The 72,089-nt window shown below is 32.5% G+C and overlaps 1 protein-coding gene across 1 annotated transcript; it reads left to right on the top strand.

The window, feature by feature from the left end:
- Nucleotides 1–35,844: 35,844 nt before the first annotated feature.
- LOC143076733 (uncharacterized) lies at nt 35,845–54,616 on the top strand. Its single transcript, XM_076252590.1, has 8 exons — nt 35,845–36,104; nt 40,863–41,312; nt 47,021–47,175; nt 47,535–48,770; nt 50,561–50,638; nt 52,146–52,226; nt 52,526–53,006; nt 53,542–54,616. The coding sequence occupies exons 1-8, from the start codon at nt 35,849–35,851 to the stop codon at nt 53,592–53,594; spliced, it is 2,790 nt and encodes a 929-aa protein (XP_076108705.1). The 5' UTR covers nt 35,845–35,848; the 3' UTR covers nt 53,595–54,616.
- Nucleotides 54,617–72,089: the final 17,473 nt, after the last annotated feature.

Raw genomic sequence — 72,089 nt, 5'->3', positions numbered from 1 at the left:
AAAAAATATATACCTTTTTAACAATATTTTGGTCAAGAACAGGTGAATTACAGGTAGATATCAAGATCCAGTCCTTAAGAGGACCACATAATCCTTAATGTTGTTTTAGTCTAATTACCAAATGTTGGAGAAACGTGACCACACCTTTTTTTTAAACAGTTGCTTTAAATCAGTAATCCGATTAAATTGGCTTAATCATTTAATAATTGAAACATCCCACATTATCTTCTGAGACATCAAAAGAAAGAGAAAGAATCATGTTAATTCGACGAGATCAAGAAGGTTTTCAATATGAAGATATTACAAACGCCATTGTATATATACGGTGGTATTGGATTATTAAAAGTCAAACTTCGCCAGTATTCCTCACAGACAATCCTTATAACATGTATATCTGTTCTTTGTTGGGTTGTTGTCTCTTTGACATATTCCCCATTTCCCTTCTCTATTATTGTTAGATTCATCGTATTATGAAAACGAACATTTGTAGTGCACTATAGGTAAGGCTCTCAAACATGAACTAAAACTATCGGGTTAATCGGTCGAACGACTATTCGAGTAACCGGTTAGGCAAAACTGTACGATTTGTCAACGCTAATATTAAGCCCATATAAATATATTAGAAAGGTAGTGTGTTTTTTTTATCCCTTTTTATCCCATCCCGTTTCTGTTTGAGACGTAGACAGATATGAGAAGATGTGATATGTGACAATGAGACAACTCTCTTTCCGAGATACAATTTATAAAATTAGACAATTATAGGTCAAAATACGGTCTTCAACATGGAGTCATGGCTCACAACGAACAGCAAGTTATATATAAAGGGCCCCAGTGTAAAAATTTTCAAACGGGAAAAACAACGGTTTAATCTATATCAAGATGTACGTAACTAGTGATGAAGTGTCATGGATATGGAGAAATAAAACCAAGAATAAAGATCCCTATGATTTATAAGAAATTAAATGGAATACATTTGAAATCAATGTTATTTCTATTGAAATTATTAGAGGGTTAAATCAAACTTTCCTCCGCAAAAAAAACTTTATCACAACCTTCTCTTACTTTATGTTTTGTTTGAGCAAGTCGGCTAAATTAAGACTTTAATAGATACAAAAAAATAAAATTCATATAGCGAAAATGCACCGCATATACAATACTAATGAATCGCTCTACAGTGAAAATGAAAGTATAGTATCATTTTTCGACAGTAAACATGACTCGTATAAAGAAAGCCTCATAGTGAAATTTAGTTCAATATGAAAAATCTGAATGAGAAAACCTATACTACGTTATACAACTTTGATAATTGTGTTGAAATGAATATTTTTCTGCAACAACATCTTACCTGCTAGTTTTAAATCACGTGCACGATCTGTTTATATATCGGTATATATTTCACAGCTGGATGGCTTTATGTGCGATAAAACCCCGTTCGCATCTCTTTAGTTACATTGTCTTACTAGTATTTTTTATTTCTAAACATATACATTTTAACTAATTTTCTTCATTTTCTTCAAAAAATAAAAAATAAATCGTCTGTTTATTATTCATTCTACATGAGAAATTTCTGGCATGTACAGTGAAAATGATATTTTAGGATCCGCACTTAACATACACTGAAACGGAGGTAACTGAAAGACTTATCGGAAACAGCGACAAAAACAGTTTCATTGAATTAATGCAACCCCGTATTAGGCCGTGTTCACATTGAACTAAATTCGGTGTTGTGTTAGTGTAACTCACACGTAAACTAAACACAATTGCGTTCCCATTGATAAAACGTAGTTTAAATCATGTTTTATCTACACACAGTCGATAGTCAATGTAGGCCTTGTGTAGGTTAAGTGTACACAAAACTAGGCATTTAGGACATTAGTTTTACCGTGTATATATTTAAGGAGGAAACTATTTTTGAGTAAAATTGATATTTTTGATAATTATTAGTATAGTTCTTTACAGAAATTGTTGTCTAAATTTTACAGATTTTTTTTTGTTAAAAACAAATTCACGTACTTTATTAACCCCTGATTAAGACTTAAAGCAGCATCATTGCCGAACCCATAAGGCAGGAACCAATTGATTTTCGGGGGGGGGGGGGGGGGGCTATTATAGTTGAGTATAAAACATAAAGGCGGGGGGCTATTATAGTTGAGTATAAAATATAAAGGCATGGGGGTGGGGCTATTATAGTTGAGTATAAAACATAAAGGCAAGGGGGTGGGGGTGAGCTATGGATTTTGTTTTGGAAACAAAAAATGTTTCCAGTTTTTGGCCCTGAAAAAAAATTTGTTTGTTTCACCCTCAGCTGCCACTTTATATATATAATGCTAAAATTGATTTCGACTTGTCACCAAAATTTGTCCTGGAAAAATCAATAGCCCACGCCCCTCTACCCCCCTTTTCCCTCCCTAAAAATGAAGTAAATAGTTGCTGCCTAATTCATTTGAAAAGGTCTTCCCGAATCGACTTGACGTACATAGAAATATTTGCCACTGGTCTTTACTCAAACAACGATTCACGCATAAATGCATGACTAAAAAAAGTGTGGGGTAAATGATATGTTTGTCTAGTATCTCAAATCCGTTAAATAACACTTAAAATAAATTTTAAAAAACGTGACCCTATTCTTTTACCAAATACTCCTTGGAGAAGAAATACCATTTGAAACAAACAGAAAAGATAAAAATTTAGAGATCCCTAATAACTCAATCCTTTTTTTTCGGCTGTAAGTGTAACAAAAAATTTGTTCCGGCGTGACATTTGTTCCACCGGAACAAATTTCATAGGAAATATGTTCCACTGGAACTTATGTCACAGAAAATGTGTTCCAGCACTATAAAATTTGTTCCGGAACTAATTTTTTAACCAAGTGTGAAATAAGTTCCGGAACAAAAATCACAGCACCATGAGTTTTGTTCCAATATTAAAATTTAAAAAAAAAAGTGAAATAAGTTCTTTTGATATTTGTTTTAACATGTTTAAACGAAGGTATTTTATAGGAATCAATGAAAATGTTCTTCTCGAAACTTATTTCACAGAAAATAAGTTCTGTGCTTGCATGGGGTACATTTGCAATTGAAGGAATGACTGTAGGATGAAGATAAGAAAATGATGCGATGATAATGTATCTGTGTTTTATGGTTTATGTGGTATTTAACCTCCTTGTTTCCTAATGATCTGTCATGGGTGTTCTAATCATACATGTACTTAGCTATGATAATTGCACATTTTTAAAAGAATGTGTCTTTTGTTTCTTTATGTCTTTTAATATAATTGATCAGTCACTTTGTCCTTTTCAAAAAGTACAAATGTTCATCTTTAACTATAATACTTTTTTTCTGAGTGACTTTTATTATTATTTCTTATTCTACTCTTTCCTGGCTCATAAGGTCCATTTTTAGTATTATTAATTGAGCATGTTATTAAAATTTTGCTTTACTCCACATGATCCAATTGGATGTTTACACTTTTTATTTATTACATTATCAATATAATACATGTTTTTTATAATGACTTTACACTCACTGATGACAAGTGCTCAGTATATAAGATAACTTGTTTAACCAGTGGAACATATTTCACAGACAAGGAACTTATTTCACACGGTAAGGAACAAATTTCACAAATCCAGAACTTATTTCACCAGGTAAGGAACAAATCTCACAAACATGGAACTTATTTCACTAGGTAAGGAACAAATTTCACCAACCCAGAACTTATTTCACCAAGTAAAGTGTGGAACTTATTTCATAGAGATGGAACAAATTATATAGAAATTGTCTGTGAAAAAAGTTCTCCCAGAACATATCTCCTGTGAAATTAGTTCCACTGGAACTTTTTTCACAGGAACAAATTTTGGCTCACATAAGCACGCTGCTGCAGCTAACGTTTTCTAGTGCGTAATCGAGACATCTCTAGTATATTCAAACTACTGCAAATTATAAAAATGGCTTTCATAAAGTAGTAACCACTTAACTTAAAAAGGGGGAGGGTTATTTTTTTTTTATCTGAGTAAGATTTTTTTTCGCGCGTACGTTTTTATTCCTTTTTTTTCGATGCTGGTGATCAAATACATTTTTTTTTTCAATATTTAACACTATAATGTATGGGGAAACTCTTTGATTCAGAATATTTCTTTTATCATCTGTATGATCATTTTTTTTTTATCAAATTGGGGATCGGAATATTTCCATTCCCACCCCACCCACCCCCCTTTTGAAGTCAAATGATTGTTCCCTTACCGCTAGAAAAATTGTCCCAAAATTTTGAATTCGGTTCTACGTAATGAACATTTAAATGACACATAGTTTACAAGTGAGAACAAATCTTATGTACAGGTAGCTAAACAATGTGTATAGATGTGAACAAATGTAATGTGAAACCAGTGCACACTTCACTAAACTAATTGTAAACATGTTTACTCTACTTATAGGTTAGACAATACTTGGTCATGTTTTATGAAGATTTAAGCCCAAGGCGAAGCCGAGGGCTTAAATCTTCATAAAACATGACCAAGTATTGTCTGACCAATTTAGAACATATTCACACTTTCGAGTGACCTTACAAAACTATCCCTTCCCATTGTAATAGTCAAACCTAAATAAGAGTTCACTTTTTATAATGAACTAAATATAAAACATAGGTACATGTAATGATCATTTCAATGGATGAAATGAAATAGTACTGACATAGTTTGTGAAGGATAAATTGTTTTTCTTCTGCTTCAGGTAAAATTTAATACTTATATATCTTTAGATTTTTTTTTTTATTTTAAAAAACCAACACAATGCTATGTAAATCCCCTTTTTGAAATTTGATTTTTTTTTTATAAATATAAATCGACGTACTCTCTGTATGAATATTTGAATTCAGACCATTCAACATTAAATGCTTACTTTTATTTGATAAATTTAAATGTATTGTGTTTCTCCGAAAACAATCTTTTGCTTTATATATCAGCAGTCTGGCATTGTGTATTTTTGAAAGAAAAAGACAATAATTCCCTCAAATGTAAGGTATATAAATTAAATAAATATCATTTTATTTATCCTTACCAATTTTTTTTGTGTATTCTATATATGTGTTCCATTAACAAATGCATAAAATTTTGCAAAATTCATTTTTTTTAAATTTAAATCTTTAATCAGTAGGCTATTTTCCCAAAGAAAGTGCCTTAGGGGATTGAACACTTCGTTAGTGCAACTAGTAAGAGTTCACTTTCATAATTAACCGACAATGAAAAGTCATTCATGTATAGCATTTCATAGTGCATGGAAAACCATGTACTATGAAAATTAGAGGGCAAAAAACTGACTTCTCATTGGACGAGAAGGGGTGAGTATGTTCTAAACGGCGTTTGGTGTGAACACGGCCTTATACGGACGATTCAGGAGAATATTAGTACATTTTAAAAGCAAGCAACTTCCAATGACTGGGGAAAAAAATTTCAAGATCGGGTTATCATAATTTTATTTAATGGTTGTATTTCGACAAGTTATGTGTCAAGCAAATTTTTAATAAAATTCAATTCAAATAAATCAAGGGTAAATATGTTTTTATTTACTTGCAGAGTGTCGGATATATTTGTATTATAGGGTTGAATCAAGATATGAAAAAGTTACAACGACAGATGATATGCACCATGCAATTTTAGCAGCCTGCGATTAAAGTTTTGTTATAATTCATTTATTGAAAACCGTATACTTCTGTCCCATTTTTCCTTTCTTCAAGTTCATTACTTACAACTACAACATTTTAAGGGCATCCGATACAGTTTCAAGGGAGTTAACTCTTGGCGCGACGTTAAGCGTTTGAATTCCCGCAAAACGTCACTTTTTGCGGGACGTAATGCGTGTAATGTTCCATAAAAAGAAACGTAATGTGGAATTTCGATGCTCCAATTTCTGTTTCTCCTGCATGCTAACTTCTACGCCATTAATATTAGTGCATTTCATTCTAACAGGATAACAGTCTAATAACATTATAAGAAATAAAACAAATTACTGTTTCTTTGAGATCTTCAACAAAATATCGTATAGTGAGCAATCTCAAGACGACTGACCCTTTGGGTGCATGTCACTTATCATTTTTATTATCATGCATCATCCATGACATTTATTACAGCACAGGAAACCAATAATATTTTAAAACTAATACCGAAAATGTAAGTACACGCCGCTAATATAAACAATGATACAACTTTTCTAAAAGAACAAAGTTCTTATTTCTTCCACGTTGCACGTATTTTATCTAACAACAGGCAAAAGCCAACAATATGTTGTATAACCCGTTAAAAAATTGACGGGACGTATTATGGTATACAAATGCCCGCGTCCGTCTGTCCGTCGTAAACATGGTACAGCATATTATCCCGTGAAATTTCATTAAACTGAACATGGTTCTTTTTTCAGTCATGATGGTCAAACGATGTGTTTAATTTTTGGTGAATATTTTGAGTTACAGGACTTTGTAACTTAAACAGGTTTTTTTCACAGTTCGCACGGTATCTCAAATACGATTTATGACTATTGCTTAAAAATTTACACACTTCTTAGTTATATTAATCTGAAGATCTGTATATATACTTTTTGAGGATGTCTGAATGATTCAAAATTGTGATTTTAGAGTTATTGAGTTTATGACAAAAAAAAGGGCTTTTCACATGTCGCGCCGTATCTTAGAAACGGTATTATAAAACTTCACATAATTTTTACTTAAATTATTAAATTAAATTCTTAAGATGTGTATACTTTTGCGTGATGATTCTTTAATTCATTTTTGAGTTCTTGAATTTTTATTGAGCTTCGATTTGGGGATCATATAAAACATGTTGTGATATACAAACTTCTTATTGAGCAAGAATAATGAATGAGTCAAGATATACTTAGCATGACTTCCTATACAACCCCCGTGTTATTTTAAAAACATGTATCATGGGTTTTTTTTTCATAAGACGACGGCGTATCATGCGCTCGTAGCGCAGCTGTTTATTTTTGTTCTTTATATTTTTTTTATAAATATGTTAGAGAAATGACGGAATGACAGCAAATACAATGCAATTTCCAATATAATCAATATTTCCATATGATGATTTTAGATAATAATAATAATAATAATAATAATAATAATAATAATAATAATAATAATAATAATAATAATAATAATAATAATAATAATAATAATAATAATAATAATATCTTTATTTAAAGAGAGTAACTCATTTGGATTAAACCAATTTTCAATAAGGCTCTCTACATACATATGTACAATGTTAACAATATGAATAAAAAATAATTAATCTACTATTACACACATGTAAACAATAGACGTATATAAAGTAATATAACAACAACAACAAAAAACAACTATGGTATACAATGTGGCTTAACTTATAAATTCAACACTTTTAAAAATAAAATGACTTGTAAGAGTTTTTGAATGCAGAGATATGCAATGTATACTAAATGTAAACGCACAAGTTCTTTTAAAAAGATCGAAAACGCGAGATGCTCTTCAGAGATCGATTTTATTTCAATTCCGTGCAAGTGTTAACGGGGTCTAATTAACACCATTTCTGTTTTGATCACTCATCCTTAGGCATCTATGAATATCGAAATATTCCGTAATGTTGCTAGAAACTCAGTCTATTTCGTTTCTTTACGGTCATTTTTGTGTATTTTTTGTTGTTAGATTGCTGTATAGTTGACTCTCTTTTCATTCTCATATTTTATCAATTTTCATTTTTTTCTTGGCAAATTAACCTATCAAAACGATTGTCACTCTCTCCATCGGCTCAAAGAGGAATGACTCTAATAAACGTTTCCAGTTCTCGGAAACCGCGACGTCATAAACCACTGACGGCATAGTACTGTTGCGCTTGTATATGCGCATAAACAATAGAGGGATTTGTCTTTAAATTTGATTTACTGTCCAAACGACGTTAACTTTTAATTCGTATCAACAAAAGCGGATTTCTCAGTGATTAAAACGTGAATAAAAGGATTTAAAGGAATATTTGTAAAGAAACAGCAGCCAACCAAACAAAACAATATAAATCTAGAGGTCAACATACGGTATGAAATAATATACGAGTGTGTACAGTAAATGTACCTGTATGTCAAGTTCTAAATTGCCGAGTCTTTAATTTTAAAAGCCATCAAAATTATCAACAGTCCGTAATAACCTTTCTTGAGATGTTTCTCACTCAGACCACAAACAGAGAGAGGTAATTGTTATTCACGTGATTTTATTTCCGGAAACAATATTACCAATTTATAGACAGTACTTTACAAGCAATATTTATACATGTGAAAAATGTCGCCGGTAATTTGCAGAACTAACGTCAGTGGCGGATGCAGGAATTTTCGAAAGGGGGGGTGCTAGCCCAGGGCAAAGGGGGGGGGGGGGGTGCAGGGGGTGCAAAACATATGTCCCGATTCAAATGCATTGATCGGCCAAAATAAAGGGGGATGCGGACCCCCGGAACCCCCCCTCTGGATCCGCCACTGAACGTCGAAATTGTCTGCCAGCGACGTCGTGCACTTTAGCGCTAACGTTGAGGTTACAAAGGGGGGATGCAATTTTTAGGATAAATCGCGTTTATCATGGAATCAAGCACGGTGACCTATATTTTTTATTTGAGATTTGGAAAAAGCATGACAAAATGCAGTTTATGCAGAAAAATTATAAGAATGACATTTTCAGAAACAGTTTATTTCCATTTTTTTAGGTTTAAAAAAACACCACTTTGAGCATCTGGTCCGCAATGACAAGCAATGTTTGAATAATTGTATAGTTATTCGTGTAGCGATTTATTTTTTTCCTTTTTGTCACTTATCACAGCTTCAGATTGAACCCGATCTTAATAATTTACGACGAAGAATATCTGCTCCAAAAAATTTATAACATTGCCTATTTTTTTTACAAAATTGCACAAATCCCCAATTTTCAGCCTCAATTTTCTGGAAAACAAGCACGGTGACATATGTTTTATTTTGTGTTTTATTTTATAACTCGCCAAGGCCTACAACATATTACAAAATTATAACAAGAGTGCACACGCTAAAATGTCTCGCCTTCTATACTAATCATTGATATTAATATGTTGATAGTATAAAGCTACAATGTAAGCTTTAATACAACTGTCACATAAACTTAACATTAATCAAGATAACTAAACAAAGACCAACGAACCTTGAAAATGAGGTCAAATCAGATGAACCATGCCAGGCAGACATGTACAGCTAACAATGCTTCTATACACCATATATAGTTGACCTATTAGTTATAGTTTAAGAAAAATTGACCAAAACACAAAAACTTAACACTGTGCAATGAACCGTGAAAATGAGGTCACGGTCAAATAAAATCTGCGCGACTGACATAAAGATCATAAAATATTTCCATACACCAAATATAGATGACCTATGGCATATAGTATGAGATAAAAAGACCAAAACTCAAAAACTTAACTTTGACCACTGAACCATGAAAATGAGGTCAAGGTCACATGACATCTGCCCGCTAGATAGGTACACCTTACAATCATTCCATACAACAAATATAGTAGACCTATTGCATATAGTATGAGAAAAACAGACCAAAACACAAAAATTTAACTATAACCACTGAACCATGAAAATGAGGTCAAGGTCAGATTACACCTGCCAGTTGGACATGTACACCTTACAGTCCTTCCATACACCGAATATATTAGCCCTACTGCTTGTAGTATCTGAGATATGGACTTGACCACCAAAACTTAACCTTGTTCACTGATCCATGAAATGAGTTCGAGGTCAAGTGAAAACTGCCTGACAGACATGAGGACCTTTCAAGGTAGGCACATATCAAATGTAGTTATCCTATTACTTATAATAAGAGAGAATTCAACATAACAAAAAATCTGAACTTTTTTTTCAAGTGGTCACTGAACCATGAAAATGAGGTCAAGGACATTGGACATGTGACTGACGGAAACTTCGTAACATGAGGCATCTATATACAAAGTATGAAGCATCCAGGTCTTCCACCTTCTAAAATATAAAGCTTTTAAGAAGTTAGCTAACACCGCCGCCGCCGCCGGATCACTATCCCTATGTCGAGCTTTCTGCAACAAAAGTTGCAGGCTCGACAAAAATTACATTTTATCGAGAAACTGTATCGGATGCCCTTAAGGTGAATTAAAGGTAAACATTATTTAATCGATTTCCCCAAATAGACATCACAAAATTAATAGAGACAGATTTAGAATCAACCAACTACATAAAAATCATGACACATCGGATAATTTTAATATTGATTTTTCAAACAATTTACACAAGTTTCATATGCTACGTATTAGAAATAGTTGCGACAAGACAAAAAAACCACTTTGGAAATCTACTTTTAGAAATGTGCAGAAATAACAATCTGTTTATTTTAAACGGAAGGGTTGATGGCGATAAAGAAGGTTTATTTACTTGTCGCCAGTCTAGTGTGGTTGACTATTTTATTTGTACATACAATTTGTTATCATGTGTTGTAAATATGTCTGTACTTGATTTTTCTGCTCTTTTTTCCGATGTTCATTCGCCTCTGAACTGTAAGCTAGTCTTCAACTCGATTGATAACATCGTCGAATGCGATGACATTTTAATAAACGATTTGGCATGTCATGAAAGAAAAGGCTTCAAAAAATGGGATTGTGAAAAAGAAGCCGAATTTTTGAAAAATATCGATAGAAATAAAATCGATCAATTAAATAATGATTTAACTATGCTGAATACCAGTATACTGGCTCAAGAAAATATTAATAAAATAGTTGAATCTGTAAATGGTTTAATGCTGGACTCAGCCGAAAAGGTGTTTGGATCTTTTACTTATAAACGACATGAAAAGAAATGTCGAAATAAAGTTATTAAACCTTGGTTTGACCAAATATGTTGGGAAAAAAGGCGGTGCTTTCGAATATCAAAAAGAAGATATAAATACAATAAAACATGTTTAAAAAGAGAGGAGATGAAGAATACAGAACGTGAATATAAGAGGCAAATGAACATTTCTATTAACAAGCATAAAAAAGCCATGAGAAAAAAGATGAATGTTTTAAAAAATAGTAATTCTAAAGAATTTTGGAAGATATTGAACTCGTATAAAGAAAAAAAAAGGAATAATATTCCTGTTGATATACTTTTTGAATTTTTCAAAAATTTAAATTCGTCAGATCCTGACGCTGGTGAAGAAATTATTATAGATGAGAATAACGAACTTAATTCACTATTAAACAGTCCTATTACGGAAAATGAAATTTTTAAATGCATCAAAAATCTTAAGAATGGCAAAGCTTGTGGCGATGACTTCGTCATTAATGAATATATTAAGAGCACCACTCAGATTTTCATGCCAATCTATGTAAAACTGTTCAATATTGTATTTGATACTGGAAAAGTGCCTGAACTTTGGCTTGTTGGTAATGTTATACCTTTTTATAAAAACAAAGGTGACCAGTCAGATCCACAAAACTACAGACCAATAACTATATTAAGCTGTATGGGTAAACTTTTTACGTCAATTTTGAATTTAAGACTGAGTAACTTTTTGGAAGAATATTTGTTGTTAAATGAAAACCAGTTTGGTTTCAGAAAGGGCTATTCCACTATAGACAGTATATTTACTCTGCATATTTTATTTGAATTACTGAGACAAAAAAAAGAAAAAACTTTTTTGTGCTTTTATTGATTTTGCCAAAGCTTTCGATACAGTTTGGAGATCTGGTCTTTGGTCAAAACTCATTTTACATACAGTGAATGGGAAGATGTATAACACTATATTTAATATGTATAAAAATGTGAAATCACGAATTTTTAGTGATGGGGAATATTCAGACTACTTTCCATGTAATGTAGATGTAAGACAGGGAGAAAATTTATCTCCCATACTTTTTTCTATTTATTTAAATGATTTAGAAAGCTTTTTTCAGAACAAAAATGTAAATGGTTTGAAATCTTTATCAGATCAAATAGAGAACGAACTAAGTATGTATTTAAAACTGTTTGTTGTATTGTACGCAGACGACACTGTACTTATGTCAGAAACACAAGCAGATCTACAAAAACAATTAGACGCTTTAAAAGAATATTGTGATACATGGAAATTAAAAGTCAATGTCCCTAAAAGCAAAATAGTAATTTTTTCTAAAGGTTTTTTTTCTACAAAATGTTAGTTTTAAATATGCTGATATTGAGTTAGATATTGTTGAAGAATTTACATATCTTGGTGTATTGTTTTCTAGAACAGGAAGTTTCACAAAAGCAAAAAAGGCACAGGCTGATAAAGCAACAAGGGCTATGTACGATATTCTTAAAAAGGGGAGATTACATAATTTGAATATTAAATGTCAACTAGAATTATTTGACAAAGTAGTTAAGCCTATATTATTATACGGGTGTGAAGTCTGGGGAATGGGCAACACCTCTGTTATAGAACGTGTTCATCTAAAATTTTGTAAATTACTGCTTAATCTTAAAAAATCAACGCCTGATTATATGATATATGGGGAACTTGGCCGATTCCCACTGGATATTTTTATTAAATTACGTACTATTAATTATTGGGAAAAGCTTGTAACTGGGGAAAATAAGAAACTTCCTGTTATTCTATACAATCTTGTTACTGGTAGTTATAATGGAAATATAGCTTGGTGTAAGAATGTAAAATCTGTGCTTGATAATTGTGGGCTATCAAATATATGGAACACTAAATATTTTATAAGTAAAAACTGGTTGTATGATACTGTTAAATTAAGATTAACTGACCAGTTCAGACAGACATGGTATGCTACTGTACAGAATTCTCCAAAAGCTCTAAATTATAAATTATTCAAAAAAAGTATAAATTTCGAAACCTACTTTGATATTTTAGATGACAAAAATATTGCTTCTTTTTGTAGATTTAGAACGTTGAACACAAAAATTCCTATCGAAATTGGTAGATGGCAAAACATTCAGAGAGAAAATCGTATTTGTACTTTGTGCAATTCCGGTGACATTGGCGACGAGTTCCATTATATTTTAGAATGCTCGGCAATAGACGAAAGTAGACAACTGCTACTAAAGCATCATTTTATAAAAACACCAAATATTTTAAAATTTCAAGGTCTAATGAATAGTAGCAACCCGTCTGAACTAAACAATCTGTGCAAGTTTATAAGAATTATTATTAAATGCCTAGAATCTCCTGGGTAATCACTTTATGTCTCTATTTTACATTTGTATTTAAAATTTACACTATAATGTTAATTTATTTGTATATGTCTCTGTACCATTGTACTTTGGTTTATGAGAATAAAGATATATATAAAAAGGCAAATGAAACTTGCAAATTGAATAAATGTTCGTCAAAATTTTCAGAAAACTCTCTTTGACGTCGTGGTGGTGTAACGTCGTGTTGTAGGAACATCGTGCGCAACGTTAATATGAATACTAAAGTTCTGGACTTAAAATAAGTAATATAGGTACAGTTTTCAATTTGTTAGCGGGCACGACATAAAACAATGAATCAAAGAATTCAACTTTATTTATAACTAAATTAATAAATATAGGGCAATGCTGTTGATTAAAAGATACTCCATTCCAGGAACTTTTGTTTTCCGAATAATTAATATTACCAATAATTGATAAGTTCCAGGTCGACGGGTTCAAACAGAAAGATTTTGAAAGCAGAGAAAACTGTGCATATTATAATCGGCATGACTTTTCCAGATGACAATTTTAATACTAAAATAAGGCTTACACATAGTTATATACTTTAATTCAGTCACATGCAGACCCACGATATCACGGGTGTGTTCTAGGTTTCAAATTTCTTGGACTTCAACTTCATCACCAGAGTACCTCGACCAAAAACTTAAAGCTGAATGGGACAGACGAATGAATGGAAGCACAGACCAGAAAACATAATGCCCATAAATGGGGCCAAAAAAGTGATTTTTGGAAATTGCTGGCGAGACAATGGTTTAGATTGAACAATCAAAACTGTGATTAAATACATATTTCGCTGTTGTCTGCTCTATGGTCGTGTTGTTGTCGCTTTGACACATTCCCTATTTCCTTTCTCAATTTTATTAAAATAATACACGTCTATAATCTATTTGAAATAATACACATATACAGTTGCAAACTTTCCAGAGGTGCTATCCAGCACTTTGATTTTTCTCCAGCAGTATTTAATGTATATTTCAATGACCACATACATTGTAAAAAGTCTTATACAACAAGGTTTGTTCTTCTTCTATTAAAAGTTGAAACTTTGGGGTTTGACAGTACAATTCAAATAAAGAGGTCTTTTAAATGCATGCATGCATGCATGAAGACTATTCTTTGACCTATAATGGTTTACTTTTATAAATTACGACTTGGATTGAGAGTTGTGTCATTGGCACATCTTCTTATATCTATTAACCATGCAATATGATGTTATATCTTTTCAAACATGGAAGTACCCCGGATAGTATTACTTTTTGTACATGGTCATAGATATTTAAATCGTCTCAAAACGTCCTACACATTATCATCTGTGGTCATTGAGCCTTTCATACCATAATCAGTCTGCTAGATTCCTTTACGATTCTGATGGGTTCGTTTATACTAGGCTAAAATGTTGCTGTCCCCATTATTTGTCAGACACACATGTAGTAATGGTCTCAGTTTGATGAAAGTAAAGTTGTATCTGTCAAGGGTCTGGAAATGGTCATATTTGCCAGTCTTGTCCTGGTAAACTGAAAGTATTTGTCCCAAACGATTAATTGGCGGGGATTAAGGACAAATTTTATTTGTGAACAAATAATTTCGGTCATTTCGTTGAGATCGAGTTTCTAAATCACCATTTTGAACTTGTTTTTGTTTTGTTATCCCTTTCCTGTAATAAAACTCACTCCAGTACAGTTTTATTTATAGGTTAGACAATACTTGGTCATGTTTTATGAAGATTTAAGCCCAAGGCGAAGCCGAGGGCTTAAATCTTCATAAAACATGACCAAGTATTGTCTGACCAATTTAGAACATATTCACACTTTCGAGTGACCTTACAAAACTATCCCTTCCCATTGTAATAGTCAAACCTAAATAAGAGTTCACTTTTTATAATGAACTAAATATAAAACATAGGTACATGTAATGATCATTTCAATGGATGAAATGAAATAGTACTGACATAGTTTGTGAAGGATAAATTGTTTTTCTTCTGCTTCAGGTAAAATTTAATACTTATATATCTTTAGATTTTTTTTTTTATTTTAAAAAGCAACACAATGCTATGTAAATCCCCTTTTTGAAATTTGATTTTTTTTTTATAAATATAAATCGACGTACTCTCTGTATGAATATTTGAATTCAGACCATTCAACATTAAATGCTTACTTTTATTTGATAAATTTAAATGTATTGTGTTTCTCCGAAAACAATCTTTTGCTTTATATATCAGCAGTCTGGCATTGTGTATTTTTGAAAGAAAAAGACAATAATTCCCTCAAATGTAAGGTATATAAATTAAATAAATATCATTTTATTTATCCTTACCAATTTTTTTTGTGTATTCTATATATGTGTTCCATTAACAAATGCATAAAATTTTGCAAAATTCATTTTTTTTAAATTTAAATCTTTAATCAGTAGGCTATTTTCCCAAGGAAAGTGCCTTAGGGGATTGAACACTTCGTTAGTGCAACTAGTAAGAGTTCACTTTCATAATTAACCGACAATGAAAAGTCATTCATGTATAGCATTTCATAGTGCATGGAAAACCATGTACTATGAAAATTAGAGGGCAAAAAACTGACTTCTCATTGGACGAGAAGGGGTGAGTATGTTCTAAAATCTTGGAGCACTCCTAATAACAATATTAATGCCTCAGGGAAACATTGGCTAATGATCGCTAATCTCTTTACCTGTAGTGTTTTTAATTCACACCTGGCTATTGATCACAAGCTCAAAACTATAAAGAAATTAATATTCCATAACAAATGACTGTATTATTTAAATACTTTTCAGCTAAGTAAATTGCCAAATCTGATTTAAAATTTAAAAACTTGATATAGTTTACGTAGCAAAAAATATTATTACACTATTAACATGACTAACACACATGCTTTGTTTACTATTTAATACGCATGCTTGAAATTCTCTTCCTCAGATAAGACCACAGGCACATGTTTCAGAAAAAAAAAATCCTATATACCTTTAAATATAGAGAAAAAAAAATCTGAGACGAGTGCCTGTGGATTAGACACTAAATCGTAAATTCAAAATAATTTCATGCTAAATTCAAATTAAACAAGTGCATCTGTTATCATTAATATTCAAACACTATCAAAGGTAAACAAATTAAAGGTGGCACGGTAGTATTTCCTGGCCCACAAGGGATAATGATAGCCTTTTTAGAATTTTCACCACTTTCTAAAACTGCAAAAAAATCTACATTCACAGTTAACTGAAGTACTTTCATTTTACTATTCAGAAATGAATTTAAATATGTATCATGACCGTTTACTTTTTTTGCTATTTTCAAAAATTCATTTTCATCTGTATGTAAAATTATTTCATATTTTTCTACACCTGATTCATCCCTCAGTTTGGGAAAGTATGTTCAGTTGATACTGTATTTTTTGTCCAATCACACTGTTTAGATACATTTACCTAAGTAGGGTACACAAAAGAGCAACCTAAATTCTGGAATGCAAATACTACCGTGCCACCTAAAAAAGCTGATGATTTCATGTGAATTTGATGAACAAACAAATCCCGGATATGAGTCGCAAAACATCCGGTTTTAATTTTGTCTTCAAAATCGGAAGAACCGTTAGGGATGTCTGAGACATTTATCGTTTTGAGTCAATAAAATCATTTCATTTTTAAACTGTTGCCTTCCCTTTATTGCTCTTGAACCATTTTTAGAAAAATGGTATGGAAATTCATGAAGTAAATCATGAATTGTCGCTCTTAAGTATCTTTTCTCCTTGTTGGAACCTTTTTTTGCGTAGTAGACATGGCCCTCTATCTGTCTATTCGTATCGTTTCTTGAATTTTGATAGGATCCGATGAAAATTTGGACTTTTCCACTCACCGAAAATTTTCCGGAAATAAAAAAAATAGCAAAAACCAAATCAGAATAAAATATTTTGGGTTGGGGAGTCGGTCGGGCGAGGGGAAACATCGCATATTTTTATTTTGGCCTTGATCTGTAACTTGTCATGATAAAAATATATATACCAATTATCAAATCAATATCTTCAAGTAAGATGAAAAAAATGTGGAAAACGGATTATTTGAGTGAATTAAGTCCAAGGGCCATAACTGCACAAAATCATCAGACCGGAACAAAATTCAAACTTGATCTGTAACTTGTCATTATAAAACAAAACTCCAAATATCAAATCAATATCTTCAAGTTAAAAGAAAAATATTGTGGAAAATTAAGTTAAAACTAATGCTGGACTGACTGACAAAACCTAAAGTCCCTTTGACTTCATTGATAGGGGACTAATATATGTATATTAAATTAACACATGTTGTTTCCAGAACACGGAGATTTTATGTCGAGTGACACTACTTACACATCCTCATCAGATGTTCCACGGTACTGGCCCAAACTCAGACTATGCTAAAGATGCTGCAGCATTAGAGGCTCTTAATTTCTTGGCTGAGCTTGGCAGGGAAGAAATTAAAATGTCAAGAGATGGGTAAGACATTCAGCCTGAAGAAATTATATTTTTAGTGTTTCCCCCAAGCATGTTTGTGCTGACATGAATTATCATTGATATTGTTATATTTATAAATTAACTAATATTAAAATTGACAACAACACTTCAAATGGTCTGCAATTTTATTATCTAAGGTGTACATGTTTCACCTGCGAGTTTAATTTATAAATCAACTGTTACAAAATTTTGATTTTTTTTAAATACTAAGGTTTTTCTACCTCATGCATAGATTACCTTAGCTGTATTTGGCAACACTTTTAGGAATTTTGGATCTCAATGCCTTTCAACTTCGTACTTTATTTGGATTTTTTTTTTTTACTTTTTTGGATTCGAGCGTCACTGATGAGTCTTTTGTAGACGAAACGCGCGTCTGACGTATATATAAAATTTATTCCTGGTATCTATGATGAGTTTATTTACATGGATAGACACTATGTCCATTTTTTTACCATAAGGTTCAATACCTCAAAAGGAAGGTTGGGATTGATTTCGGGGGTTATGGTGTCACAGAATAGAAGTTCCCTCATAATATAAGTTCCAAACGGAAATAATATTCCAGAATATTGTTTCCGTTTGGAACTTATATTATAAATATTACAGTAAACGGAATAAATAGTATAGAATATTTGTTCCAATAGGAACATATATTATGACATTGTTTATAACAAATCTTCCATTGGAACTTCTGTTAGGTGGAATAAATATACGTTGACAATGGTACCAACAGTTAAGGAATTAGGGGCCAAAAATAAGCATGTTTGTAACTTCCAGACAAAAACTTGTGTGTTAGAGTATGGATCTCTCTGACATTGTACCACAAGGTTCTATATCACAAAGGGAATAATGGGATTGATTTTGGGGGTAATTGTCTAAATTTTAGGTGTTAGGGGCCAAAAAAGGGGCATTTTTCTAGTTTCATGACAATAACTTTTGTGTAAGTGTATGAATCTTTCTGAAATTATACCACAAGTTTCCATACTACAAAGAGATGGTTAGGATTGACTTTGGGGGTTATGGCTGAAACCATTTAGGAATTAGGGGGGAAAAGGGGATTTTTTCTGGTTAAAGGACATTTGAGACAATTTAATAGCAGTGTGTATTGCACAAAAGCAAAAAAATGAATATAGTTCAAATCATATAACCAATTTGAAGTTCTTAAACTACAGTTATTCTGTGTTGGAAACCTATTATGTGCCAAAAATTTAATAACAATCCAAATTCAGACCTGTATATAAGCGTGAATATTGTGTCCATTTTGGCCCCAACTTTTCAGGGTTGGACATTTGCGGTCGTATCCAGCTCGATCAGCAAAGCAATTTATTTTAATCATGTTAATAGTTTTCCTTTTATATACTTCAGAATAATGACCAGTAACTTGAGTGTGTGTAGTGATTGTGATCATCGTCACGTTACCAAACCATCAAAATTCTTGTGTTACGAATGTAAGGAAGGATTTTGCGAAGATTGTTTAAAACATCACCGTTGTTCCGAAGCAACAAGAATTCATGAAATTTTTGCCATTGGGGAATATATGAAGCTACCAGCAAATAGTTTGCAAAAAGTGCAATTTTGCAACATACATAATAAGAAATACGAACTTTTCTGTGGATTTCACAACTGTCCATGCTGTGTGAAATGTGTAGCAGAGGACCATAACAGCTGTGAAGATTATATAGTTGATATCAGGAACATGACACAAAATAAAAAATCTGGTAAATTAATCTCTCTGAATATAATCTATACTTGAGTACAATGTATTAACTTTAGAAATAGGTAATTGTTTTCAACATATGAATAATTAATGCATCAAATAATAATAATATCTTGAGGTCTATTCATGTCTTTGCAGATCCATGTTCAGGTCTTTAGTGTAACCCAGTCTTTGTCGGTAAAAAGTTTAATAAAACATTAAATACTCTTTATTCGATAAGATATTATTTGACCAAATATATGGAACACAGTCAGTCAGGTTCACAAACCGAAAATGACAAGTTTGAATGTAGGCACAAGAAAAAATGAAAGTAAATTATACAAAAGAAAGCATCGATGTCACCTATTGCTATAAGGGCGACGGAAACAAAGTTTAATTAAAAATATCAAAGACAGAAATACAATTTCTCTGATGAAAACTATATACCTGGTACAAAATCTGCCAAACCCCTCCCCCTTTTTAGCTCACCTGGCCCGAAGGGCAAAGTGAGCTATTCTAATCACTTTGCGTCCTTCGTCTGTTTTTGTCGTCGTTAACTTTTTACATTTTGAACTTCTTTTAGAGAACCACTGAATGGAATGGAACCAAACTTAAGTTTAACATAAGACCCTATGGGATACATACAAATGTCTTCTTTTAGAGAACCACTTAATGGAATGAAACCAAACACGGCATGAATGTTCCTTATGAGTTGCTGGCCAAGTGTTGTTACTTTGTAGCTGATTCATCATCCAAGATGGCTGCCAGGGGACTTAGTTTAACAAACATGACAAAGGACCCTAATGGAAATACATACAAATGTCTTCTTTTAGAGAACCACTGAATGGAATGAAACCAAACATGGCATGAATGTTCCTTCTGAGGTGCTGACCAAGTGTTGTTACTTTGTAGCTGATTCATCATCCAAGATGGCTGCCAGGGGACTTAGTTTAACAAAGGACCCTAATGGAAATACATACAAATGTCTTCTTTTAGAGAACCACTGAATGGACTGAAACCAAACATAGCAGGAATGTTCCTTATGAGGTGCTAACCAAGTGTTGTGACTTTGTAGCTGATCCATCATCCATGATGGCTGCCAGCGGGGGACTTAGTTTAACATAGGACCCTATTGGAAATACATACGAATGTCTTCTTTTAGAGAACCACTGAATGGAATGAAACCAAACAAAGCATAATGTTCCTTATGAGATGCTGTCCAAGTGTTGTGACTTTGTAGCTGATCCATCAACCAAGATGGCCGCCAGCGTGGTACTTAGTTCAACATAGGACCCTATAGGAAATATATACAAATGTCTTCTTTTAGAGAACCACAGCTTGGAATGAAACTAAACATGTCATAAATGTTCCTTATGAAGTGCTGATGAAGTGTTGCTCCTTTATTGCTGATTTACTATTCAAGTTGGCCACCAGGATTAATCATTAAATTACCTATGCGACCAATATTAAACCAAATTTGGCCTCAATCATTATTTTGTGATGATTTTTATCCCTTTTTTATAAGATTTCAAAAACCCAAAATAGAGTCAGGTGAGCGACACAGGCTCTTGAGACATGTGGGAGCCTCTTGTTCCCTTTACCCTTTATCCTCAGAATCAAATCAAGTTTTGGCCCATTACTCAGGATTAATAAAAATATATTGCAGTTGCTAGCAGGTAATATAGGATAGGAATGCCCTTAATGTCGGGCGTCAAACGATCATTCTCGGCTACCAATAACATCAATTTGATAAGATTTTATCGTGATTGGTCAGAGGTCTCAAATAATTTTTGGAAAGAATTTATGCTGATTCATCAAAATCAGTCAAATATTTTATCGAGGTAAAGAAAGTGTACAGTTTACAGTCATGTACCAACAATTACAGTTAAAGTCATTTGGTAGTTTTACTTACTTATTCGTCATAAAATTACCTCATTACAAACCTTGTAATAGTCTCTTCCAAATAATTAGGATGTCTTGACATGCTATTTTAATTTATTTCTGTGACACCTTTCTATAATGTCATATATATAGGAAAGCTTCACAGAAAAAAAATGAAATAGCCGCTTAAGACGTCATAATTATTTGGAAATGATAATGAAAATGGTCTTGTCAGATAACTGTCGAACCGTAGCTCTTATAATCTTTATAATATATTGTTGATAGTTAGCAGACACTTCCTCATCTGAGTTACTCTAGGAAACAGAACAATTTAGTTTAGCCCAACCGTCCCATTTTTCCTATTTTATCTTCTTATTTCAATAATTTTCATTTTTTTCTGTGTAAATTTAACGTAGATACCAGACATACTTCTATTTGCTATTTACTATCAATTCCTAGTTTACTTTCCACAGAGGTCACTGGTATAAAAAAGGGGAGGGGTAAACATTTGTCCTGACCCACATTATACAATATATGACAACCATATGTAAGTGGTAGGAAGGTGGCACAACAAAAGCTTGAAATAACCTTTCAAGACATGACAACTGATTATTCTATATATAATGAAATGTGCAAATGAAAATTATATATCTATCTATCTCTTAATGAATAAGTGTACATACATGTACATTGTACATTCATGTACATTGTACATACATGTACAACAATATTTATGATATGAGTAAATGAAATAATTTTGGATTATTTACAACAGTGTTATTTTTCTAATTAACAAGTTCTCAATAGTCATGATAGTAGATTCTATAAAAAGTTGTATGCACATTTTACAAATTGTCAAAAATCTGACATTAGCCATGTTAACACCAATTTCTTCCAAAAAGATACAGGAAATACACAACGGACAATCAACATTATCAAAACTCAGTCATACGTTTTTGTACATCGTAAGTTGATGAAAAACAATGAAAACACAGACATCAGTTTACATTTATAACACTACATCAAAAAAAGACCGCAATAATATTGAGAATGGAAATGGGGAATGTGTCAAAGAGACAACAACCCGACCACAGAGCAGACAGCAGCCGAAGGTCAACAATGGGTCTTCAATGCAGCAAGAAACTCCCTTACCCAGAGGAGTCCTTCAGCTGGCCCCTAAACAAATATGTATACTAGTTCAGTGATAATGGACGTCATACTAAACTCCAAATTATACGCAAGAAACTAAAATTAAAAATCATACAAGATTAACAGAGGCCAGAGGCTTCTGACTTGGGACAGGCGCAAAAATGTAGCAGGGTTAACATGTTTTTTTATATCTCAACCCTCCCCTTATACCTCTAGCCAATAGAAAAAACAAAAACTCAACAATAGTATTAGTATGCAAGTTAAAACCATAAAATCTCAGGTGCTCAAAAAAGTGTTAGCAAAATCCCGCTCAACATGTGGCATCTGTTGTACTCAGTGGTATGTTCCAAAAAAAGATGATGTCTCTCACTTGTGATAGGTACATACAATCATGCATGTAGCTTTGTTAATTTCAACCTTCTCCTTTTTTAGATCACCTGGCCCGAAGGGCCAAGTGAGCTTTTCCCATCACTTGGCGTCCGTCGTCCGTCGTCCGTCGTCCGTCGTCCGTCGTCCGTCATCGTCGTCGTCGTCGTCCGTCGTCGTTAACCTTTTCAAAAATCTTCTCCTCTGAAACTACTGGGCCAAATTAAACCAAACTTGGCCACAATCATCATTGAGGTATCTAGTTTAAAAAATGTGTGGCGTGACCAGCCCAACCAACCAAGATGGCCGCCATGGCTAAAAATAGAACGTAGGGGTAAAATGCAGTTTTTGGCTTATAACTCAAAAACCAAAGCATTTAGAGCAAATCTGACAGGGTAAAATTGTTTATCAGGTCAAGATCTTTCTGCCCTCAAATTTTCAGATGAATCCGACAACCCGTTGTTGGGTTGCTGCCCTTGAATTGGTAATTTTAGTGATTTTTTGCAGTTTTTGGTTATTATCTTGAATATTATTATAGATAGAGATAAACTGTAAACAGCAATAATGTTCAGCAAAGTTAGATTTACAAATAAGCCAAAATGACTAAAATGGTCAGTTGACCCCTTTAGGAGTTATTGACCTTTATAGTCAATTTTTAACCGTTTTTCGTAAATCTTAGAAATCTTTTACAAAAATCTTCTCCTCTGAAACTACTGGGCCAAATTAATCCAAGCTTGGCCACAATCATCTTTGGGGTATCTAGTTTAAAAAATGTGTGGCGTGACCCGGCCAACCAACCAAGATGGCTGCCATGGCTAAAAATAGAACATAGGGGTAAAATGTAGTTTTTGGCTTATAACTCAAAAACCAAAGCATTTAGAGCAAATCTGACCTGGGTTAAAAGTGTTAATCAGGTCAAGTTCTATCTGTCCTGAAATTTTCAGATGAATCAGACAACCTGTTGTTGGGTTGCTGCCCCTGAATTGGTATTTTTAAGGAAATTTTGATGTTTTTCGTTATTATCTTGAATATTATTATAGATAGAGATAAACTGTATACAGCAATAATGTTCAGCAAAGTAAGATTTACAAATATGTAAACACGAACGAAATGGTCAGTTGACCCCTTTAGGAGTTATTGCCCTTTATAGTCAAATTTTAACCATTTTTTCGTAAATCTTAGTAATCTTTTACAAAAATCTTCTCCTCTGAAACTATTGGGCCAAATTAAACCAAACTTGGCCACAATCATCATTGGGGTATCTAGTTTAAAAAATGTGTGGCGTGACCAGCTCAACCAACCAAGGTGGCCGCCATGGCTAAAAATAGAACATAGGGGTAAAATGCAGTTTTTGGCTTATAACTCAAAAACCAAAGCATTTAGAGCAAATCTGACATGGGGTAAAATTGTTTATCAGGTCAAGATCTTTCTGCCCTCAAATTTTCAGATGAATCCGACAACCCGTTGTAGGGTTGCTGCCCCTGAATTGGTAATTTAAGGGAATTTTTGCTGTTTTTGGTTATTATCTTGAATATAATTATAGATAGAGATAAACTGTAAACAGCAATAATGTTCAGCAAAGTTAGATTTACAAATAAGTCAACATGACCAAAGTGGTCAGTTGACCCCTATAGGAGTTATTGACCTTTATAGTCAATTTTTAATCATTTTTCGTAAATCTTAGAAATCTTTTACAAAAATCTCCTCTGAAACTACTGGGCCAAATTAAACCAAACTTGGCCACAATCATCTTTAGGGTATTTAATTGAAAAAAATGTGTCCGTAGACCCGGCCATCCAACAAAAATGGCTGCCACGGCTAAAATAGAACATAGGGGTAAAATGCAGTTTTTGGCTTATAACTCAAAAGCCGAAGCATTTAGAGAAAATCTGACGTGTTAAATTGTCTATCAGGTTAAGATCTATTTGCCCTGATATTTTCACATGGATCGGATAACCTGTTGTTAGGTTATTGCCTGAGTTGGTAATTTTAAGGAAATTTTGCTGTTTTTTGTTATTATCTTGAATATTATTATAGATAGAGATAAACTGTAAATAGCAATAATGTTCAGCAAAACAAGATCTACAAATAAGTTTCATGACCAAAATAGTCAATTGACCCCTTAAGGAGTTATTGCCCTTTATAGTTAATTTTTAGCATTTTTCATAAATTTTTGTAAATTTTTAGAAAATATTTTCCACTGTAATTACTGGGCCAAGTTCATTATAGATTGAGATAATTGTACCAACAAGAATGTTCAGTAAAGTAAGATCTACAAACACATCACCATCACCAAAACACAATTATGTCATGAATTTATCTGTGTCCCTTGTTTAATATGCACATAGACCAAGGTGAGCGACACAGGCTGTTGAGAGCCTCTAGTTACAATTTTTATATAACATGGATCAGTGGTCTTATAAAAGGTACATCAAATATAAACTTATGAAAAAAAACTTAACTCTAAAATGATGATATAGTGGTCATTTGCACATGTTTGATCTGTGAATTAACTTAAAATTGAATACAGTAAATGCCAGAAGTAAATTTTTAAGAAACAGGAATCCTCTTACACATTTATATCAGCTGCTAAAAATTTTGCGGTCGTATTTGGTATCACGTTGTAACAGTTGTCCACATCGTCGTCTGTGTCGTCCTAAGACATTTGGTTTCCAGTAATAACTTTAGTATAAGTAAATAGAAATCTATGAAATTTAAACACAATTAAGGTTTATAACCATAAAAGGAAGGTTGACATGTATTTTAGGGGTAATGGTCATAACATTTTAGTAATAAGGGGCAATAAAAGAGCCTTAATGAGCATTTTTCTAGTTAATGGTTAGGATTGACTTTGGGGGTTATGGCTCGAACCCTTTAGGAATTAGGGGCAATACTCCATTGAAAATTTGAATTGAGATTATGAACATATCTTGAGGGAAAAAAAAAAAATTTGGAAAAAGGGGGCGGGGGAGGTAAGAAAAAAATTGGGGGGGGAGGGGGTGCAATTTTTTTTTTCTTTTTCAGATTTCAGAAATTAAAAAGAAAATGTCTTCAAATATTTTTCTATTTTTCTATTATTGCACAAAAGGCAAAAAAAAGGGGGGGGGGTTCAACTCGCAACAGCATAGTGTATTGCTTAAAAGCAAAAAGATGAATATAAATTCAAATCATATAACCAGTTCTAAGTTCTTTGACTACAGTTATTCTGTGTCAGAAACCTGTTATGTGTCAAATATTTAATTACAATCCAAATTCAGACCTGTATCAAGCACGTATATTGTGTCCATTTTTGCCCCAACTGTTCAGGCTTGGATCTCTGCGGTTGTATCATGCTGTGCTCAGTGAGGCATTTTATTTAAATTATTAGTCCCCTACCAATGAAGTCAAAGGGAACTTTATGTTTGCACTCTGTCCGTTTGTCTGTCTGTCCTGTACATCTGTTAGTCTGGCAAATCAGTTTTCTTCCCTAGAATTAAATTTTTGATGAAATACTTATTATAAATTACTAGATTTATGTTCAAAGGGAAATAACTCGTTTTTTAACTTTCCCTCAAAATAAATTTTTCATGAAAGATTTGTAAAAGACATTGTATTAAGATAAATGACTTTTTGGATTTTTCTTTTTCTTTAGTAAATAGTTTAGTATAGGTTTGTTTGCTATTTTATGTAGTTTACACCATTGTATTGTATTAAAAAGTTGATTTTTTACCATGATGGAGCAACATCACGAACGGATTTTCGGGGTATGCTAATTTTCCGAAAAAAGTAATCCCACTTCTTACCTCGAAAATTTAGCCACACATGTGAAAATGTCTCAGCTTCGAAACAAGCCATTTAATGTGCGTATTGTTATGCATTTACTTTTCTACATTGGCTAGAGGTATAGTGGGAGGGTTGAGATCTCATAAACATGTTTAACGGTCTGATAACCCCGCCGCATTTTTGCGCCTGTCCCAAGTCAGGAGCCTCTGGCCTTTGTTAGTCTTGTATTATTTTAATTTTAGTTTCTTGTGTACAATTTGGAAATAAGTATGGCGTTCATTATCACTGAACTAGTATATATATTTGTTTAGGGGCCAGCTGAAGGACGCCTCCGGGTGCGGGAATTTCTCGCTACCTTGAAGACCTGTTGGTGACCTTCTGTTGTTGTTTTTTCTGTGGTCGGGTTGTTGTCTCTTTGACACATTCCCCATTTCCATTTTCAATTTTATTTTCATCATTCATATCCAAGTTTACGATATGGAATGAGCTACAGAAGACAATGTTACCATTACCGCCAATAGCTATGGAGAAACAATTGCACCTATTGACCTATCATGACTCACATTATTACTTTTACAATCTCAAAATGTGTACTAGGTTTTGGCTTTTCAATTATTTCGGCCTCAATCATTACTGAAGAGACATTAATTGTTTAATTGCATATTTTGTGCAGTAAAATTACTACCATTATTGTAATTACGGTATGTTATATATGTATACACATTGGGATGAAGTAAAAGTCTCTTCATGAAAATGTAATTTCTTTTATAGTTGTATCCCACCACCATCATAACCACCAGCACGAACATAACACTGACCTACAGGTTGGAGACCAAAATGTTATAGGTAATTGTCAAATAATTCATGCACGCCATAGATTTGTTGGAAATTATCATATGGCATGGCCGCTACATTTAAATTTAATCTCATGCATCAATTCTAAATAAAAAAATACTGTTAATTAAAAAAAGGAAGCAGAGGTATGTGTGCCATGTGTGTGGCTGTTCTATTTTACCCCTTTAAGAATAAAGATGATAACTTCCAATTAATCTATATGGCTGGCATGCATAATTTCTTAAACAAAAAAATGTTTAATCCTTATAATTTTCAACCCAAACTTTTGTTTTTGTTAAATACTAATTAATGATAAATACACAGTGTACATGTTGTAACTAATGAGTAAGCTGCCAGGTTGACTTGCTAAAATCCATAAATGTGTGAATAATGCAATAGTCTACAAAATAAAACAAAATCTACGGCTAAACTCCATTTTAGCTCACCTGGTAACTTTTACAAAAATCTTCTTATCTGAAACTACTTGGCCACAATCATCGTTTAGGTATCTAGTTAAAAAAATGAGTTTCGATGGTCTTGCCCACCTACCAAGATGGCCGACATGGCTTAAAATAGAACTTTGGGGTTAAATACAAGTTATGTCTATTATTTTGAAAACCGTTACAAATAAAAAAAAAAACTCACATGAGCAAAATTGTTGAGAAAGTTAAACTTCACCTTTTGTCCAGTATAAACTGTCAGACTATTGCTTATAGAATGTTATTGTCCTTAAATGACAAATTTTACCGATATTTTCTCATTTTTGCCTTTTATCTTGAAAACTATAATAGAGAGAAACCTTAAAATGCTAAAATGATCAGCTCGATATTTTCTAAAATAAAGTATAATGAGTTATTAGGGCCCCGCCTTAAGGCGGGTCGGCGGGGTCGCCCTATAGTAATCAGTCTGTCCGTCCGTCCGTCTGTATCTAGAGAACCATTATGATTTCATACTTTATACTTTACATGTTTATTAACCACCACCAGAGGGCGTGTCATGGCCCTATAGTCCGTCCATCCGTCCGTCCGTAGGCGGGTCGCCCTATAGTGATCAGTCTGTCCGTCCGTCCGTCCGTCCGTAACACTTTAACTTTGTGTCCGCTCCATATCTAGAGAACCATTATGATTTCATACTTTATACTTTACATGTTTATTAACCACCACCAGAGGGCGTGTCATGATGTATGTACAACTTCCTAGGTCAAAGGTCAAGGTAAAAAAAACTTTGGTTTCAGTTGACAACCCTGTGTCCGCTCTATATCTTGAGAACCGTTATGATTTCAAAGTTTATACTTGACATGTATATGAACCAACACCAGAGGGTGTGTCATAATTTACGAACGACTGCTTAGGGCAAAGTTCAAGGTCAAAAACTTTGGTTTCAGTTGACAACCCCATGTCCTATGGTAAAGATCGTGTCCGCTCTATATCTTGAGAACCGTTATCATTTCAAAGTTTATACTTGACATGTATATAAACCAACACCAAAGGGTGTGTCATAATTTATGTGCAACTTTCTAGGTCAAAGGTCAAGGTCAAAAACTTTGGTTTCAGTTGACAACCCCATGTCCTATGGTAAAGATCGTGTCCGCTTTATATCTTGAGAACCGTTATCATTTCAAAGTTTATACTTGACATGTTTATAAACCATCACCAAAGGGTGTGTCATAATTTATTTACAACTTCTTATGTCAAAGGTCAAGGTCAAAAACTTTGATTTCAGTTGACAAACGGTCACAAACCCATGTCCTATGGTAAAGATACAATTTTTTAATGCACATTATTCACAGCGGGGCCCACAGAGATGGCTCCCATCTCAATGATATCTAGTTGCCCTTTATAGTGGAGTGACAAATCAAGAGAAAGGTGCTTGTTTCAGGACATAAATGGACGGCATAACTGCAGGCTGAAAATGAATATTCTGAAAAGCTAATGCATAAATCTTACCTTTTTACCATTTCCTACGGAGCAGTGTTACATAAAATGAAAATAAAAAGGCATGTTGATTTTTTTTATTCAAAATACAACTCGACAAACTATTTTACTTTTATTTCTTTTTATATTCATCAAACTCTTGATTATAGTAAGTTAAGGGAAAAACAGGACAGTTGCAAGACAATGTTGATTCTCTAAACTTGGAAAATCACCTTCTGAAGGAGAAACTAAGGGAGAAAGAAATTAAGATAAAGGAGTTGGATGAAAAAGTGGAGGATTGTAATTTAAGAAGTGTGGATGCTTTGAAATCTGCAAATTACAATGAGCAGTATTCACATTCGCATTGTGAACTATCCAGAAAAAAACAATGAACATCTACATGCTGAATTTATCAACCTTGTCAAAAAAGACTTGAAGATTAATTTGGAGCCTACTGATTTAATTGCCATACATCGTATTCCTGGAAAAGAAGGGGCAATAGGACCAATCATTGCCAAAGTAAGAAACACAGATACGAAAATTAAGATCATGAGGAGCAAAAAAGGATTGAAAAAAGATATAAAATTCCATGATGATATCACCCAGAAGAACTTAGGACTGATGCAAGACTTAACCTAACTGGGAAACTAGAGAATGTTTGGTTTTATAACTGTAGTGTTTATGGGAAGCTCCAGAACAGTAAAAGTGGTAACCAAAGAATAAAGTTTGACTTGTTTGACAATATAGAAGAGAAAATTAGAAAGAAAACAGCTTCATGAGTTGTTTTGAAATACTGATCTTAAGAAGGGAGATAACTCTAACTCTTTTTTAAATTGTAAAAATGTTGGTCTCATCTGTTTATGTTACATTTCCATTCCATTGTATATGAGCATAGTTGAAAGTTTTGATGATAAGGGAGATAATTCAATATATTTTTCAAGATAACAAAATATTTTTCAAGATAACAAACAGATTGTTTCCCCCTTCAATTCAAGTTACTTTTACCAGGCTACACTTCTGTGACTTCAATAAATAAATAAAGAAACAAAGAAGCAATCAATTCATTCTTTGCTTTAAATCACTATTAGACTACAAAAATGATTATTTTTTTTTAACTTTGAGTAAGATAATCTTCAAGTCTATGTTGATACATTTTTTTTCTGTTGTGTTCATTTTTTTATTAATTTTTAAATATTATACCGTTCATAATTTACGCCAATACTGTGAAACCAATCTGATGTGTTTTGTACATTATCACCAGTGTCATTTTATTGTATGTGTGTTGTGTGTATGTGATTACAATGTGTACTTTATTACTGTTTTACAATTAACTTATTTGCTCTCCGGTTTATGTTCTATCTGTTATATATGCATAACCTATGGGAATAGATAATAATATTACTATACTATCTATGAATGTAATGGGTTTATTTTCTAATAAAAAGAAAAGATTGGATGTCTTTGATTGGGCAAAGGGCAAACATGCTTCAATTATATGTTTTCAAGAAACACATAGCAGTAAAGATGTTGAAAAAATATGGGAAGAAGAATGGGGCAATACTTGCATTTTTTGTCATCATAACAATAGAAGCGCTGGAGTTAGTATCATGTTTAAAAAGGGTTTAGATTTACTATTCATGACACTAAATTTGACCAGAATGGTCGTTATATTGTTATTGATATCACTTTATTTGAACAGAGATTTACTTTAGTATGTCTTTATGGATATAATACGGATGAACCATTATTGTTTGATGATATATTATATAAAATAGCATTGTATGCTAATACTAGTATTTTATTATGTGGTGATTGGAATGTTGTCCAGGACTGCAATTTAGATACATATAACATTTTACATATAAGAAATCCCAAATCTCGTGAAAAGATTGAAGAAATTATTGAAAAATTAGAATTATTAGATCCTTGGCAAACATGTCACCCTACTGACAGAAAATTTACTTGGCGTCAACCATCTCCTATTAAACAAAGTCGACTAGACTATTTCTTAGTCACTGAGGACATATATTCTCTTATGAAGAACACGAAGATTATACCCGGTTATAAGACAGATCATTCTGCCATTGTCTTTACTTTTTCTGCCAGTCTTGCTAAGCGGGGAAAGGGGTATTGGAAATTTAATTCACAACTTGTAAGAGATGTTGAGTATGTTGAGAAAATTAAGACATGTATAAAAGACACTATTTCTGAGTATTATCTTTCAGGTGACATTCAAAATTGTCTCGATGTTAAACTTACATGTAATGATCAATTATTTTTTGAAATCCTGAAGATGAAGATCAGGACTTTGTCCATTTCTTATAGTATTGAAAAAAATAGAGAGGATAGAGAACATACATCTAAGCTTGAAAAAGAGGTTGAACAATTAAAAAATATTATGAATATGTCACCAAATGTTAATGTTCAAGCTACTTTATATGGGAAGAAACTAGAACTAGAAAATAAAAGGGAACAAAAGATTGAAGGTTTACTCCTCAGATCAAGAGCAAACTGGCATGAAAATGGAGAAAAATGCTCTGAATACTTTTGCAAATTAGAGAAGAGTAATTTCATTAAAAAGACAATGGCTAAATTGATTGATGACCAAGGTAAACATATTTCTGAACAGTCAAGCATTCTTTTTGAACAACAGAAATTTTATAAAACTCTGTATTCAAGCAGAAGATCTGACAGGGAAGACAACTCTTTTTATAACCATAATGTTAAACTCACACAGGAACAAAGTGATCAGTGTGAGGGTAACTTGACATTTGATGAATGTGCTTTGGCACTGAAACATATGACAAATGGTAAGAGTCCTGGTTCCGATGGATTTACAGTTGATTTTTATAAAAAATTTTGGAGAGATCTCGGTCCATTTGTATATCAATCTTTATATTTTGGGTATGAGCATAGAAATTTTTCTAGTTTTCAATATCAGAGTGTCATTACTTGCTTCCCAAAAGATGGAAAAGATAGGAGATATATGAGTAATTGGCGGCCCATCAGTTTACTGAATACTGACATTAAAATAGCTTCAGCAGCTATAGCTAACAGACTCAAACCAGTATTGCCATTTATTATAAGTGACACTCAGAACGGGTTTATTAAAGATAGGTTCCTTGGGGAAAACATTCGCTTATTATATGATCTTATGCACTATCTGGAAGAGCATAATATGACTGGTTTACTGTTACTTGTTGATTTTGAGAAAGCATTTGATTCTGTTGAGTGGGATTTTCTAGTAAAAGCTCTAAAAAACTTTAATTTCGGACCATCTATATGCAAATGGTTTGAGACTCTCTATTCAGAAGCTAAAAGCTGTGTAATAAATAATGGTAATTTTTCAAGTTTCTTCAATCTTGAGCGAGGCTGTAGACAAGGTGACCCCCTATCCCCATATTTATTTATTATAGGTGTTGAATTATTAGCTCTAAAACTAAAATCTACATCTGACATCCATGGTATTCCTATTCACAACAAAGAATTGTTGTTGAGCCAGTATGCTGATGACACATTTCTTGTTTTAGATGGAAAGGAAAAATCTTTAGAGGAGACTTTAAAATGTTTTGATTCTTTTAACAGGGTCTCTGGGCTTAAAATGAATGCATCCAAGACCAAAGCTGTTTGGATTGGAACCAAAAAATATTCAGACCATATACTTTGTCAATGGACAAAGTCAAATTTCAAACTTTTAGGAATAGATTTTACAAGCTATGTTAGATATAAATTTCACAAAGAAAATCAAGGAAATGTCATCAATACTTAAGGCTTGGGAACACAGAAAACTTACATTACTTGGTAAAATTACTGTTGTAAAGACTCTGGCATTACCAAAGATAATTCATTTGCTCACAGCTTTACCAAATCTATCCCATATTAAAATTAAAGAGTTAAATACTCTCTTTTATAACTTTATTTGGAATGGGAAATTAGAACGTATAAAACGCAATACACTAATTGGGGATTTTATGCAGGGAGGTTTGAACATGGTGCATTTGTCATCTTTTAGTACATACCTAAAAATAAGCTGGGTCAGAAGACTTCTTTTGAATTTAGAGGGATCATGGCAGACATTATTACTGTCTGAATTAACCAAATTTGGTGGTGACAGAGTCTTTTCTTTACAAAAAGAAAAACTGCTAGAAATTCATGGCTATGTTAAGAATCCTTTTTGGAAAGATGTTTTAGTTTGCTTACATACTGCAAAGCCTTATACTAAGGCTTGTACAAATGATATATTATCGCTAGATATTTTAAATTTTGTGCCACTTTCAGATTACACTATTTATATGCAATGGAAGGACTTTGGTGTACAGTATATAAAATACCTTGTAAATGGTCAAAACAAAGACTTCTTTACATTTGAAAAGATTAGTCATAAGATTCTTACAAATAATTTTCTGAAATATTACAGTCTAATCTCCAATATTCCAAAATTTATTAAAGATCACATAAAAGAATATTGTGATTCTCAACAGATTGAAAAAGTCAACATCTCTGATGCTTTTTGTACTCAGATTATTAATAATAAGAAACCAAAATTTGTGTATAAGAGTCTTATTGATCATATATTTCAACCTACTCTGAAAAATTTCATAAATGGGAGCAGTTGATAGACTCAGAAATTGAAAATTGGCAAAAATATTTGATGCTACTAAGGAAGTCTTGCAAAGATACCTATTTAAAAAGCTTTCAATACAAAATACTTCACCAAATAATTCCTACAAACTCTTTTTTGTACAAGATAAAAAAGAAAGATTCTAGTTCATGTACTTTTTGTAAACTTGACGACGAAACTATTGTACATTTTTTCTATGATTGTCCAATAACATATCAATTTTGGTCATCATTATTACAGCAAATAAGATTGTATAGCAGGGATTTTGACATCAGTAAAAAGCAGATATTCCTTGGTTTCTATTCAGAAAGCTTATTCATGAATCTTTTATTTATAGTAGCAAAAAATTATATATATAAATGTAAGTTTAAGGAACTTACTCCTAATATTTTTGGTTTTAAAAATAGAATAAAACAATATCAGTCATATGAATACTATATTGCAAAGAAAAATAATAATGTTGATGTATATGAAAAATTTTGGACCCCATTACAATATATATTTCCACCGTAGAGTATGATATTAATCTGTGAGCAAATTTTTTGATTAGATTTTGTTTATTCTTTGATGTATATAATTGTAAACAATAATTATGTACATAATTAAGTAATGTATGAGTGTATGTAAGTAAGAATTGTATGTGTGTATGAGAGACTGAGAGAAAGTGAACGTGAATGCAAGTGGTTCTCATTTCTTTTTTCTATTTACCTCTTTACATTGGTATTTCCTGATATTTATTTATATATTCATAAACTTTTACCCTTTCCGTTTTTGTTTTGGTTTTTTTTTTTTGGCTTTTTTATTTCTTAATTACTTTCAGTGTGTTTTAAAGCTTATCTTAGTTATTTATTTATTTATTTTTATTTTTTTCTTGTGAGGGAGGAGTTAAAATTTAATAAAATCATTTAAACATTTATTGCTTTAAAAACGGGAGGGAAGAGAGAAGAAAGAGAAAAAAGAAATGAAACTACTCTTGATTTATAATCTTTGTTTGATTCCTTAAAATCCAAAACTAAATAATATGTCATTTATGAAGAATTGTTTATTTTTTGTTTGTTAGACATTAGACATTTATGTCGAACCATCTTTATATTGGTTAGCATTTAACTTACATGTATTTATACCGGTATATTATATATATATATTTGGTGAATATTACTAACAACCACTAACTCCTGTATATATAAATATCATTACTAATGTTAACGAGGCCGGGATAAGGTACCGGTAATCGATGTTTTAAACTAACAAATGTAAAGATTTCAATAAAATATATAAACCTTAAAAAAAAACAAAAACAAAAAAACTCTTGATTAAGCATTTTATGAAAAGTTGAAGTACTAATTTACAATGTAAAACTACAATTTCTTCTATTTTCCTTATTTTTGATAGTTTTCATTCAGTTTTAAGACTATGCACTCTGTTCTATTTCCATGGAGTGGTTGCAACATTTGTGAATTTACATTGTATTGATATCTTCTATTTATTTTGTGCTCAAAAGTAATACAATTTTATTTTGTACAGTTATGTCTCTCTCTGGGCTTACAATGTAGATTTACTTTTTCATAACGAATCACTTCAGAAATTCATCATACTATTGTTCTTGTTTTTGCTAATTAAATATGTTAGTATTGATATTTTTGTACTGCAGGTTTATTCAAAAATATTTAAAAAACTCGCATGAAAGGTGAATTTTATTGGTAAATGAAATATGATTTTCTAATAAACAATGATAAAACACACATTTATTGTAATTGAATACTACATTTTAACTTGTAGTGAAAACAGGCTCACAAAAGAAAAGTTACATACTTGATTTAATCATGTTAATGGAGTAAAGTTATAATGCTCTTCTCTGTGAAAAAAACTCTTTATGAACAAATATCTTTGTAGATGATATGGTTCCGACTGAAATAAAATTAATGGCTGACAAGAGATCTGTTCCCTTGTACCTCAAATTACTGGAGTCAGGATCTGAGAAAAAGAGAGACATACGTTTAGTAATAGTTGGGAAGAAAGGTGCAGGAAAGACATCATTGATTAGAAGATTGTTCTCTGAAGAGAATACAGATGTAACCAGTACAAATGGCATAGAAATTCATAAAATAAAATGCAAAGCAATGACTGACGATGGTATATGGAATAAATTAGACGGTATGATTTATAAGCTTCAACACAAATGTTTCTCTATTCTTACGAAAATATTTATAATGTTTTTGATTTTGAGTTGTTTTTTGTTGAACCTGTGACTTTTGTTGCAGAAAGCTGGACATAGGGATAGTGATCCGGCGGCGAATATGACGGCAGCTACGATGTTAGCTAACTTCTTGAAAGCTTTATATTTTAGAAAGTGGAAGACCTGTATGCTTCATACTTTGTATATAGATGCCTCATGTTACAGAGTTTCCATCAGTCACATTTCAAATGTCATTTTCATGGTTCAGTGACTACTTGAAAAAAAAGTTAAGATTTTTTGTAATGTTTAATTTTCTCTTATTATAAGTAATAGGATAACTATATTTGGTATGTGCGTACCTTGCAAGGTCCTCATGCTCGTCAGTTAGTTTTCACTTGACCTAGACCTCATTTCATGGATGAGTGAACAAAGTTAAGTTTTGGTGGTCAAGTCCATATCTCAGATACTTTGAGCAATAGGTCTAGTATATTCGGTGTATGGAAGGACTATAAGCTGTACATGTCCAACTGGCAGGTGTCATCTGACCTTGCCCTCATTTTCATGGTTCAGTGCATGGTTATAGTTAAGTTTTTGTGTTTTGGTCTGTTTTTCTTATACTGTATGCAATAGATCTTCTATATTTGATGTATGAAATGATTGTAAGGTGTACATGTCTAGCTGGCTGGTGTCATCTGACCTTGACATCATTTTCATGGTTCAGTGGTCAAAGTTAAGTTTTCGAGTTTTGGTCTATTTTTCTCAAACTATATGCAATAGGTCAACTATATTTGGTGTATGGAAATATTTTATGATCTATTTGTCAGTCGCGCAGGTTTTATTTGACCATGACCTCATTTTCACGGTTCATTGCTAAGTCTTTAGTTTTTATACGACCTCAAAAATTGAAAAATTTTTGGTCGTATATTGGTATCACGTTGGCGTCGTCGTCTGCGTCGTCCTCGTCGTCGTCCGAATATTTTTAGTTTCGCACTTTAACTTAAGTAAAAGTGAATAGAAATCTATGAAATTTGAACACAAGGTTTATGACCACAAAAGAAAGGTTGGGATTGATTTTGGGAGTTTTGGTCCCAATATTTTAGGAATTAGGGGCCAAAAAGGGCCCAAATAAGCATTTTCTTGGTTTTCGCACTATAACTTTAGTTTAAGTAAATAGAAATCTATGAAATTTTGACACAAGGTTTATGACCACAAAAGGAAGGTTGGTATTGATTTTGGGAGTTTTGGTTCAAACAGTTTAGGAATTAGGGGCCAAAAAAGGGCCCAAATAAGCATTATTCTTGGTTTTCGCACAATAACTTTAGTATAAGTAAATAGAAATCAATGAAATTTAAACACAAGGTTTATGACCACAAAAGGAAGGTTGGGATTGATTTTGGGAGTTAAGGTCCCAACAGTTTAGGAATTAGGGGCCAACAGGCGGCCCAAATAAGCATTATTCTTGGTTTTCGCACAATAACTTTAGTATAAGTAAATAGAAATCAATGAAATTTAAACACAAGGTTTATGACCACAAAAGGAAGATTGGGTTTGATTTTGGGAGTTTTGGTCCCAACAGTTTAGGAATAAGGGGCTCAAAGGGTCCAAAATTGAACTTTGTTTGATTTCAAAAAATTGAATAATTGGGGTTCTTTGATATGCCAAATCTAACTGTGTATGTAGATTCTTAATTTTTGGTCCCGTTTTCAAATTGGTCTACATTAATGTCCAAAGGGTCCAAAATTAAACTAAGTTTGATTTTAACAAAAATTGAATTCTTGGGCTTTTTTGATATGCTGAATCTAAACATGTACTTAGATTTTTGATTATGGGCCCAGTTTTCAAGTTGGTTCAAATCAGGATCCAAAATTATTATATTAAGTATTGTGCAATAGCAAGAAATTTTCAATTGCACAGTATTCAGCAATAGCAAGAAATCTTCAATTGCACAGTATTGTACAATAGCAAGAAATTTTCAATTGCACAGTATTGCGCAATAGCAAGAAATCTTCAATTGCACAGTATTGTGCAATAGCAAATATTTTCAATTGCACAGTATTGCGCAATAGCAAGAAATATCTAATTGCACAATATTGTGCAATAGCAAGAAATTTTCAATTGGAGTTATCTTTCTTTGTCCATAATAGTAGTTGAATCAACTTAAATCATTGTTTTATACAATATACAATGTATATTCACTTTTACTACCAACTGATAAATTAAAACAATCTTTACCATTCAGTGATAACAAGCACTTTATTTCATTTCATAACATTTCAATATTTTATGATGTATTTAAATGAGTAGTTATTGTTGCAAACTCCATTAGAAATTTGAATTGAGATCAGTTTTGGAAAAAGGGAAAGGGGGATGTGAAAAAAAATGGGGGGGGGTTAAATTTTTCTCATTTCAGATTTCATAAATAAAAAGAAAATTTCTTCAAACATTTTTTTGAGAGGATTAATATTCAACAGCATAGTGAATAGCTCAAAGGCAAAAAAAATATATTAAGTTCATTAGACCACATTCATTCTGTGTCAGAAACCTATGCTGTGTCAACTATTTAATCACAATCCAAATTTAGAGCTGAATCCAGCTTGAATGTTGTGTCCATACTTGCCCCAACCGTTCAGGGTTCAACCTCTGCGGTCGTATAAAGCTGCGCCCTGCAGAGCATCTGGTTGTGTTTTGATCTGTTTTTCTTAAACTATAACAATAGGTCAACTTCGGCAACAAAGTTTATCGACAGGTTGTAGGTATCCCTATGGGCACTAATTGTGCCCCTTTAATAGCAGACTGGTTTTTGTACTGTTACGAATCACAGTTTATGACTAAACTCAGTTAAGTCGAAATTGAATTTAATTGATAAATTCAACAACACTTACCGTTATCTTGGTGATATTTTCGTTAAATAATCAGGAATTTTCTCAATATACTGCTGAAATTTACTCTAAGGAACTTACTTTAAATAAATCAAATGTATTCGGTAATAACTGTCCTTTCCTGGATTTAGATATTTCGGTTTTAAACGGGAAACTCCACACTAAAATTTACGACAAAAGAGACGATTTTTCGTTCCCTATTGTTAATTTTCCATTTTTAGATGGTGATGTTCCTTTGGCACCATCTTACAGTGTTTATATTTCACAACTTGTTTGCTATGCCCGGGTCTGTTGTGACGTTTTTGATTTTAACGAACGCAACCTATGTATTACTGGTAAATTATCAAACCAGGGATATCGTTACCATAAATTACTTAAAACCTTTACTAAATGTTTCCATAGATATAAAGATTTGGTTTTGAAGTTTGGTTGTACCTGTAGAAAACTTATTTCAAACGGGAAAGCACATCCTCATTTTTACGGAAATGTTGTTAACCGTGCCCGGAAATTTAGAAATGATCCATGTAAACTTGTCGCTCCTTTAAATAAACTTATTCTAAAAGGTTACCTATTCTACACTGTAATAAGATCATTGAATATTGTTTTTATTGGTATAAATATTGATTTTGTTATCAGTAGATTTAAAGCTAACTAAATATTACTAGTATGTTATCTACAATCTGTCGATACCTGTAACTTGGCATTGCACAAGGTCATGTTTTTCTCTGGCTGTTTATGACGTCTTTTACACTAAATTCATTGGATGTTGGATGTGTACGGATTGATAGTTTAGTCTTAGATGCATGATTTTTTTATTAGTTGTTAGTGGCTTTGAACTAGCTGTCAGATAACTGCCAGTACTCTCAGATCTGTTCATTGTGTCTTTTTGTGTCGGGATGTATAAGTACCCGGCCACGTCCACTTGTATTTTTGTCCATCTGATGAGTTAAGCCTTTTTCAACTAGTTTTTACAGTTCGTTCTTATGTTGTACTGTTATACCACTGTCCCAGGTTAGGGGGAGGGTTGGGATCCCGCTAACATGTTTAACCCCGCCACATTATTTATGTATGTGCCTGTCCCAAGTCAGGAGCCTGTATTTCAGTGGTTGTTTGTTTGTTTATGTTTAACATATTTGTTTTTCGTTCATTTTTTTACATTAATAAGGCCGTAAGTTTTCTCGTTTGAATTGTTTTACATTGTCTTATCGGGGCCTTTTATAGCTGACTATGCGGTATGGGCTTTGCTCATTGTTGAAGGCCGTATGGTGACCTATAGTTGTTAATGTCTGTGCCATTTTGGTCTTTTGTGGATAGTTGTCTCATTGGCAATCATACCACATCTTCTTTTTTATACTATTTGTTAGCTGTACATGTCTGCCTGGCATGGTTCATCTGACCTTGACCTTGTTTTCATGGTTCATTGGTCAATGTTTAGTTTTCTTGGTTAATATTAAGTTGATGTGACAGTTGTAATACAGCTTTATATTTAGGACTATCAACGTAATATCAATGACTAGTAGAGAAGGTTTGACATTTCAGCATATGCACACTTGTTTTAATATTGAGGAATATTGATATAATTATCATCAAAAGCAGTTTGAAACTTTATTTAGCAAAATATTGATAATTCGGTATATGTAGAATATGCATCAAGTTTTGTGGTTTTCATCAAATCTGTTATATCAATATTACAACAGACTGAAGAAACTCCTTCAATTTTGATAACTCTTCATGTGTATGTTTGTAGAACTGATGGTTGGGGAAAAAAATAGATGGACAGTTTACTGTGCTACTGGTCATTGCTTATCTTAACATTTATCACATATCTTCTATTTAATTGCAATTTTCTAATGATAGGATCGAATGAAGAAACTGAAATTCATGCAAGACTCTTGAAACAGTACAAAGGAACAATTGATGCATCAGTAGGAAAAGGAGCACATGAAGCTGCAAATGAAAACACTCGCATAAGAGATCTGTACAGGCGTATTAAGGAATCAAAAGAATCAGAGACAGTAACCCAGCAGGCTAAAAAACCAAAACTTCAAGTAACCACTGAATCTCAAGTTGAACCTCCAGTAACCTCGCACCAACGAAATCAAGCATTAGAACAGGCAAAAATGGATATTGAAAACATGCTTAAATCAAGTGTTGATTTAGATGACAAAGAGGAGTATGCCACTTTATTCCTATGGGATTTTGCAGGAGATGAAGAATTTTACCACACACATCAAACCTTTCTGTCCTCAAGTTCAATTTATCTTGTTGTAACAAAACTCAATGAAGCTGATGACAAAAAAGCACAAGGTACCATTTCATAGAGATACGATAAGTGAGAATTAGTATAAAATATTATTACATTTTTTTTTAGCTTACTCCATCTTGGATAATTATCTCTTCAGTATTGCTTATGCCAAAATGTTGAAGAGCTAATTATAGCTTTTGTTTTAAAGACAGATTTATCAGACTAGCATCTGTCATATTAATACATCACTGGTCAGTTGTTGTTAACCTATCATAAGGAAGACAACTAGAAAAAGCCAAATCGTGTACACAAATATGTTATGCAGTTTGCAGGCTTTTGTAGCATATTAATGTTGGCATCTTTTAACATTCTATTCTGTAAGTGAATTGGCAAGTCTGCTTAAAGATTTCCAAATTTTCTAGTAATATTTTATTGGATTCGTTTTTTTAGCTCACATGGCCCACAGGGCCAAGTGAGCTCTTCTCATTACTTCATCACTCATTGCTAACTTTTACAAAAATCTTCTCCTCTGAAACTGCTGTGCCAAATTTAACCATACTTAGACACAATCATCATTGGCATATATAGTTTTAAAAAATGTGTCTGGTGAACCGCCCAACCAACCAAGATGGCCACCATGGCTAAAAATAGAACATAGGGGTAAAATGTATATTTTGGTTTATGACTGAAACCAAAGCATTAAGAGCAAATCTGACTGGGGGGTTAAATTGTTTATCAAGTCAAGATCTATCTGCCCTGAAATTTTCAGATGAATCGGACAACCAGTTGTTGGGTTGCTGCCCCTGAATTGGTAATTTTTAGGAAATTTTGCCGTTTTCGGTTATTACCTTGAATATTATTATAGAAAGAGATAAACTGTAAACAGCAATTATGTTCAGCAAAGTAAGATCTACAAATAAGTCAACATAACCAAAATAGTGAGTTAACCCCTTAAGGAGTTATTGCCCTTTATAGTCATCTTTTACTAATTTTTCGTAAATTTTTGTAATCTTCTACAAAAATTGTCTCCTGAAACTACTGAACCAAATTTAACCAAACTTAGCCACAATCATTATTAGAGTATTTAGTTTTAAATATGTGTGCCTTTACCCAGCCAACAAACCAAGATGGCCGACATGGCTAAAAATAGAACATAGGGGTAAAATGTTGATATTGGCTAATAACTCTGAAACTAAATCATTAAGAGCAAATCTTACAAGAACTTTAATTGTTTATCAAGTCAATATCTATCTGCCTTGAAATTTTCAAATGAATTGGACAACTGGTTGTTGGGTTGGGGTTGCATCGTCTGAAGACATTTGGTTTCTGGACAATAACCTTAGTATCAGTAAATAGAAATCTATGAAATTTGAACACAGGGTTTGAAGCCAAGAAAGAATCAGTAAATAGAAATCTATGAAATTTGAACACAAGGTTTGAAGCCAAGAAAGAAAGGTTGGGATTGATATTTGGGGGTTTTAGTCCCAACAGTGTAGGAATAAGGGGCCTAAAAGGGTCCCAAATTAGCATTTTTCTAGTTTCTAGACAATAATTTGTAGAACAGTGCATGGATCTTCTGAAATTGTACCACAAGTTTCCATACCATAAAAAAATGATTAGGATTGGCTTTGGGGGGGGGGAGGGGGGTATGGCTCAAACTGTTTAGGAATTAGGGGCAAAAAAGGGGGAAAACAAGAGTTTTCTTGTTTAATGGACAATTACTTTAGTATTTGGTCTTTGGATCTCTATGAAATAGATATTGGAACATGATGAACCATTATATAAGGGATAGCATTCTATTGATTCATGATATTTTGCAGTATATTGAAGTGAACAATATTTTTGAATTTTGATTTTGAGAAAGTTTTGATTCTATATGTTGGGACTTTTGGTATAAGTATTACAATTTATCTTGCTACATGTGTGAGAATTATATTTGTTTCGTATGCTGAATCTAACTGTGTGTTTTGTTGCTGGGGTTATTTTCTAATTGGTCCAAATTTTACATTGTTTTTATACGACCGCAAAATTTGAAAAAATTTTCGTCGTATATTGCTATCACGTTGGCGTCGTCGTCGTCTGCATCGTCGTCCGGCGTCCGAATACTTTTAGTTTTCGCACTCTAACTTTAGTAAAAGTGAATGGAAATCTATGAAATTTTAACACAAGGTTTATGACCACAAAAGGAAGGTTGGTATTGATTTTGGGAGTTTTGGTCCCAACATTTTAGGAATTAGGGGCCAAAAAGGGCCCAAATAAGCATTTTCTTGGTTTTCGCACTATAACTTTAGTTTAAGTTAATAGAAATCTATGAAATTTTGACACAAGGTTTATGACCACAAAAGAACGGTTGGGATTGATTTTGGGAGTTTAGGTTTCAACAGTTTAGGAATTAGGGGCCAAAAAAGGGCCCAAATAAGCATTATTCTTGGTTTTCGCACAATAACTTTAGTTTAAGTAAATAGAAATCAATGAAATTTAAACACAATGTTAATGACTACAAAAGGAAGGTTGGTATTGATTTTGGGAGTTTAGGTCCCAACAGTTTAGGAATTAAGGGCCAAAAAGGGACCCAAATAAGCATTTTTCTTGGTTTTCGCACCATAACGTTAGTATAAGTAAATAGAAATCTATGAAATTTAAACACAAGGTTTATGACCATAAAAGGAAGGTTGGTATTGATTTTGGGAGTTTTGGTCCCAACAGAATAAGGGGCCCAAAGGGTCCAAAATTAAACTTTGTTTGATTTCATCAAAATTGAATAATTGGGGTTCTTTGATATGCCGAATCTAACTGTCATGACTGTGTTTGTAGATTCTTAACTTTTGGTCCCGTTTTCAAATTGGTCTACATTAAGGTCCAAAGGGTCCAAAATTAAACTTAGTTTGATTTTGACAAAAAATGAATCAGTTAGGTTCTTTGATATGCTGAATCTAAAAATGTACTTAGATTCTTGATTATTGGCCCAGTTTTCAAGTTGGTCCAAATCGGGGTCCAAAATTAAACTTTGTTTGATTTCATCAAAAATTGAATAAATGGGGTTCTTTGATATACCAAATCTAACTGTGTATGTAGATTCTTCATTTTGGTCCTGTTTTCAAATTGGTCTACACTAAAGTCCAAAGGGTCCAAAATTAAACTTAGTCTGATTTCAACAAAAATTGAAATCTTGGGGTTCTGTGATATGCTGGATCCAAAAATGTACTTAGATTTTTTATTATGGGCCCAGTTTTCAAGTTGGTCCAAATCAGGATCTAAAATTATTATATTAAGTATTGTGCAATAGCAAGTCTTTTCAATTGCACAGTATTGCGCAATGGCAAGAAATATCTAATTGCACAATATTGTGAAATAGCAATTTTTTTTTTAATTAGAGTTATCTTTCTTTGTCCAGAATAGTAAGCAAGAAATATCTAATTGCAAAATATTGTGCAATAGCAAGATTTATTTTTTAATTGGAGTTATCTTTCTTTGTCCAGAATCAACTTAAATCTTTGTTATATACAATATACAATGTATATTCACTTTTTACTACCAACTGATAAATTATAATAAATAACATTCAGTGATAACAAGCAGTTTTTTTTACATCTTAATATTTTATGATGTATTTAAATGAGTAGTTATTGTTGCAAACTCCATTAGAAATTTTAATTGAGATTAGTTTTGGAATAAGGGAAAGGGGGATGTGATTAAAAAAATTGGGTTCAATTTTTCTCATTTGAAATTTCATAAATAAAAAAGAAAATTTCTTCAAACATTTTTATGCCCCACCTACAATAGTAGAGGGGCATTATGTTTTCTGGTCTGTGCGTCCGTCCGTCTGTCCGTTCGTTCGTCCATCCGTTCGTCCGTCCGTCTGTCCCGCTTCAGGTTAAAGTTTTTGGTCAAGGTAGTTTTTGATGAAGTTTAAGTCCAATCGACTTCAAATTTAGTACACATGTCCCCTATGATATGATCTTTCTAATTTTAATGCCAAATTAGAGTTTTTACCCCAATTTCACGGTCCACTGAACATGGAAAATGATAGTGCGAGTGGGGCATTGGTGTACTGAGGACACATTCTTGTTTTGAGAGGATTAATATTCAACAGCATAGTGAATTGCTCTAAGAGAAAACGAAAATTTTAAGTTCATTAGAACACATTCATTCTGTGTCAGAGACCTATGCTGTGTCAACTATTCAATCACAATCCAAATTTAGAGCTGAATCCAGCTTGAATGTTGTGTCCATACTTGCCCCAACCGTTCAGGGTTCAACCTCTGCGGTCGTATAAAGCTACGCCCTGCGGAGCATCTGGTTAAATAATGTAAAGTCATGGATTTTTTTAGCATTAAGAATTACCTCCCTTACAATGGTTTTGTTATAAATAAATGTTGTATTGTCTGGGGGTGATAAGCTGTCAATTTATTTTTAGAAGTAACTATTAAATGCTGATGAAGGTATATTAGTTTTAAGCTATGATTATTTTTATATATGTTTTAATACTTTTATGATGCATTTAAATGGTGTTTTGCATGTCTTATGGTTGCAAACTCCACTGGAAATTTGAATTGAAATTATGACCATATCTTGATTTTTATTTTTTATCCTCAAGATAAAGGGGGGATGGGGGGAATTTTTTTTAGGGTGGTCAATATTTCTTCAACATTTCATATTCTTTGTATATCGTCTGAAAACAGATTTACTAAGTATTGTGCAACAGCACAGTGAATTGCACAAAAGCTAGAGATTCAATATATATTCAAATCATATAACTAATTCTAAGTTCTTTGACAACAGTTATTTTGTGTTAGAAACCTATTTTGTTTCAAATATTTAATAACAATCCTAATTTAGACCTATATCAAGCTTGAATATTGTGTCCTTTTTTGCCAAAACCATTGGTTGGACATCTGTGGCTATATCCAGCTGTGCTGGGCGAAGCAATTTATTAAAATTTGATAAGTTTATCAATCAAATTATTGTTTGCCCCCCTGTAAAAGGGGGGGGGCATTTAAGTTTTACCCTTGTCCCTCTGTACATCCAAAAATTGGTTTCCGTTCTCTAGCTCTAGTTTGCTTCAACTAAATGTTATGAAACTTATGCACAATGCATATTACCACAAAACACAGATCTTGAATTTTGTTGGCATCACTTTTTTCTTCAAAATATTGATCTAGTAATTTTTTCCAAATTGAAGATATCTTCCTTTGTTCATGGTTATATATATGAATCAACTACAATCAATGCTTTTTACAATGCAATGTTTAATAATTTTGACCCCCTCTGATAAATTAAAGCAATTTTTTTACCCTTCAGTGCTAACATGCACTTTGTTTTACTATATATGTAAGACAGGGCATCATCTGTGTCCCATGGACACATTCCCCATTTAATTCAAAATGTAACACTACACATGCAACAAGGTATGGGTGAAATCTGCATTCAAAATAAAAAAAATCAAATCTGCTTGATCAAAATATTTTTTTATTATCAGACTGGCAATCAGAATATTTTTTTTGGGAAAAAAACTGTTAACCCCCCTTGAACATGTTGAACTTAAATGGTCTTTCCCTAAACAAAACCAACATCTTCAAATTCAGCTTCTGAAAGCATTATAAAACACCATCCAAACATCGGACATATTTGAAATAGTCCTAATGATATAAGTGTTACCATAAAGTTGTGAATTTCAGTGTTGAAATAGGAAGCTCAGGTTGCTGAGCTTTTTTTTTAAACTAAAAGATAGGACAGAAATAACTTGATAGATTATTTTATTTCTTTGTAGATTTATTCCAATTATGGATGGACTCAATTCATTGTTACAGTAGACCGGAAGAGGACAAAAGTAATTCTGCTCACAGCCAGACATCAGATGATCTTGATCCACCAGTAGTTATTGTTGGTACTTGGAAAGATACTTTGACCTCTAATGTAGAAGAGGTATTGAAAATCTACAAATGTTTATAGGTTGCATGCACACTTCTACTGTTCTTTCATTTTTGTTCAGGGCCATCATGTTTTTACTGATTGTGTAGAGTAATCAGATCAACATTTTGACAATATGTAATGAATAACTTTTATCAGTACTAAGATTTGAAGTCTTTACATGAAAAGCAAATCCTTAATCACATTTTATAAAAGTTGTGTTCTTACAATGATTTATTTAATACAATATACATGTATTTATATGATTATCATATATGTTTATACATCTTTATTATTTAATTCTTGTTTTCAAATATGTTCACAGCATTTATTTATTTGTAAAGATCTAACAAACTAGAATATTTTGTTTGTAGATTGATGATGCATGCAGAGAAAATATGCTTAAGTTTACAGAGAATATGTCAGAAGATGAACTAAGACATATAAGGCAAGAATACTTCATTTCCAATACAGAAGATGATCCCAGTGTATTCCAGCATATCCGAGAAGATATCCTAAATTTAGCCAGAAAAATGAAAACATGGAACAAAGTTTACCCCTTAAAATTTATACAGCTGGAAAAACGACTTCAAGAGAAAAAAAAGGAGTTACCAATTATTTCCTTTGATGCAATTCAGCACATATCTACTGACACACCTAATCCACTAAATGAGGAGGAACTTAGATTGTTCCTGGAATTCCACCATGAGATTAGAGCTTTGGTTTATTTCAAAGATCTTCCTTCTTACATTATTTTAGATACACAGTGGTTGTCTGATGCTTTTAGATGTATAGTCACAGCACAAAAATTTAGAGCTATTAGTACTAGAAATAGAAAAAAATGGGATGAATTGTATAGTAGAGGCATATTACATAGTGAAGTTTTAGACGACATATTTAAAAAAAGTGAAAACATTTTTTCCAAACACAAAGATCACATCCTAAACGTAATGGAGAAATTTGATATCATTATAAGTCCTAACACATGTAACATATCAGAAAATCAAAGAGATGCTGGTGATGACAAACCTGTCTATTATGTACCTTGTATGATTAAATCAGAACCGGAGTGTGATATATACGAAATGTTTAATGTTACAGAAAACACATGTACTAAGTCCACCTGGTTATGTTATAAGTTTAGGTTTCTTCCACCTCATTTAATGAATCATTTGATTGCATCACTGTGCAGGGAATATAAAGTTGCAGAAGTTGTCACTAAGGAACAGAAAAGACAAATTGCTCTTTTCGGGGGCTCAGCTGTCTATGAGTTACAGAAAACGACAAAATTAGCAAAATTATATATAATGAAATGTCCAAATTGGATTCAAATTCAGGTTTGGCAATTTGGGAAAGGATGTGAAGGAGGTTTGTACAAATACATTGCTGACTTTGTGACAGAGGAAATTGTCAAGATAATAAGCACAAGATTTAAGATGTCTAATGTGAACTTTGAGAAAAAATGGGAATGTGGCCTTACTAAACCTCAGTCTGTTACAGGATCAAATGATTTTAATGAAGAGCTTATTACAGAATATTACTGTGAGACATGTACTTGCACCCATATATTCATTGGTGAATGGCAAGATCTGCAATGTAGAGTACCTTGTGTAAGTGAAATATTTATCTAGGAAACTTTGATTGAAGGAGAGGGTTATATTAATTAACCTGTGTGAAGAGATTTGAAAAGTCATGGTCCGAAGGTTTTTGATCACCAAAATGTTCAAAGGACTGACTGGCACATGTTTGGAATCTTATCTTTTGGTTGTTCTTTATATGTGTCCTACTCATGATATTGTACCTATAGAAGTTACCATGAAAGCCTGTTTACAATAATATGATATGTAGCATATCATTATTACCTTTATGTAAGTTTTACCTGTGTACTCAAAGTCTAAATGCTTGATTTTCATTGGTTTTCGTGTCTAAATCATTACTTTTTTATCCTTTGACATATACAACAAACTAGGCTTTTGAGACTAAAACAATTGACCTAATTTGTTGTTGTTTTTCCATTCTTTTGATGTGTTTGAGCTTTTGACTTGCCATTTGCTTACTTACGGACATTCCGTTTAGAGTTTTCCTCAGAGTTCTGTGTTTTTGTTGTTTTACTTCTTTCCACCAGAGCTCCAAATATATTCGTAATTGTCATTTATAATGTGAATCCCTTTTGAGTACTAGGTATTTTTTGTTGCTGTTTTACTTGAATGACTTCTAGAAATGAAGGAGAGACATACAAACATATCTGTTAGAGCTTATCTCAATTTGACATTTGAATTGCAAAACAAGAGAATAGATACTGAGGCCGCACCAATAGTCCAATATCTTAGTTTATTTAATTACTGAATAACAACAGCACATAAAACACAACATAAAACACTAAGACTATTAAAAGTAGCGTGAACACCACAAAAAATAAAGTAGCACAGATTTTAAAGAAAGTAGTGAATCACCTATACCATGTACATTAATAATTCTAATGCATTTTTAATTTTTTTCATTGGCTAAAAGTTACCGTTAAATTCAAAATTGACCAGTCCTAACTAAGGAGGAACCTACAATTTTGAACTTTTGGATTAACAAATGTTCGAATACTACAATATTATCGAAAATAAAACAACACCTACCCTAAATCGTCGTTTTGATGAGATTTTATCCAAATTTGAATCCTAGAGGTATTGAAATAACCTTAAGTTTGTAAGTTTTCTTTTGTATGACATCATGTTTAGATACAACTTCTTTGCACTAAAATCAATCATGAAATTCAGCTGAATTTTATTTAATTCAAATTTATACATTTTTTCAAGCTCTAACATATTAAATCTTTTTGTAATGCATTAGAATTGGAATAAATAAAGGCAACAGTAGTATACTGCGGTTCAAAACTCATAAGTCCATGGACAAAAAACAAAATCGGGGTAACAAACTAAAACTGAGGGAAACGCATTAAATATAAGAGGAGAACAACGACACAACATTAAAATGTAACATACACAGAAACGGACTAAGCATTAGACAAAATCCTATGAGAATAACAAATATAACATCAAAACCAAATACATGAATTTGGGATAGATAAGTACGGTGACACGTCTTATAGTAATGTGAATTCACACTCAAAAATAAGAGAAAACAAACGACACAACGGAAACACAACGTTAAAGTGTAACACAAACAGAAACGAATTGAATACATTTGAATTTGTAAAACATACCTGTACTGCAGTTGAAGAGTTGTCGTTGTCAACTTTGATTTGACTATCGCAAATTTCTGTTTTACTGTCTTCGCTAGGCATTGCCAGTAAAACTGCATTTGCTGCGGTCAAATAGGCAATTGGCAGTGGCAACTCTTCAACTACAGTACTGTTATTCCTTAAATATCATTTTGTTAATTATTTCAGCCATCCCAGAGTTGTGAGATTAAATCAGGATTGAATCCTAACATAGAAAGCAGCAGTCAAGTCCAAACAACATCTAAGGTAACAAGCAAATGTTGCAAATTATTACTCCTGCATCTTCCAACGATAAACATGATAAAACATTATTGTAAAATAGATTATTATAAAGCCAATAGTACTGAAAGTTGTATTAATCAATCAATCAATATTAAGAGAAATAATAGTTCTATTGAGAGCGACTGTTCATAACCATGTACTAGGTATTTTATATTTACAAACGGTTATATATTTCAGTCATTTTCGTTTCCAGATGCCAATACAATATATATCCTGAAAGAGGGACAGTCAAACTCACAAATCGAAAATAAACTGACAACGCCATGGCTAAAAATGAAAAAGACAGACATACAAACAATAGTACACATAACACAACATAGTAAACTAAAGAATAAGTAACATGAACCCCACTAAAAACTAGGGGTGATCTCAGATGCTCTGGAAGGGTAAGCAGATCCTGCTCCACATGTGGCACTTGTCGTGAATTTATGGCCTCATTTAATACATATAAGAGGAAGATCAATATTGATTTTGACGTCACCAAATCAAAGGTCAAGATTTTTGTTACTCAATATAATCCAAACTTCCTGCAAAAAAGGGGGCTTCCAGATGGTGAAAAAATACTACAATTTGGATTGCAACTTTACTTGGATAGATGATCATATATAAAAAGAGGAAAATCCAAATTGTATGTTTAAGTCACTAGGTGTAAGGTCAACGTCAAAATTCCTAGAGTGATCTCATGATAGCATCTTCACCTCAAATCCTGACCAGTTTAATATATTAAACCAAAGACTTTAAAATTAGAATTTGCTGCTTTGCTTAGTATGTGGCTTTAAGAAAAAGAGCAAAGAAAGGTCGGTTCAGAGTCAGAATAGTGTAAGGTGACATGTCTTCCTGAGGATTGTTATCTAGTGAACTATCACATTAAAAAATCAAACTCAGTGTGTCTGTCTAACACAAAATAGTGTAAATATAAAATTCATATCATAAAATCGTATGAGTGCCAATGAGACAACTCTCTTTCAAAGTCACAATTAGAAAAAAGTAAGCCATTATAATGATCAAAATACAGCCTTCAACATGAAGCCCTGGCTCACACCGAACAGCAAGATATACAGTGCCCCATAACTAGTGAGAAACCATTGAAACAGGAAAACCAATGTTCTAATCTATTAGTATATATAAAAAAAAGGGAGAAACACTTAAGGTGCAAACAAATGCAGCAGTTTTAGACGTTTTAACAGGCGCAAACCTTTACTCTCACCTGAGGTAGTGGAAGATGCATATAAGTTTCATGATTGACATTAAGTGGTCTGCCATCTAGCATCATCATTAGCAAAGCTACTAACGAATAGATATTTTGAAAAAATAGTGCTGCCAAAAATTTTCACTAAAAAGGATCATTTCTCAAAGTAAACAGAAAAACTATGCCTTAAGGACATTAAAAGCTTTAGCTTATTGCATGGGGTAGGGAAGGGTGTTGTAAGTAAGCTTGCTCTCTTAAGGCTGTTTTATATGTTAATTGCAGGTGTATGTCCGTGTTAAAGCTAGAAAGAGAGACATTTCAAATATCCATGATGAGTCAACAGCAGCAGCCAGTTTGACAGGGGTATGTTATACATGTTATATCACACATCTAGTGTTTTCTCATTTTCTAAACGTGACTATCTCAGACAAAATTTACAGATTTCGGTTGGGAACAAAAATATTGGGAGTTATTTATTGATAGCTGATTGGTTTTATCATGTTTATGCTGATTATTATTTTTTTCACTTTTTTTTTCCATTTTTTATTTTAACTCTCACACCACCTGACTGTTTTAACTGACAATAGATTTATCCAACAAATCTTTTGAGCCTTGTTTTTTGCCTGTAACGTCATAATTGTCTTCTTTTATCTGTATTTTAGTTCACAAAAGAGGAAATCAACTTTACAAAGATGGGAATGATTGCGCTGAATATTCTTGCTGATGTTTTATATGATCTATTAAAACCAGATAAACAAAATCTACGTCCAAGGTGTGGTTGTGATATATCATACTTATACAGTGAGCACAGGAAACTTAATAAACATGTTCCAAGTAATTCAAACCACCGACAATATCCTTATGGACCATGGGGAGGGAATTGGCTAGATATTCAGAATACTGACATAGCCATTGGAGATGATATTGAGCGCATAAGACTGACAAGAAACGAATTACAACACTCTGATATATTTCAAATTAATGATACACGTTTCAATGAATTATGTCACATATTAAGCGAACTTTTGAAACGCTTTGAACACTATAACAAACCAACAAGGCTCTATACAGATCAACTAAATGAAATTTTGGCAAAAACTGTTTCGGCAGAGGAAGTGAAATCAATTGAAAATGAAATATCAGGTAAATATGCTTTAAACAGTTGGATTTCTGAACAATTTTTAATTCGTTACGTTTTGTTTACGAAGTTCATTATGATTTTATTGAGACTGGTTTGTACTAAAATATGACTGTAGTCTAGATTATATATATATATATATATATACTTTCCATGGTTAGGCATAAAGAATATTTATATAAATTACACCGTTGGTCTATCTTGCAGTTCAATGTAAGACAAGGCTCGGTGGTGAATTATCATACTTTGACCTATAATGGTTTACTTTTTACACATATGCATTGTGACTTGGATGGAGTGTTGTCTCAATCTCATTGCCGCTCATTCCTATTCTTCTTATTTCTATACAGAGAGGTAATTAAACCGCTTGATTATTCTGGTTGACTATGACCATAATTATAATTATCTGTCTGATAATCAATGTAGTTTCTTTTTATAGTTGTCTAAATGGTTATATTTGTAAAACTTTGTATTATGTTAGCAAAACTGAACACAGTAACTCATTTTATCTGTGCAGTGAAATATTTTAATTTGTTTCAGGAATGGCTATTGAAGTTGAAATAGAACACCAAATCAATGTTCCAACACAATAGAGAAATAAGCTCATCTTCACAACTAACATATATATGTATACATACTACCACAGCAACAGATTTGCAGTAGACCAATCTTACATGTATAGAATCAATCATCTTTAATAGCACAAGGACCCCACTGGAAATAAGTTTTTACAACTTTTGTGGGTCATCCTAAGGTATTAGGCTACAGTGAAAATCTAGTTTATTTAAATGTCACTCATTTTTTAATCTAGTCTACTCATATTATCAAAATATCATGACAATTTTCATAACTTTATTTTTTTTTAAATTATAATTTATAGTAATCGACATTTAAATCATTTTAGTGTCTTTGTCTAGTGATATATCTGTGTCATTGTAATTTAATGTATCTGTATTCTGTTAAATTCATGCCTTTTACCTTGAATAAATATATATAGCTGAAATAGAGTTGCAGAAAATAATTAGCAGGATAAAAAAAAAGTAAATAAAAGTGGAATGATTAAACTAAAGTTAAAGAATGGACTATTAAACTGTTTCAGTATTATTTTTTAAATGTTATCACATGCATGCAGCAAATACTGTAATATTTATAATGCTAATTAATTATGTACATACAGCGAATACTTGTTTAAGCATATATATTTATGTGTAATAATGATAGGTAGAAAATTGTTTTCAGTACAGTCAGTTGTGGAAAAATCTGTATTTTGACCTTCAAATTTCGGTGGGATGCTGTTTAATTGCTGTATATCAACTATCTTGTTTAATTCATAAAAGTCAATTAAGTTAGATCATAGGTATATATTTCTTCAAATAGAATGTTCTTATACTTTGCCTAAATGAAGATTATACTATGCTTTTTTCAAAAATATAAAAAAAAGTATAGGTCACTGTGCTATTTTCCAAGCTACATGTAGGAATCGTTGAAAATTGCTTATATTTTGTTAGATTGTTTATGAAAAAACACATTTGTTCCAGGAGATATTATTTTGAAATAAATTGTGAGAAAATAGGTTTTATAATATGTTTTAAGAAAATAAAATGATAAAATGGTGTCACTGAACTTGTTTTCTTGCAACATGTAAAAAAAAAAAAAATCCATATCTGTCCAGCATAAATATTTTACTAAAAGCTGTCTTACCAATAAATTACAAATTTGGGCAAATAACTAGACCGATTTTGTACTGGGATTGTACAATCCAAGTTGTGGTATACCATGAATCTACCTGAACAAAATTAATAGGGAATAATATATAATCTTAAATTTCCAGGTTGTGTTTGAAATATTTGACTGGTTGTATTATTTTGCTTTTTAAAAAAAAAACAATAAACCAGAAAGAGACAAATCTATTTAAATAAAGGCAACAGTAGTATACTGGTGTTCAAATGTCATAAATCAACTGAGAGAAATAAATCCATGTTACAAATTTAAACCGAGGGAAATACATCAAATATAAGAGAGGAACAATAGGAACACTGAAGTGCAATGAAAAACAAACGCCAACATTCATAGAAACGAAATTTTAGATAACAACTGCCGTATTTCTGACTGTACAGCATATTTTATAACAATAAAATTGAAAATGGAAATGGGGAATGTGTCAAAGAGACAACAATCCGATCATAGAAAAAACAACAGCAGACGGTCACCAACAGGTCTTCAATGTAGCGAGAAATTCCCGCACCCGAAGGCATCCCTCGGCTGACCCCTAAACAAATATATACTAGTTCAGTGATAATGAACGCCATACTAATTTCCAAATTGTACACAAGAAACTAAAATTTAAATAATACAAGGCTACCAAAGGCCAGAGGCTCCTGACTTGGGACAGGCACAAAAATGCGGCGAGGTTAAACATGTTTATGAGATCTCAGCACACGCAAGAACATGAATCACAGAGAAATGCACAAACAAGTGATATTATAGTCAACACAACATATAAACTGCAGCACAGCAACGAAGATATTCGATCAACAACAAACACATTCCATGAACAACAAACACCATAGGACATTAAAAAAAACAGTGATGCACTTACATAACATGAATAGCTAATTTGCAAACTCGATCTTTATACAATTATTTTCACAATACTCTTCCAAATAATTTTCATGACGATGGTGGTATGGAGGGCAATTTTATAATTATTAGGACTATAAACGATAAGACATAACAGATTATTAAACTGATACCATAACAGAAACAACAAAAATGAATTCATGAATGTAGCGTGTACAAAATACCGAAACATGTCGTATAGTAATACGAATTCAAACGTGGTAAAACAGTCATATTTGGGAAATATGTTCATTTTAAACGTTTTTAAAGGGTGTATATTCATGATAACCTATATTTCAGAAGAACTTTGGTATACTGGTCATCGATTGAACCTCTTAACATTTACCAAGATATGGTGAATTGTGACACTTTCATTCTTATATGGTTGTCATGTTCTTGGGACCAATTTGAAATAATCATTTACAGACTCTTTATGGCTATCATATTAATTCAAGGGACCTATCAGAAATCACCATTATCAAAAAGTATATGGTTATCATGTTCTAGGGACAATTATCAGACTTTATAGTTATCATGTTCTAGGGACAATTATCAGACTTTATAGTTATCATGTTCGAGGGACAATTATCATACTTTATAGTTATCATGTTCGAGGGACAATTATCATACTTTATAGTTATCATGTTCGAGGGACAATTATCATACTTTATAGTTATCATGTTCGAGGGACAATTATCATACTTTATAGTTATCATGTTCGAGGGACCAATTGAAATCGCCATTATCAGACAATATATGGTTATTATGGTCTAGGGATTAGGAGAAAATCACCATTATCAGATTCCATATAGTTATCATGTTTAAGGAACCAATCGGAAATCACTTTTATTAAACTATATGGTAAGCATGTGCTAGGGACCAATCCGAAATCACCATTATGAGACAATATTTGATCATGTTCTAGAGATCCATCAGAAATACCCATTATCAGACAATATATGGTTGCCATATTCTAGGTACAAATTTAAAATCACCATTTGCAGTCTATATGGTAAGCATAACTGGAGACCAATCAGAAATCACCATTATCAGATAGTACATGGTTATGTTTTGGGGATCAATCAGAATTGAACGTTATCTGACAATATATGATTATCATGTTCTAGGGACTAATCAGAAATCACTATTATCAGACCAGCACACTATACAGATGAACTCAGTACGAGATATAGTCAGTTGTCAGAAATATCAGACAGGCGAATATCCTGATCAATATAAAATTTGGGAATATTGAACAGATTTCTGAATTATATGTATCAATAGCGATTTATTATATCATATGTTTAGTTGTGATTAAATTCGGTAACATTGTTTGGCTTTATAACTACTTTGATCTGAGCGTCACTGATGAGTCTAATGTAGACGAAACGCGAGTCTGGCGTATTAGGTTATAAGCCTAGTACCTTTGATAACTATTAACACCACTGGGTAGATGCCACTGCTTGTGGAAGTTTCGTTTCAGAGGATATCACCAGTCCAGTAGTCGGCAGGTGTTGACATGAATATCGATTATATGGTCAATTTAATAAAAAATTAAAAAAAATCCTGTTTACAAAAGTATGAATTTTTCGAAATACTAATGATTTTATTTTCTCCTAGGCATAGTTTCCTTAGCCGTATTTGGAATTTAGGATCCCTAATGCTCTTCAACTTTGTACTTGTTTGGCTTTTTTATACATATTTTGATCTGAGTGTCACTTACAAGTCTTATGTAGACGAAACACGCATCTGACGTATTAGATTATAAGCCTTGTACCTTTGATAACTAATTAGTTAAAAGGGGTCAAAAACAATAATTTAGTTATACTTTGTATAAATTGCTTATTTCTTTACTTTCAGTGGGATTTAACTCAAAAGATAAGTTTTTCTTTTGAAATAATAGTCAGTTAAGAAATAAATAATGGGAGTCATAGATTAGTTGGATATTTATACATGATCTGGGCCGTGATTGTCGTATTTTATCCTGAGCGTAGGCGTTTGATCCTCCAAAATGAGAATGATGTTTAAGAAAAAGGGACGAAAGATACCAGAGGGACAGTCAAACTCATAAATCGAAAATAAACTGACAACACCATGGCTAAAAATGAAAAGGACAAACAGACAAACAATAGTACACATGACACAACATAGATAACTAAAAGGTAAACAACACGAACCCAACCAAAAACTAGGGGTGATCTCAGGTGCTCCGGAAGGGTAAGCAGATCTTGCTGCACATGTGGCACCCGTCGTGTTGCTTATGAGATAACAAATCCGGTAAATAGTCTAATTCGGTAAGTCACATTTATGAAAGGGAAGGGGATTGTAGTTACGACATAAGGAACATATCCGATATCATTTGTGAAACGGTTATTCCATAACGGTCAACCAACTCGTGATGGCGTCCGTAAAATTTACGAAGGGATGATTTCAACTTCATCATTTGGAACTCTTGATTTAATAGCTTCCTTGTGAGCAACAACCCTCTATCAAGAAAATTATGATAGGAAATGCAAGCACAGGAATATCGTATCAATTGGGAGATATATACACCGTATACAGGTGCTGCTGGAATGTTGTTACTTAGAAATAGAAAGTTCACAATTGGAAAGTGAAATCATCTCTTTTGTCGTAAAGTTTTGGTTTCAATCGACCCTCATTGTCAAGATATGAGGCCGACTTAACTGTATCTGCTGTATCCTTTGTCTCTAGTTCAATGGGATAGATGCATTCGACATAGTCACCAAATTTTGAATTATTTAGTGAAGGAACATCATCTATATAGCGGAAAGTAGAGTTAAAGGATATTGCTCACTTCTTATCTATCTTCCTAAGAAGTTCCTGTATGAAGTCAGCCTCATTATAATAGAGAAACAAGTCGGCAAGAAAAGGGGGACAATTCGTTCCCATTGGAATGCCGATAGTCTGTTGAAAAACACGTCCTCCGAACGTAACAAATATGTTGTCAATCAAGAAATCAAGCATCTTGATAATGTCAGTTTCAGAGATTTACAAATTTAGAAAGAGGTTTCGTTGAGCACTTGGAAGATCCAGCAACATACCGTTGTTTGAAAGGACACTTATGCAGTTTAGGTATCCAATACAGTGATGGAAGATCCAGTTCATCATCTTTGGTTGAAATTCCACAGGAACATAGAACAGACCTATGATTATCCAGGATTTCCTCTTTGGTAAGTGTCGTAAGGGTAAATGTTGGGTTTCCAAGTGAATTGTCAATACCTTATACGTTTATCAAGCAGTAAATGTAATGAGTTTTACACACAAAAACGATGTTGTTTGGGGCTTTATCTGCGGGGACAACAACATATTTGTCATGAATGTAGGATAAGTGTTTTGCAACATGAGGCTCTTTAAAGATTGACGTAGCATTGGCATTGAAATACCCATTCAGTTTCTTAATTCTGATTTGTATCAACGACCTCAATGTCTTAATCCATTCCAAAAGAGTGTCTACGTCTTCCTTCTCACGCTTATCCCATTGCCTGGCATAAAACTCGACTTAAACCATCAAAATTTAAAGTTGTATTTCCAATTGATGGATTTCGGCTCACGATATTTTGTACCTTTCAATAACACATTTCGTAGGGAAGTGTTATTAACAATGTTGTGGTCACCGGTAATAACGTGACTAGCCGTGTTATATGTGAATTGGGAACTAGCACAAGTGCAATCAGGAGGTTTAGACTTGAAGTCGTCAATACTGAGCTCCTGCAAAACGTGTTTGTAATTGAAAATTTTAGTTGCAATAGGTTTGGTATAGGTATAAGAAATTATTAGTACAGACTGGTCTTTGAAATAAGGAGGTATTTTCGATTAAAATAATTTATGATGAAGGATATCGCCTAAGTTGACGCAATTAGAGTTCACGTGTAGGTCTGTTGTCTGATAACCTTTGTACAATTATATTGGGTTTTATGATTATTTAATTACATGTTATGCTATTTATGTCTATACATATTGGTGGTATATATCTGTGTTTTCTCTTTTATTTCTCTACTAGAAAATAAAATGATCAGAGTTTAAGTGAATCGCGGGTTTTCTTTTCATATACAAATAAGATGATGTTGTGTGATCAACTATCCTCATACACTTTTTAAGACTGTACTTCGCTCGCCAAGATATGTCACAGCTTTAATTTCTTTCTGCCAAATAGAAGACATCCTTTTTAAAACGTTTTAAAATACGTTATGATTATTGATTTAATACATATATAATGTTATAGAATTATTTTTGTTTTCATGGTCTCTGCAATTTCTATTTCGTGAGAGCAATGAAGGAAACATGTATTCGGGCCACTTATACGAAATTTTGATAAAGCGCATTTGTGCAGCTTTAACTTAAAAGTTTCTGTTAAAAAAGTTAAAAAAAAAACAAGAAATATGGACGAGATTCGAGAAATTCTTTATGAATCAATTCTTGGACTAAAATAATAATTAATTTACTGGAACGTTCATGAAAACAATTTTATGTTACGCATAAATGGCTAGAATACCAATGTACGTCTTTTCTGACGCTCTGTAACATTATAAAAACACAGTTACAAGTCTAATGGTTACCATTTTATGAATTAGACGAGTAAGTGGTCCTCCTAAGGTGATTTGGTCAATTTCTGAGACAGGGCCGCTCTTACCCATTCATTAACTTACTCTTTTTACAGAATGGACTGTTATCGGCTTGTAGTGTAATACCATCTTTGATATTCCCCTATATGTGTTTATAAAATTTGCACTCTTCAAAATATTGTCAGAATTTATCTTCGTTTCTATTAACAAAATACTTGACATTTAGGTTAACGTTTTGTACTGTCTTGTGCAATAGACAAAATTTCACATAATAAACATAATAACCATCACTGGAAGTTAACCAATCAAATCACTAACTCTTTTCTATCTATATACAAACTTTAGTAATCAAGTAACCTAAACATACTCAAGTATCTAAAATATTCTTTGAAAACCAAATAAAAATATACTGGTTCTTTCAAACACACAAGACATATGGGGATGACTCAGAAATTGTTCAATGCAATAAAATGTAGGATTAATTTCCTACAACCGTCAAATTCAAGGGCATATTTTTTCCAACCCTTTTTGTATGCAACTGGATGTGACGTAATATGATTTGATGGTATTGCACATTGTGTTCTTAAATTTAGTACTCATGTAATGTGTCATACTGGGTGCATCCAATATGTTTTGTCAAAACGAATAATAAGCTAAATATACAAGTGTTTGAAATGATATTACTCTTTCCTTAGAGCATTCCAAATGATAAATCATCTGAATAGGATGCGATAAAATAACTTGTACTTCTTCTTCTTCTTTTTCTTGTTCTTGTTCTTGTTCTTGTTCTTGTTCTTCTTGTTCTTGTTCTTGTTCTCCTACTTCTTCTTGTTTTTCTTCTTCTTGTTCTTGTTCTTCTTGTTCTTGTTCTTCTTGTTCTTGTTCTTGTTCTTGTTCTTCTTCTTGTTCTTCTTCTTGTTCTTCTTTTTCTTCTTCTCCTTCTTCTTCTTCTTCTTCTTCTTCTTCTTCTTCTTCTTCTTCTTCTTCTTCTTCTTCTTCTTCTTCTTCTTCTTCTTCTTCTTCTTCTTCTTCTTCTTTTAGGTCAACAAGGCTACAATAATGAAGAATACATGTTGTTGCGCATGCTTGATTGACAAAATTTATACATATTCATAAAAATATTTAATAAAAATTTATAATTAAGTGTTTGTATATACAGATTGTGATTAAAAAAAAATATGTACATGTTTTAGTTTGAATTTGTTTATTTAAAGCTCGAGAGAACAGCTGGTGTTAGCCGACCTCTAAAGCTGTCAACAGTGGTGGTTACAATAACAGTTTGTGGAAGTTATTCCATTGAATAATTGTTCGAGGGAAGTATGACCATCTATATGTGTCCTTGGAAGTTTGGGTGTGTCTGTATGTCTGAGTATGATTTTGTATCTTGTTTTGCTGTCTGTTTGTTTAAGAATATGCGATGGAATGGCTACAAGACAATGTATAAATTTATACAATAAAATAAATCTGGTTTTTAAACGTCTCTCAGCTAGTGGTGGACATTTCAACTGATTTAGCATGTTTGTGACACTGCTCGTGTAATCGTAGTTGTTGTGTACATAACGAGCAGCTCGTGTCTGTACCGTTTCTAATTGTATCTATTGTTCTTTCATATGGGGGGTCCCAAACACTACAACTTTATTCCAGTTTTGGTCTTACTAGTGCCTGTTATGCTCTTGATTTTGTTTCTGTGTTAACTTTGTAACTTTTAATTATATTTTTTTTTAAACAAGTGATCTGTTCCCATTTGATACTATACTGTCTATATGTTTGTTCCACTTTAGATTTGATTGTAAGATAATGCCGAGATATTGTGCAGATGTTACTCATTCGAGAATGTGATTGTGGAGGATGTAATTATGGCGGTAGTTATTTTTCTTTTGTGAGATAGTAAGGTTGGTACGTTTATCAGGGTGAAATGGCATGAGCCAATCTGACTCCCATCAAGCTGCTGAGTCTAGATCAAGTTGTAGTTTATGACAATCATCTTGTGTTTTTATTTCCCTGTATGTATCTATCAAAGATGACCAGTCGAAAGACTGACAAAATCAGCACACGTACAGCCAAAAAAAAATGAACATGTTGAATACATATATATAGTACATGTACAGCAAAACATGTTAAAATGAAAATTTATTAAAATTTGATTTTTGTTAATTGGAAAGTAAATTTGAAATTACCGCCATTCAACATAAGATATGAAATGTAAATATAATTGCATGACAAATTACATTCCGGATTAACTTTTGGTATCAGAAAATTAGAGGTATTTAATGCTTGTAACTATCAACTGCACGCCATAACCTTTAGCACATTGTTTTTCTATAAACGTTATTCGTTATAAATACTATTTTGCACAACTTTTTGGAATTTTTGTCCTCAACGCTCTTCAACTTTTTACCTTTTTGGCTCCATACTTATTTTGATCTGAGCGTCACTAATGACTCTTATGTAGACGAAACGCGCGTCTTGCGTATTAAATTATAATCCTGGTACCTTTGATAACTATTTACACCACTGGGTCGATGCCACTGCTGGTGGACGTTTCGTCCTCGAGGGTATCACCAGCCCAGTAATCAGCACTTCGGTGTTGACATAAATATCAATTATATGGTCATTTTTTTTATAAATTTCCTGTTACAAAACTTTTAATTTTCGAAAAACTAAGGATTTTCTTATCCCAGGAATAGATTTATACCTTATCCGTATTTGGCACAACTTTTTGGAATTTTTGTCCTCAACGCTCTTCAACTTTTTCCCTTTTTGTCTCTATACTTATTTTGATCTGAGCGTCACTGATGAGTCTCATGTGGAAGAAACGCGCGTCTGGCGTATTAAATTATAATCCTGGTACCTTTGATAACTTTTTACACCACTGGGTCGATACCACTGCTGGTAGACGTTTCGTCCCCGAGGGTATCACCAGCCCAGTAGTCAGCACTTCGGTGTTGACGTGAATATCAATTAAATGGTCATTTTTATAAATTTCCTGTAACAAAACTTTTAATTTTCGAAAAACTAAGGATTTTCTTATTCCAGGAATAGATTTATACCTTATTCGTATTTGGCACAACTTTTTGGAATTTTTGTCCTCAACGCTCTTCAACTTTTTACCTTTAGGCTCTATACTTATTTTGATCTGAGCGTCACTGATGAGTCTTATGTAGACGAAACGCGCGTTTGGCGTATTAAATTATAATCCTGGTACCTTTGATAACTATTGTAACCAAAAACATACTTTTTTTTGGTTTTACGCTGATAAACTGATTTGCCATTACCTGATTAACGATTTGATATAACCATATCTACTTATTTCAATTATGGTTATCATTTGTCCTTCTTTAAAGTTTACGTTGGCAGTATGAAAGGAATATACTAGTATACATATATAAATATCGATTTCGTTCTGCCATTTAGTCCTTTTCAGTTGTTTTAATAAATAAGTCTAATAATTGAGTCAAAGTTCAACTTCAGATTTCATTTTGACACAATGTTTGATTTCAATATTTAGGTTCCAATTCTTGTTAAAACAAAAATAGGTCAAATGTAACAAAATATTGCTTAATTTTTCCACTGCTTTCTATCTGTACGAATTTCATAGAATATTCTCTAATTTCGATCAAATATTATTTCTTTTGGCATATGTAAACAGGACCACGGTAATAATTCATATTACAAGCATTTTTTGACAAATTGGTGCCGTAAATGTTATTTTGTTAAAAAAAAAGTGATATACATTTTTTTACCAAAATGGAAATACTCATTTATTGTTTATTTGAAAATTCGTTCCTAAAATAGTAAACGAATTTAAATGTGAAATAACATACAGCAATCAAAAAGTCAAACCGCGGATATTTAGATGTACAGCGTTGTTCTTCTCACAGTCCAAAAAAATAAACCTATGCTCTAGTACAAAAAGGAATCCGTCGGCCTTATGTCTTTATGTTAAGTGTTTACTTAATTTGAATCTTGTTATCCTGTTTGCATCCTAACTAGCAGTTTATGGAGTTTAGCTTGCAAATATCAAAACAGGCCGGCCTTTTTGCTATTTAAATGTAGATGTCCTAGTAGATTCTTATGAAGAATTAAAATGTCTTGCATCAACAATATTTGACGAAATGAAACTACTGAACTTTGCTGAGAACATACATATTATAATAAATAATTAAAACATGAAAGCAAAGGATGTAAATGAACTGTATCGACAGGAATTAGTTCTCTCCAAATTCAACAAAGATATAGACCAGTATAATCTTACTTTGCCAAATACAATCTAATGAAACAAACATTTCTCTTCCAACAACTAAACAGACAAGGGTAATCATTCGATAAAACTCCCCAAAACAGACTGAAATGACAATTAAATGATTAAATTGAGAGGAAAAATTGCAACAATAATTCTGTTTGTTGAGCTTTCGACATTACATTTGTAGTCGAAAAATCAAGACATAGCGATACTACATTCCGTCGTCGTCGGCGGCGTCCACGAATATTCACTCTGTGAAATTTTAATAACTTTCTTAAACTATCCTGGATTTCTACGAAACAGAAGATTGTTTATGATCATAATATAGTATCCAGAAGTAAATTTTGTAAAAATAAAATTCCATTTTTCCGTATTTTACTTATAACTGAACTTAGTTTTTCTGCTGAAAAACATTACATTTACTCTGTGGTTAAAGTTTTAAAAATTTTAATAACTTTCCTAACTCTACTAGATATGTACCAAACTTGGACAGAAGCTTGTTTATGATCAAAAGCTAGTATCTAGAAGGAAATTTTGTTAAAATTTTGTACCTGTTTATCTGTATTTAACTTATATATGGACTTAGTTTTTTTTTCAAGTAAACATTACATAGAGTCTTCTGTTAAAGTTTTTAAAACATTTATTAGATTCATAAACTATCCTGGATTTTTAATAAACATGGACAGAAGCTTCGTTCAATCAAAAGATAGTATCACGAGGAATTATTATTTATGTTATTGCAGTAATGAATTATTGTCTTTGGTTTCATGTCAATGATTATAACATGAATTCATGTGTATGTGTGTTATAATTTAGATTTGCCGCCTTAGAACATATATAATGAGTATAAACAGTTTAATAAAAAAAATACCATTAAATGCTATATTTCATGTAAAATTTAATGTAAGGTTTACACATAAATATATTTTTCAAACTGAAGAAACTGAAAATCATTGATTTCCATGAAATTGTGTTCAATTAAAATCAGAGAACGAGTCATAGGCTAAAGTCAATTTAATTTGATATGTTTTTCGAGCTCTTACATACAAATCTGGTCTAAAATTTGATGGGCTTTGTGTAGCTCAGTCTTTTATTTTTCCTGGTTGTTTTTTTTTCTTTTCTTTTTTTTTTTGTATACTGTCGTTTGTACTTTGCTTTATTTCTTCGTGTCGTTGTCTGTTTATTTTATATTTTTTTTTAAAGTTTGAATGTCCCTCTAGTATCTTTCGCCTCTCATGTCTGTCTAAACTGACAGTTGTTGTATATCAATCATCATTATGTTAACAACTAGTAATAACACACAAATAAGCAATTAACAAAGACAGCCCTTCTAAATTTAATTGACTCAAATGAGGATCAATGAGATGTTCAACCTATAGTGAATAATAGGGGTTGTTCGATGGATGCTTCAATTTGTTAGGGTTCTTCATCGCTCCTGCCATGTTTAGAAAAAAAAAACATCGAAATTAAACTATGACACGTGATTCCGTATAAGCCAATCAAGTAATTACTATATAATGTAAGGTATAATAATAATAATCAAAAAAGGCGTTTGAAATGACATAACGCTTCCCTTTGAGCACTGAAAATCATAAAACCTCTCTATAGGATAAGATTATATCTGCTGCCATAGATGAAAAGTCGAAAGACAGACAGAATCAGCAAACATACAAATGTTTATATACGCATGCTCAACAAAAAAGATTAAAATTCGATTCTTGTTTGTTGTGTCTTGTTGAATCGAAAAATAAGGTTTAAAAATTATCGCCCCATTAGATATGTGATATAAATATGATCACCTGACAAAAAAAAATTCTTGTTTATTTATGATCTTGTTCAACGCCCATCAGAAAATTGGAGGTATGCTATGATTTAAACTGCAAACTGCATAATACATATTCAAGCACACATTTTCTGTGTCTCTTTATTGTCAAGTACTAGTTAATACCCAAAAACATCATACTTTCCGGTTTTTCGTTTCATTACATTTTTAGCCATTAACTTGTTTATTATAGGGAAAACGGTACTATTTATTCTGCCATAGGCGACAATACTAACATTTTCTAAATTTACCAGTTTTTATAATAAAAACCTGGATAAAACAGTTATGTGTGGTGTTAGTACTTTATTACTGTATTTTAAAAATTGAAGCCAAATAGTATCATGACCAATTTCCAACGGAGCTTGTTTATGTTATCCATGCCCACCGTCATTTTGCACCAAATTTATGAAATTTTGGAAGCCTTTTCGAATAATTCTCTAGAAAATATTTCAATAGGTATTACAATATTTAAATTGTAAATTTACACACTGCAGTTATTCATAGATAAATAAAAAATATATTGTACCCTTACATCCAATCACAGCGCTCCTAAGTTGACTTCCTTCACCTGTCTTGGGTACACAAAAGGCCAACCTAATGCTGGAAAAATGTAATACTACCGTTTTCCCTATACCATATATATGCATTTCAATAATAAACTGCTGATTATCCTTTCTTAAGCGTTTACGATTACACGAGAAAACAGATATAATACAATTTATTTGTTCTAATTACTTCTTTTAGGGTGACCCTTTTCGAACATGTCTTGCCATGGAGCTTTACTTCAAGATAGATCTGATTTTAAATTGAGCGCTTTATTGTTGGAGTTTAAATTCTAGTTTAATTAAATGTGGGTCAAATAAAACATCATATTGCTGAATTCGTTCACCCCTTCACCCAGTGAGGATGTGCTAGAATATTCTTTAATTTCGTTCAAATGATTTTTTCTTTAGAAAATGTAAATAGACAACGGTTTACAAGCATTTTGTACTCATTCTTGTTACAGGAATTTTTGCAGGTAATCTCTAACAAAACTAAGCAAGTATATGACTGTTATATATATATATGTAAAGGTTTTAAATTGTTATCTTGAAATGCTACAAGGTTCCTGAAATTTTGGCATTGGAATTTAAAATCGGGAAAGGACGTTTTTTTATAAACAATCAACTCAAATTTTGAAAACATACACTATTGATTCATTTATTTTTGTTGGTACCAATTTTCGTGGATTGAAGAAAACTTGCATTTTCGTGGATATTTAATTTCATTGTTTTGTCAAAGTCATGATACATTTCTTTTTCAAATATGCAATTCGTTGAACATTTTAAATTCGTGGTACACCTGTACCCACGAAATCCACGAAAAGTAGGGGTATGTGTGCTATAACTTAATTGGCATTATATAGATAAAGCTAGAGGATTCTGAAACTGTGTCAAAACGTCAAAAACAAGAAAACAACATCCTTAAACCTGTTAAATTGAAAAAAACAAATAACGCTACTGTTTCCATGGTACATGTACTACTGCAGATTTATATTCACTTAATTTTACATTATAGAATCATGGCCAGTAATGTTAGTGTATGTGGTGTCTGTGATCATCGCCACGTTACCAAATCATCAGTATAGTCTGGTGTTTTGAATGTGATGAAGGACTTTGTGAAGATTGTCAGGAACATCACAGCATTTCAAAGGAAACGACAAATCATGAAACTGTTCTCATTGGGGAATATATGAAGCTGCCTGCAAAAATGTTACAAATAGCGCAATTTTGCAACAAACATAACGAGAAACATGAGAAATACGAACTTTTCTGTAGAAAACACGATTTCCATGCTGTAGGAAATGTGTTGAGGATCACAACTGCTGTAAAAATTTAACTGATACCGGGAACATGTTACACAATGTTAAATCTTCAATTGCATTCCAGGAAAGGGAACACGCATTGTTAGAAACCGCCGAGAACATCAGTATAAATAGCGAGGAAAATAGGAATCACTTGCAAGGGAGAGAAAGAGTGTTGAATTAAAAATACAACAATTTCAAAACAAAATTAATGTTCATCTTGATAAACTTCAAGATACGATATTGAAGGAAATTAAAGAGGTGGAAGAAAAAGAAACTAGCAAAATCCGACACCTATTGACGTCATTAACGCAGAGAGAAAAAGAGATTTCCGAATACAAAGTTAATATCGAAAACACAAAGCGATATGCCTCAGATCTTCAATCATTCATTGCGATGAAACAAATAGAAAAAGATATTATTAAAGTAGAGAGTTATATCCAATTGATCAGCAAAAGCAAACAAATGCATCACATCGGTATTTCATTCAAGAAAGATACAAAATTGCAGGAATTAACGGCAACCATTAAGACGTTAGGAGAGATTGTTGTGAGTTCCAGTGCATACAATATTCCCATCCAGAAAAGGAGAAATACACAAGCTCAGATAATTGTTCCTCCTTCAACAAACCAGTTCGATAATGGTAGTCTCAAGAGAAAACAAACAATACAAGCAAACCTCTCAGTCGGCCGAGGATGTACCTTCCTTCCTGATGGTAAAATTGTATTTACAAGTTGTAATAGCAACAAAGTAAGCGTTTTCAAATCAGACGGTTTATCACATTTCGACTTGAAAAACATTGGGCCTATTTGGGACGTGTCATATATTGGAGATACTTCTGTGGCTTTTACGTCAGGTAGATCATCAAAACTGATCAATATTATTGATGTCGAAAACAGAAAAGTGAGAAAAGTATTGAACGTCAATTCGGATAATTACGGAGTAACATTCAAAGATGGAAAGTTGATTTACAGTGCGTGAGAGAAGGGACTCAAGATGATCAGTTTCACTGATGAGTCTTTAACCAATACCACCACTGGTAAAATGTCAAGTCAGGCTAATGTAGCTACTTACGGTGACAAGCTGTTTTACACGAACGAAGAAACTGACACTATCATCTGTTGTGATTTACATGGTAAAATACTGTGGACATTCAAACATTATCAAATCCATTCGGTATATCTGTCGACAATGGCAGGAATTTATATGTAGCTGGAGTATGGTCTCACAACGTGGTCATTATCTCCCCAGATGGTCAACGTCATAGACAACTATTATCGAAGAACGATGGACTGGAATATACAACAGTTCTGGAGTACAGTCGATTGAACAATAAACTTTTAATTGCTTATGAAAATCAAAATGCATTTGTGTATGATGTTGTATGACAATTAAATCTGTTTGATATTCAGTTTTTCGTTGTACATTAAAGATTACTTTTGTGAATTGCAAACCATGTCATTTAAATAGTCGACAGTTTATAAGTTGTTTTGACAAATTTTAAATCACAAATGGTCAAGTAATTCTTAAGACATCATATAATACATGCTTACATATCATGTTTCATAAATTAAAAGTCGTAGACCTCTTTTTTAAACGCTTTTTTTTCAGCTTAATGTGTGTACGTCGATTTTCTAACAAAAGTATGTCGCATTCCTTAATATAAATACAAACTATTAAGACATATATAGATGTATATAGATAAGACTGTTGATTTTCCCGTTTGAATGGTTTTACATTACTAATGTTTGGGGCCCTTTATAGCTTGCTGTTCGGTGAGAGCCAAGGCTACGTGTTGAAGGCCGTACATTGACCTATAATGGTTTACTTTTATAAATTGTTATTTGGATGGAGTGTTGTCTCATTGGCACACATACCACATCTTCATATATCTATATAAATAAAACAAATGTAATTTGTGCTTGAGATTCAATGAGATTAACCTATGCTTGCAAATTGTTCTTGAAACATTGAATAATTGCTTATATATATAAATTGTTTTTTTTACTCTACAGCAAAATTAAAAATGGTTGAATACTTTTTTAACGTCTTTTTTTTTATCTTGGAAATAAGAATAAAAAAAACTATATTATGCCTTCTGTATTGAAATAAAAGTTTTGTGAGAATAGTTGTGTCTTCATTTCATACCCTTGAGTAATATTAGTTTTTATATTTTATTTTTATGACATTTAATTGTGGTCTTTGTATATAGTCAGTGATTTGAACTCTGGAGAAATGTACTTAGTTTTATTGCATATCCTCGTGTGTTGACTTAATAAATGTATGATACGATCCCTTTTTATTAAATTAAATTATTCCATTAATCTTCTAGCCATGGTTTTGTTAGCCATTAAAGCAGGTTCAGTCCACCATTTGTTTCTTTAAAAGTGCTGTTCCTTGTCAGGAATATGGCAATTAGTATCACATAGTACGTTTCTTTTGAATCTTGGCGTTTGTTTTTTGTAACATTTGAGTGTTCCCATTATTCAGTTGTTTTCCTCTTATAGTTAATGTGTTCCCTCGGATTTAGTTTGTAACCCGGATTTATTTTCTCTCAATCTGTTTATGACTTATGATCACCGGTATACTACTGTTGTCTCTATTTCTAATGCATTCAATTGGAACGAAGCTGCTCACGTCTTCTAATATTCCGACATTCTGAGCCTTAATTGTCAGGGCCGTAACTAGCCTCTTTTAAAAGTGAGGCAAAATATATTCGCCGAGGGGTCTGAGAAAAAGAAAGCAAAATCGTGCATTCTGAGCGTTTCCCGGACTCTTTCTTACATTGAAACGCAATTATCTTTTAGCTATTTTTTTCGACAAATTCTGGTCTCAAAGCAAATATATCAATATATAGATTGATTGTAATTTAAGACTTTTAGGTTTTAGGAACAACATCAAAAGGCCGATATATAGGATAAAGGAAACATCGTTATTCTCATAATCATTAATACCGAAGCTGTCTGTTCTTGTCTTGTTTTGTTTAGGCTTTGGTGATTTTTCTATGACTGGATTTATATATATTGACAGTGCTGTATTATACTTTTAAGTACTAGTACTGCTTAAGTCGACACTAGGGACAATCTTGACCTTGTGTAATGGTATTAATGATTCTTGCATTGTTGAAGACCCTCCAGGGACTATTAAGACGAAGAACAGGAATGAAAACCCTGACCATTGATAATTTGTATTTTTTCTATGCATTGACTTTGTGTGCGATTATGTTTCATGCACGTTTACTCCATATTCTTTTATTTTCTGCACTGTGATTTTCTGTTACAGGGTCTGAACATGACTTAATGCAAGTTTAACCCTTCAATGCAGGGACAGTCTATACCTAGTATAGAAAGAACCTATTCAATGTAAAAGATCATATGGCAAAACATTGTTGTTGTTTTTAAATGATTTGATACCGGCAGATTGGTGGTCTTACTTTAGTTACAACCATGTAAGCTATCTAGTTTTATCTATAAAAAAGAGCCAGTTTAGTATTCTTTGATATTAAGTTCAATTCTCCTTGAAGAAACGAGTATTTTTTCTGTGTCCAGTAGCATCGTATCTTAAAACATTTCTCGCACAATGTCTGAACATCGTTGGACATGCAACATTGCCAAACCGCACATTTACAAATGAAAATCAACACTTCAATAGACAATAGTCATAAACTAGGACAATAAATGCACAAAAGACAAACCCGGGTACAAATAAGGACATCAACACTAAAAACTAAAAGTTTTTTGAAATTTCCAACATGAGACATTTGCCTCCATGTAGTTACGGCCCTGACTGTTACAGGTTTTGGAGATCCAAGCGCAGGTTAATCCATACAAGCGTTTGGATGCGCCAACTTTATATAAGGTGAATTTCAAATACACGTATAAAAAAATAGCGAACTCTAAGATGATTTCAAAAGGGAGATTCATAGATCTGCTAGTATTAAACTTTTTAGGCATTAGTACTTTCCGATGAACTTTTTGA

The sequence above is a fragment of the Mytilus galloprovincialis genome, chromosome 5 (assembly GCF_965363235.1).
Source record: "Mytilus galloprovincialis chromosome 5, xbMytGall1.hap1.1, whole genome shotgun sequence".
Taxonomy (NCBI): Eukaryota; Metazoa; Mollusca; class Bivalvia; order Mytilida; family Mytilidae; genus Mytilus; species Mytilus galloprovincialis.
This window is presented reverse-complemented; position numbering and strand designations above follow the sequence as displayed.

Bases quoted from the DNA above. Each gene is read 5' to 3' on its own strand.
- LOC143076733 (XM_076252590.1), top strand. From the start codon at position 35,849: ATGGTTCCGACTGAAATAAAATTAATGGCTGACAAGAGATCTGTTCCC. The intron at 41,313-47,020 runs GTACCATTTCAT...ATTTCTTTGTAG, and splicing joins TGATGACAAAAAAGCACAAG to ATTTATTCCAATTATGGATG. The intron at 53,007-53,541 runs GTAAATATGCTT...AATTTGTTTCAG, and splicing joins AATTGAAAATGAAATATCAG to GAATGGCTATTGAAGTTGAA.